Source organism: Arvicola amphibius, chromosome 5 (assembly GCF_903992535.2).
Source record: "Arvicola amphibius chromosome 5, mArvAmp1.2, whole genome shotgun sequence".
NCBI lineage: Eukaryota > Metazoa > Chordata > Mammalia > Rodentia > Cricetidae > Arvicola > Arvicola amphibius.
Genome location: NC_052051.1, coordinates 42,218,496 through 42,290,584, shown reverse-complemented (window position 1 = coordinate 42,290,584; position 72,089 = coordinate 42,218,496). Strand labels below are relative to the sequence as shown.

The 72,089-nt window shown below is 42.9% G+C and overlaps 1 protein-coding gene across 2 annotated transcripts; it reads left to right on the top strand.

Moving 5' to 3' along the window:
* Positions 1–14,574: 14,574 nt before the first annotated feature.
* Bmp2 (bone morphogenetic protein 2) lies at positions 14,575–24,143 on the top strand. 2 transcript variants are annotated; one of them, XM_038330343.2, is made up of 3 exons: positions 14,575–15,701; positions 16,800–17,149; positions 22,436–24,143. In XM_038330343.2, the coding sequence occupies exons 2-3, from the start codon at positions 16,807–16,809 to the stop codon at positions 23,275–23,277; spliced, it is 1,185 nt and encodes a 394-aa protein (XP_038186271.1). In that variant the 5' UTR covers positions 14,575–15,701; positions 16,800–16,806; the 3' UTR covers positions 23,278–24,143. The 2 variants fall into 2 exon arrangements, with proteins under 2 accessions (XP_038186271.1, XP_038186270.1); XM_038330342.2 differs by lacking the exon at positions 14,575–15,701 and adding an exon at positions 16,474–16,532.
* The last annotated feature ends 47,946 nt before the right edge of the window (positions 24,144–72,089 follow it).

Genomic DNA, 72,089 nt, shown 5'->3' with positions numbered 1-72,089 from the left:
GGAGAGTGTGGTCTTCTTCCCAGACCCTGAACCCGCTGCTTCTAAAAGGGAGTCTGTTAAGCTTGCATTTCCCAACCGCAGGACGCCTTTTCTTGAGTTTCCCCCTTGGCTGCACAGAAGCACTTAGCCTGATGTATTTCTACTTACTTATTTTTGCTTTTGTTGCCTATTTTTGACATCATAACCAATCAAACAAACAAACAAAAAACAAACATTGTCAGGGCCAATGTCTAGGAACTAGCCCTTTAAGTTTTCTTTTACGGCATTAAATGCCATATCTAAATCTTTAACATGTTGCTAACATTTTTATGGTAGGAGACAGGGTCAGAGTTAATCTTTTTGCACATGAAGATCACTTCCCCAGCATCAACCTGTGAAGAGGTTCTCTCTTCCACATTTCTGTATGTCCCAAAGAATTTGAGTATAGAAAATTAGATGCTAATGTTGCAACACTGAAGCGTGGCAGAATCTTAGATCATGGGGGCACCACCCTCAAGCATAGATTTAATATTGTTCTCATGGGCCTGGATCTATTACTACAGGAGCAAGTGGCTATACATGAAGACCGCTTTTGTCCTGACAGCTCTCCCTATGGTCTCTCACCGTTCAGCCGCTCTGCTGTGTAACACCAAGCTCTCAAGAGAAGCAACCACCTGACATGAACTTCAGCCCCTACAACTGTGACTTCCATAAATCTGTGGTATTTGTTTTGTTTGCATATAAGGCTGGGGTAAACCCTGGGGCCTTTCACATAGTAGACACATGCAGTCACTGTTTAATAATCCCCACCCCCACGTATCTACGTTTTATAAATTCCCGAATTTTCTGTTATAGCCTCAGAACATGGAGAGTTGGAGTGCCTTTGGTGATGTCAAATTTTAGTTAACGGGATGTGTGGGGCTTTACTTCTCAGCTATTTGTTACCATGGTTTGGTTTTAAAGCAAAGGCCATATTCCTTAGACTGATCCAGCTTTGGAATATAGTTTTAAATTGGTGTGATGTGTCTGTTTCTTTGTTTTTGCTTAAAATATCTTTGGTTATTTGGAGTTTTCTCTAGTTACAAAGAATTTTAGGATGTTTTTTTCATTTTCTGGCAGAAACACAGAATTGGAATTTTGCTTGGGATTGTTCTGGATCTGTGGATGACTTTGGGTAGAGTGAATTTTCCCAGTATTCTAGTTCATACGCACGTAGTATCTTGTCCATTTGTTCAAAGTATCCTTCCGTTTCCATCACTATTGAGTCATTTCCAGTGTTCACATCCTTCACAGCCTTGATTAAGTTTGTCCAAGTCACAGTAACCAAGAAACAGAAGTAGCTTAAGAATATTTGGGTAAGTTAATTAATCAGAATGTGTGCAGGTTGGGAAGACGGCTCAGTGGAGAAAATGCTGCCACACAAGTGGGGCTGAGTCTGAACTCCACCACTCAGGTAGAAGGCTGGACATGCTGGGGTTTGCTTGTAATTCCACTGCTAGGAATGTAGGCAGGAAGATCCCTGGGTTTTGCTGGCCAGCCAACTTTGCTAGATTGGTGAGCATCAGGTAGAAGCAAAGGGGTTCTGTCTCAAAAATCAAGGTCAACAGAACAGGGTCAAAAGTTGACCTCTGGCCTCCACGTGCACACACAGAGAAACACACGTGCATATACAAATGAATAAGCAAACACATTAAGGAAGAATTTGTAACGCATATGTACGATGGCGACCTAGGTAGATTTCAAAGAAGGAAACTTGCAATAACATGGATGAAGTAAGACATTGTGCTAACAGAAATAAGGCAGATACAGAAAGACAAAAACTGATTTCACATGCATGAGGAATCCAAAAATATTACACTCCCAGATGCAGAGAGAATGGTGTTTACCAGGAGGATAATGGTGGGCGATGGGGAGAGTTTGGATCAAGGGTAGGGGACAAAGTGTCTATTACAGCATGGACAAGATCTACGGATTTAATATAGAGCCTGAGTGATTGTGGAGTTGTGAATTAATTTACATAACACATATGTATATGAACTTATATATACTTATCTTGAATAGATTCAATCTTTACTTGCTAATTGTATTCTTTTAATATAAATAAGTAAAACAAATATGCATTGAGGGCTTCTGATTAGGTAGAATTGGAGGTGAGGTCATAGAGTTCACACGCAGTTTCAAGCCCTGGAGAAGTAATTCAGAATTAATCCTGAAAGTGCTCATTAAATCACTGTTGTAATTTTTCAGCTAATCTGCCTCACTCAATCTCTCTCTTTTTTAAAGGTTTATTTAGTATGTATACAATATTTGGCCTTCGTATATGCCTGCAGGCCAGAAGAGGGCACCAGATCTCATTACAGATGGTTGTGGTTGCTGGGAATTGAACTCAGGACCTCTGGAAGAATAGTCAGTGCTCTTAACCTCTGAGCCATCTCTCCAGCCCCTCACTTGATCTCCTCACAAAGAAAATCAGACAATAATTGATTAAGCATGGACATAGAGCTCTATATAGCAATAATCATAGTCATCAAATAAAAAGGCACAGATGACCATAGAGAAGCCATTGTCGCTCAGTTCCTTGTGTAGCTTAATTCTGGGTGGACATGAGATCAACAGAATGGTGGGATTGCTATTTGAATCTTTAATTTTTGATGAGAACATGAAGCAGGAGAAGCTCATTTCCATCTAAAAGCATACCATGTGTTTGTTTATTGCTGAAGATGCAGGAGGCCCCGAAGGAAAGAAGTTCAGATCTTTCTATTACCTCCACGGTGATAGCCACTCCTGACGCAAGTGATGGAAACCACAGCGAAACTAACCAGAGTTTTGATTCTGTCTGAGTCCGTCTGCCACTTTGGGTACTGTGGCCTCTGTAAAGTGAAAAGACTCAGAGCCACTCTGAATTAGTAGAACATTTGGAGCCCCAGAGTTCTCTTGAACCCTATCCCTTCTTTCCTTCTTTGCTTTCCTCTGTAGTTTTCCAAGTGGTCAGGACAAACAGGCAGCTTCTGTCTGTTTCCAGGTAAGCAGCTGGCTCAAGGGGCAAGCTTTGCGATACACGGCCCCACACTTTCATTATAGGAACCTCAGCACACTTAATCCTATTCATTAACACTTTCTTATGATTATATGTAGTCTATCCATACAATTGTAAAATTATTTTTATTTTCGCCTTTCAGCTATTACATATTCCATCATCACTCATTCAACCGCATATCAAAATAACCAGTGCTCAGGACCCCATGTTTCCTGGGATTTAGTAGATTTTGTCCAAAAAAAAAAAAAAAAAAAAAAAAAAAGTGGAAACAGCCATCTGCTGAGTCAATGTCGTATCAGCAAAAGCTCAATTGTGGGGAAGCAAAGCTATTGCTAAGATTAATTTTCAAGACATTCAATGGAATCATATCTGTTTTCCTTATTGGTCTTATAACTGCTTCCACTCCAGGTTAGACCAAATATTTTCCCTCTGTTAGCATTTTATATATGCAAATGGGCCTTTGGTAATAGGTTGTTAAAGCACAAAGGGCTCCCTAAGGTGGAAGCCGCCTGGTGAAAGGACTGCTTACCTTTGAATATGCATTTACTACCAGGAATGGCTTTGAAGGAACCACCATAAGAACTTCATCATTGACCCTTGTGGGGATTGAGGGTTTGGATTTGGGAACACAATGAGGTTTTCTTAAGAATTTTCCCTGTACTCTTCCTTTCTTTTTAAGCAGGGCACGCTCCTGCGTTTTATGCACCCTGTCATTCCAACTCCTTGTTCATCTATCTCCGCGTGCCGTTAAGTCCCATCAAATGTTGTCTTCTCAATTTCTTTGAGCCTTTCCTTTCCCACTACGCAGTCGCTGAGTGGAGGCTCCCTATCTTGTGCCTAAGTAATTACAGCCTTTTAATTTGTCTTCGCCTGCAACCTGGCTCGACGCCAAGCCATCATGCCCACTTCTACCAACAATATTTTTCTCATGAGCAAAGTAGATCCTATGGGGAAAAAAAAAAAGACCAAATTCCTTTGCCCAGCAAAATGCTGGCACTTCTCTCCCCTCTTCCGTCCAGTCACACTTAATTGCAGATCAGTTCTTTAATGCATCTTGATGTTTCATGCCTTTCTGCCTTTACCCCTGCTGTTCTTCCTGCCTGGAATTCCCTCCCCGACCCCTGGGTATCTGCCTAACACCTGCTCAATTTTCATGATCCAATGCAAGTGTTGCGCCCTCCCAGGAAAGCTTCTCTGACCTTCAGGTGAAGGTGGGAACTCTATTCTTGGCTCAGTTTCTGGGCCGTGTATAAACTTCTATTTGGTTGATTTGTTAAATTGACGTGTTTGGCTTTGTCATCCACAAACTTCGCAGTGCCTGGAAAAGTGAAAGTCTGTGAGTGAATGCCTGACTCAAGCAGAGCACGGAGCATTTGAAATCCGCAATTTTAATTCATTGTTGTCAAAGTGCAATTTAACCTTAAAGTCAAAGCAATTTGATAAACACTATCTCATGTCAGTTGAATAGCCAGTGTTTCTGACTTAGTGGCAAGAATTTGAGTGACACCAAGTTAGGAGGGAAAAAAAAGGGAGAGAGAAGGGGTTGCAAAGGATGCAGATGTGGTCTTAAGCCAGGGAGACCTTTGTGGAATTGCTACTTTAATGCTCAGTGGCCATCGGTCAAGGGCTTGGGCAGCAGCATATATGAGAAACACCAATTGCACCAAATGGGAGAAGCTTCACAGGCAAAGCAACACTGGTTTGGCCAGGGTGGTGGGGACTGTGGTGAGGAGACACATCTGCCACATCTGGTTTTCTGCACAAGTGCAGAGCAAACACTCTAAGGTGAAATACGGTATTTCTCACTAGATCTGGTGACAACTGTCTGAAATTCTAGCACTCAAGGTCAACCTGAACTACACAGCGAGACAATGCTCTCCTCCTCAAAAGAAAGATACATCTCAAAATGTCTAAGATCATGTGTACCCCACACTGTTTTCTTGGAGGGGGAGGAATGGGGATGAAGAAATCCATTAATGTTTCAGCAAAAACATTTTAATCCCTAAATGGTATTTCCACCATCTCTTAGGATGCTACCGTTCAATCCAAGTGGTTTTTCTTTAAAAATAACTTATTTAACTTCATGTGCATTGATATAAAGGTGTCTGGCAGGTTCCCTGGAACTGGAGTTACTGACAGTTGTGAACTGCCATGTGTGTGTTGGGAATTGAACCCAGGTCCTCTGGGAGAACAGCCAGTGCTCTTAACCATTTCTCCAGCCTCCAAATGATTTTTAAAAAACTGAATTTTAAAGCTACCTCTCTTGAATTCTTGTTTGCTTTGCAAAATTCTCTCACTGAATTAATGAGTAGCCAAGATGAGTAGAATTCTTAGTTTGTCAGTCCCTCATGGTCCTGTGGAGAGAAGCAAACAACCAGCAGCTGGGAGGCAACTTGCCAGGCACAGAGATTCTACGGGGTCTACCAGGTTGAAGGTGCACAAGCTTTCAAATTGTTTTAAGCGATACAAATCCTTAGCTGTCAGAGCTTACAGCTGTATTATTTTCTCATGAGATTGATTTTTGTAATGAACAAATACTCATATAGAAATTCTACAAGGCCAACACATGAACCTGTCATTGATAGCTAAAGGTTTCCAGAACTAGAAAATCGTATTTTTCCAGTCTTTAAATCATCAAAAAAGATGCCAGCTCATCCTAAGCGATGAGTCATGAAAAGAGCAGGCGGCACTCTTTGGACATTCACTTCCTCTACTGATAACTCGGCCTTGTTTTATTTCTTGGCTTCTATCACCTCTCCCATTCGCAAATTCAGTTTACTTATTAGAAATAAGCATAAAAGGGAAAACTTGTTCCTAAAGAACATTTATAACAGTTGTGAAAATCGACGAACTTTTGTTTATAAACTGATTGTTGAGGCTAAGGAGATAGCCAAGATGGGAAGAACTTTCTACAAACATGAGAATCCAAATTTCGTTCCGAGCACCCTTCTAAAGAGCTGGCAGGGTGGCAAACAATTGTAGTCCCAGCACTGGGGAGGCAGAGACAGGCAGATCCTGAGAGCTCCCTGGCTAGTTAGCAGAGTTAAATCAACAAGCCAGTAAGATATGCTGTCTCAGGAAACAAGGACAATGGTTCCTAAGAAACCAACCTAAGGCTGACATCAGACATCTGTGACTGCATGTACACACACACACACACACACACACACACACACACATACCAAAGCAAAACCAATCAGCAAACAGAGCAGCACTCCCACCCAAAATGTAAAATAAGCTGATTATTTTAATGTGACGTATTCAGAAATCATTTCAAGGACTTGAAAATATTCTGTGCATTCAGTTAATAACTATTTTGATTTATTGATTTTTAAAATTGCTGACTTTAAGCAGCTTACAGTCAAAGGAGGAACCTCTTTAGATCTACTTGATTCCCTGATAGTCCTTCAAATAAATGTACAAGAAAGTGAAAATAGAATCATTATAGCTTATAAATAAACTAAAAATACTTTTTTTTTTTTTTGGTTTTTCGAGACAGTGTTTCTCTGTAGCTTTGAAGTCTATCCTGGAACTAGCTCTTGTAGACCAGGCTGGTCTCGAACTCACAGAGATCTGCCTGCCTCTGCCTCCCAAGTGCTGGGATTAAAGGCGTGCGCCACCACCACCCGGCTAAAAATACTTTTTTTAAGACTTTACTGCAGTTTAACTAACTCCTCAGACAGATAGCCTTGATTGATGTTTTTAAAAGGTTCATAAAACTACGAAAATTGCAAAAGAACAGTGGAACTCTAGACACTTGACTTGACCTAGAAATAGTACAAATTCAGTCAGACAGAGATAATGACTAGGTAAGGGTCTCACAGAAAGAGATCAGCTCGGGTCTAGAAACATTCACAGGTGGAATAAGCAGACCCTTGTCTACACGTCCTGATCTCTCCTATTAGCTGATTGACATCTCAGTCTCAAAACCATGGACCCATTTAGAGGACAGATCATTACGTCTCCCTCGTGACAAAATGAAAGAGAAAGGAGCCCAGAACTGATTTGCGTAGAAAGTAGAACTGACGCCAGAGCAATAAGAATAAAGTAATAAAGAGGAAGGTACAAGAGTCAGAAGAGCTCACTCCCATCTTCTCCAAAGTTCTCCCTTGGGAAATCAGCCGAGGCGAAGGTCTTTATATACAGGGACCTGCACTGGAAAGTCTCCCAAGACCAGCTCAGACTGGAACAAAATCTTATTTCCTAAATTTACATTTTAAGTCATATTTCCTAAAACATCTACCTTTGCTCCTTTGAATTATTTTCTCTTAGGGCTCTCAGTTCAAAGACCTAGACACCTGCAATATTTAATGAGGCTCAGATACAAAGCATTTCCAGATATCTGGTGTCTCCTTAGAAAATCTTTAACTTCATAGGACTAGGATACTACTCAAACCCTACTTGACAGTGAACTTTTGGGGAAATCTGATGTCTAGTTTGGAAGTGATGGAGTTTCTCAGAACCACTGTCAAGGTGCACTGAAGTAGCAAGCCACCAGTAACTGTCCCTCAAGATGAGGCCTTCCTTTGTGAAAAGTCACTTGTCGGTAGAGCTCTGTCCACCCAGGAATAGAAAGGCTGGAGGCTGGTGTGATAAGCCAGGCAGAAAGCTATTTTAAGTTAGAATTGTTAAGGAGAAAAATACCACTAGTTTCTGCATTTGAGCAAATATATTGTCAATAATTGGTTCCTACTACAAGGACTGATTTCAAAGAAGCCACTGAGAGTCAAGATTTGTCTCTGTAATATTGAAGAAATGGGGTGAAAGTGTTTGTTAAATCTATTAAAGGATCATACGAAGAAAGATTTGATCAAATCTATAGTTCAGTTGAAAACCTAGCACGCTTAAAGCGCTGTATTTTTCTGGTTATTGGTTAAATTCCCATCCAAGTTTTCCAGGTTACCCCGCCCCCAGCCCTTTCGAAAGCTTCCAGTCTCCTCAGCACCACTTCTTACCTCGCTTCATGTGGTCTCCTACGTCCTTCTGAACCCATGATCTAAAAACATCACTAAAGAATCGGTCACTGCATCTTCTCTGTCCTCACCACCATTTGAGACAGTAGGGCAGCTGTTCTGAAGACTCGCATCATCCTCATCTGAAGACAGAGCACTACTGCCACTATGGTCCTTCTCTGAAGACAGTTTTAGGAACACCTTCTTCGTCTCTTCTCCACAACTGTTTCTTCTCCAGACGTTTTTGGGCTTCATCGGAGGAATCTACCATTCCGTTGCCTGATACCCAACCTCAACTTTAGGCTAGAGTCTAATACCCCCTTCTAGATTCCTCTGAGGCTATTTAGACCAGAGTCTCTCTGCCTCTCAATGGTGCTCCTCTGTGCACCATTTTTATTTGTTTGTTTGTTTGCTTTGCCAGGGAAAGCATTGCTGATTCTCCTCTCACACAATGCTCCACCACCCATCTGCGGTCCGTATCCTGCCCTGCTACCCTACATGATAGCCTTCATGTGGGCTTCCCCACCCCCACTCATGAAAACATGAGTCCATATGATTTCCAAAGCTACTCATTGATCCTTTGCCTGCGGTTTCTCTACTTCTCCTGATGACCACCAAACATTCCGTTTACCTTCCTAATAGACCTCTCTGTCCTTGGTCCTCCTCTGGTCAAATAATTACTCTTGACGCGTGCCCCTCAGACTAGTAGCCAAGAGTTGCAAGGTCCTAAAGTTGCCTCGCATAAGCACTACTGTGCCTACCATCTCTCTTTCTATCCCTAGGTCCAGCCTTGTTCTTTACCTGAACCATTTAGTTCTGTGGGTTAGAACTGGGATTCTGAGTGCCTGGTGTACCGATTTTGTATAATCCCCTCCCTGTGAGTACAGGCTGTGTCTGCAGATATAGCAGAACACCTCTCCCATGGTTGAGTTGCATTCTATGCCATAAGGAAGGTGTCCTTATGTGGACTGAGTCCACAGGTGGACTCAGTCGAATGTGAGTCAGCCAAAACGTAGATTATCCTGGACGGGCCTACCATCACCAGGCAAGTCTTTCAAAGGCCAATCGAATACTAAAAAAAGAGGCTCTCTTGCTGGCCTTGCTGAAAGAAGACCAAAGATGAGTTCTATAGCTGCAAGAAAGTGAATCCATACACTTGGAACCGGGTGTCAAATGACACCCGCAGCCCTGAGCAACAGTGATTGCAGCCTTGTGGGATCCTAAGGGAACCAATTAACCAGTGCCTGGATGACCTGACCTACAGAAACTGTGAAGTAATAAACGGGCCTGAAGCCAGTACAATTGCCATCTTTTGTTACACAGCAGTAGATACCTAAGATACTTGTCCTTGTGGTTAAATTAGATCAAATGCTGAAGAGAGAGAGAAAGATAGGCTGCAGCATTTCTCATGCTCACCACATTCCCCTTCTGCCAGTGACTGCCCTTCAGCTGTAATTGCCCCTCCTGGCTTCCAGCAGAGCCCAGGGACTTTACTGTCTGCCATTTCCCTTCTCTCTGCCCAGAACTGTAAACAGTATTTCATTGTTAAACTGGCTTCAACTTCCCCTCTAGAATGAGCCAACAGTGTTTCTCCTGAGGATAGACCTACTCTTTAGCCTTGACTTCTTCTTATTCCAACCTACCTCCAAACTGGGACTGCTTCTTCGTACATCATTCTGTGTTCACTTACCTGACGTTTTGGCTCCAGGTTGCTACCCCTGGATGAAACTGAGAGACCATTAGCATGATTGCAGAAACTCGGGTTTTAGCTGCTTGCTAGATGTGCAACCTGGGGGCAGCGGTTTCACCTCTCTAGGCAGCTTCCTTGTCTATAAAGCAGGGCTTATAACACCCACCAAGAACTGCGTTTTGTGAACGTTAAATTAAATAATAGCACATGGCAAACAGTTAGTGTGTAAAACTTAGAAATTAGCCAGCAGTGGTGGTGCATGCCTTTAATCCCAGCACTTGGGAGGCAGAGGCAGGTGGATCAACCTGGTCTACAGAGTAAGTTTCAGCACAGCCAGGACTACACAGAGAACTCCTGTCAAAAAGAAAGAAAGAAAGAAAGAAAGAAAGAAAGAAAGAAAGAAAGAAAGAAAGAAAGAAAGAAAAGAGGAGAGAAGGAGGAGGACGAGGAAGGAAGGAAAGAAGGAAGGAAGGAAGGAAGGAAGGAAGGAAGGAAGGAAGGAAGGAAGGAAGGAAGGAAGGTAGCAATGAATAGTTCCTATGAGATTTCTACTACTGGTATTTGTGAATGTACCTACTGAATGCTCTCTCGGCTGCTGTATTCACCTGAACACACCCTGAAATGCTGCTGTTACTGGTTACTTTTCTTATTGCTGTGACCAAAACCCCTGACAAGAATCAACTTAAGGGTCAGTTTGGGCTATTAAAACAGAAGAGAAACTGCCCATCTCAGTGAAGAATGTGTGCTGGTGGAGGTGACTAATGGAGGGAGCACATCTCAGCAGAGCAGAAGGCACAGAGCCAATGGGAATCTGGGTATCAAACCTCAGACATAAAGCCCACTGCCCCAGTGACCTACTTGCTCTACCTTCTGTGTTCCTATAATACAACCTTCTGGAATAGCCTCACCAGATGGGGACCAAGTGCTCAAGTCGGAGAGAGTCCATGAGACATTTCACACCCAAACCACAATCCTTTCTTTACCAAGAACTTATTGAGTCCACATTGTAAAAGGAAGGGTGCTTTTCATTAGTCCTTCAGTGACTGTTTGCTCTCTTAAAGTGGCCGCATCATATACCTTATGCTTGCGGTTGTTGCTGTCTTTTGATTTTCTTTTGTTTTAACCTCTGGACATATCATACTTCTTCCACTGACTCCCAAATAAATTATGTACAGAGATTACGTGTTCTTTATCCACTGGATCCAAATAACGTGGTGTTAGGAGCTTCACAGAACTTCAATAAAGATGAAATAGACTAAGTGGGTGTTAGTCAGTTTGTTGTTGCTTTGTTTTTGCTTTTGCTTTTAGGGATGAAACAAATACCTAAAACAGTTTGGAAAACGGAAATATTTATTTGGACTCTGGTTTTCAGAAATTTCCGTCTATGGTTCAGGGCTCCATTGTTTTCTAGACCTGAACTGAAGGAGAGCATGGTGGGAAAGACATATAGAAGAAGACATTCCACGGTGGCCAGGAAGCAAAAAGAGCAGCAGGAAGAAACCCAGGAAGGAGCAACCAGCAAGAACCCAGGAAGGAACTTGAAAGCCTATCTCCAGTGTCTTTCCTTCATCCAGTCCCCATGCCCTGACACTTCTGTCACCTCCCAATAAAGCTGTCCAAACTGGAATTTGTCAATTGATAAATCTGCTGACAAAGTCAAAGGCCTTATGGTCCAGTCACATCCCCCAAAGTACACCTACGAACGCTTGTGTTGTGGGAGCACTTCGGTACGGAAGCTTTGGGCAAGAGCCCTTGCTTGGTAGCTAAGCCATAAACGCATCAGTCCTGTGGTTGAGTCCTTTTTAAACAATGACTTCTTTTATTTTTTGAGATGATAGCTACACAATTTTCCTCTTGCCTTTATTTCCTCCAAACCTTCCCTCTCCGCAATCTAAGACAATAGCAGAACATTTTAATATCCTTGGTCACAAATGCAAGTATATTGCTGTATGGTAATTAAATAAGATTTGATGGCTGTCCAAAACAATGTGTCTTGGCCAACCTGGCCTAGTTTGGCATACAAATCACTCCACCCATAATTCCTACTGTGTCTAATCAAACATTGACTAGGTAAGCCCTTGGTCGAGCAAATGCTACTCTTGGCTGTGGCTTCTGGTTCCTAGGAAAAAAATTTTAGGCCTGGGTTGGGTGTCACACCAGTAACAAATGATACACAGGCTAAGAGGTTTCTCAGGGGAGTTGCCACGGGTTCCAATGGAATGACAATTACAAGGTAGATGGATCGTGTCACGCCTGCTGTGACCTTTACAATACATGAGGATCATTATTTTAATGTTAATTTGCATAATGGTCAGCCCTAGCAGGAACAATGTTGAATGCGAATAGCTGCAGGATGCAATAAAATTAAACATTATCTGGGCTGAACTGCTAAAGGAAAAGTTGCCAGAGAATGACTCTTTAAGTACTTAATTTCATCCCAGGTCATGTCCACACACAATCAAATGAGGATTTCCGGTATCTCTTGAAAAACTGGCAAGAACTGACTAGAATAGAATAGCAGCAGCCTCTTTTATGTAGAATCCCTGCCAGTAGTCTGTGTTTTGGTACAACTCGTCTGTCCCTTCTGAAGAATTTGGAATTATAATTCTTACCAGATTGTGCCCCCCAACACTCCCTGTCTCCTCTGACTCCTTTACACAATTGCTGATAGGTACACTAACTATGATCAGCTTGAGTTAGTCCCACTTTCTGAAATGACAGGGTCTGAGAGAAATGTTGTGAATAGCAAGATCAAGCCAGGTCAGGAGGACTGAATATTCCTGTCCCTTTGGAGGATGAAGTAACCTCACATCCTTAGATGTGAATGGAAGGTGACCGTAACAGAATGTTTAAAAAATAATAAATATCTGTATATGTTTCTTCTCTACTATTTCTGCTTCACGGAAAATGGACTGAACGTTATCATCCACTTTGGACTCCAAATCCTTCAGAGAAGAATTTCTTCAAACTGGATTCACTGCTTCCTCCCAGGTGTGGGCACTCATTTCTACCACAAGAGGGCAGCCAGCTCTAAAAAACAAAAGTCCTGCTCTTCAGAGAAATTGGGCCAAACTTGAGGAAAGTGTCGGGGAAAGGCTTTCGGCAGCAAGTCAGGGATTGCATGCCCTACCAAAGAAGAAGAAAACCCATGGGGCCCCACAAAGGTGGAGTAACTGTCCGGAAGCATCCCTTTTCTCTTAGGTCCTGATTTCGACGGGGATCAGAAACAGCCAACCCCCTACTTGTGGAATTCTGAAGGCCCAAAGCTACAAGGCGCTGATGTCATCACCAGCGGTTTCATTTTCTTCTCGACTTGGGGTGGGTCCAACAGCTGTCAGCTTTCTCTTCCTCACTGAAGGCAACATTCTGATTTAAATCTCACATAGGTTTGGGGTTTGGGTTTGCTTCTCCCGCCTCCCTGATGACAGAAGCAATTGTTAACTTCTCAATTAAACTTGGTAGGGAAGGAAACGGGTCGCAGAAGTGATTGGCCACTCTTGACTTAGGTGTCTGAGTAGAGTGTTTTATTGCTCACTTGTTTGGTGTCTCATGATTCAGAGTGACAACTTTTATAACACCTTTTTAAAAAGCAATACAGTAGCAGACTCCCGAATCTTTCCCTTCCTTTAATTTTCTTAGTGGACAGTCTTCCTTCAAAATACCTTATTTGACCTTTGCAGCTCTAGAAACAGCCAGGGCCTCATTTCCCTCTGTGGGTTGCTAATCCGATTTAGGTGAGTGGAACCCTGAGTTATTTTAGCTCCCCAACTGAAATGCTAAATACACATGGATAATAGATTACTAATGCCCTTGCTTCTGGTTTTTCTCTGTCTCAGCTTCTCAAACTTGAAAGATCTGGTTCAAAAGCCGATGTTACCAATCCCGTCTTCTAGAGAAATATTCTGCCCTTGGCTTTGGGGGTCATGTGGGCAACCAGGTGGCTGGAAGCATGTAGCCTCCTGAAATTCTGGGAGAAGTAGAAAGATTTCCAAAAGAACCCTGGCTCAGCAGCTTTGGGGACGTTCCAGCCGAGGAAGAAAAGTGGCTTGGCCACAGCCAGAGCCTTGCTTCTGGAGACCTGGTGGCGCAGGGCCAGGCAGAAAATTCTAAGGTCTCAAACCGGAATTGTTTTCTTACCTGCCTCTGTGGTAGAGGTGGGAGTCGAGATAAATATCGCGAGTAGAGAAGTGATGGCTTCTATAGAAAAAGAATCAACTCCCATTGTCACCTCACATGGGGAAACACACATACAAACTACACAGGAGACATCCATTTTACATGCGTAACATGTGTACAGAAACCTGTGCCTTCATTTGTATATTTTACATAAATGGATACATATAAAATATATGCATCTGTATATATTAGATGCATTTTTGAGTATAGATAAATGTACTCACGTGGGTGTGAATATATATGCATGCATATATATACATATATACAAATACAATAATGCACTCAATGTGTAACTGCTATTTCTTGACATTATCTTCTTATCACTCAAAACATAGAGGTGTTTGCCTGAATCTCTGCCGAGATGTCTGATAACTTGTTCTTTTCTGCTTTTCTATGCTCTATTACCTAAAAACTTCAAACTCAAGTTGAATAACGGCCCAGTGGGGGACCCAGAGACGACCAGACCCTGGATGTGCCATGGACTTGGGCTGCTGTGGGCGCAGGTCCAGGTCTCCGAGGGTCGGCTTCACTCTCCTCTGGGACCCGACCCTCAGCGGCCGCGCGCTCGCCCCGCCCCGCCCCACCGCGGCCGCCCCGCTGGGCGCGCCGTCCACACCCCTGCGCGCCGCTCCCGCCCGCTCGGGGATCCCCGGCGCGCTGCGCCTCCAAGGGGGAGCCGGCAGGCGGCGTCCCCTTTAAAAGCCGCGAGCGCCGCGCCACGGCGCCTCCGCCGTCGCCGCCGGAGTCCTCGCCCCGCCGCGCTGAGCCCGGCTCGCGCTGCGCCCGCCGCTGCGCTTCCCACAGCCAGCCCGGGATAGGCAGCCCGGGACGTCGCCTCGTCAGCCGCCGCCGGTCACCGGACGCCTTCGGGGCGAGCGGCGCGCGGGTCACCCGTGGCTTCGAGACACCGGCACGCCTCGGGTTGGAGCTCCTGACTGTGCGCGCCTGGCGCTGTGGCCTCGGCTGCCCGGGAGAAGCCGGAGCCGCGAACCGACGCGAAGAGCCGGGAGTCGGCAGCCCCGCCGCACCCGGAATGCGGGGCGACTCCAATCAAACACCGAGCGTCCGGGGCGCGCGAGCTGAGGAGTGAGCGGACCCCAGGCTGCCACAAAAGACATTTGGCCCGAGGGCTCCGACCGCGAGGTCACCCGGTTTGGCGGCCCGGGACGCGGCTGAACTGGCTTGGAGAATGCGCCCCAGGACGCCGGGGCGCCGCAGCCGTGCGGGCTCCGCTGGCGAGCGCTGATGGGGGTGCGCCAGAGTCAGGCTGAGGGATGCGGAGTGGCGGCCCGTCCGCCGCCCAGATCTTCGCTGCGCCCTTACCCGGACCCGGCGTCTCCCAGGATGGCTTCCCCGAGTCATGGGTCGCGGCCGAGCTAGCGCGGAGCGTCCGACCCTCGCCCGGCGAGTCCCGGAGCCCGCCCCGCGCCCTACCAGCGCTGATCCCTGAGGACGACGACAGCGGCAGCCGTGCCTCTGCCTTCCCTTCCCTTCCCGTCCCGGCCCCGCACTCCTCCCCCTGCTTGAGGCTGTGTGTCAGCACTTGGCTGGAGACTTCTTGAACTTGCCGGGAGAGTGACTTGGGCTCCCCACTTCGCGCCGGTGTCCTCGCCCGGCGGATCTAGTCTTGCTGCCTCCAACCCCGTCACCTCTCTGCTCCTCGGTCGACCTGGTCCACCCCAAGACACCGTTCCCCACGGGGAGAAGGACGAAGCGGCTGACACCCAGAGAAGGAGGACAAGGCGAAGAAAGACAACAGAAACCCGGTCGCTGCTCCAGGTCCTTCGGACAGAGCTTTTTCCATGTGGAGACTCTCTCAATGGACGTGCCCTCGAGTGCTTCTTAGACGGACTGCGGTCTCCTAAAGGTAGAGGACACGGGCCGGGACCCGGGGCTGACGGGTGACACCGCGTTTTCGCCTTGCGGCGCTGAGCGCCACGGAGGACCGGTCGAGTGGACGTAAACAGACCCTCTCCCGGTGCACGTGCAGCGAAGCCCGCCCTAGAGGGGTCAGGCATCACAAACCCCAGACCCCTCTGCCTTGCCCACCTGGCCTGCGCTCTTCCGCCGGCCCGTCCTCCCCAATTTTCGGTATATAATTAGGTCTGTTAGAGATTTAATGGCTTTACAAAAGAAAAAAATAGTTACAGAAACTCAGTGGATTTCACCCGTTAGTTGCGGTAGAGATACCTTAGCTGTCCTTAAATTATGCCTGAGACCTGGAGTCTGCCTTAAGAGCTAGGTCCATTTAGGAAGGAAGGTACTTAAAAGTTGGGCTTCTCCGTATGTGTTTACTGCAAGGATGTGATGCGTCACAGTTTACACGTGCATTCATAGAAACTACCATTTACATAATTGCAGTAAAGAGCATGGCTTTCTTGACTTAACAGAGGTCTAGGGAAGGGGACAGAGTGGCCAGTGGGTCAACCCTGAGGTTAGGGACTTGGGCCACAACTTGAAAGTGGAGTCAGAAGTTGTAATCTTGAATTTAGCGCTTACCGAATCTACAAGTTAGATATAGTCGCCTACCAGGAAGTTCTATACGGCGCTTCTAAGGAAGTCACATGTGCATTTGTGTCTGTTTATGTGCAGACAAGCGCTGCACAGTATAGTTTTGTAAGAGATGCAGTGTGTCAGACCAACCGGTGGCTTCCCTGCTTCCTGACACCACCTTCCTAGCTGGTTGTCATATGAAAAGGTGCATGATGGTCATTGACTTTTATTGGGAGTGAAAACCAAGCCCAAAGTGAGAAGCCCAATGTAGGCAGAGAACGGGATGAGAGGGGGAAAAGCACGGGGACTTGGGTTTCTCCGTCCTCTTGATCATCCGGGCTGTAGCCCTGTGCATGACATGCCAGGAGGGCATCCTGGAGAAGGCCAGCGAGCCCTATGGGAGCCGGGGCCGCGGGGGCGGGCGAAGGACTGGGCGGGGAACGTGGGTGACTCACGTCGGCCCTGTCCGCAGGTCGACCATGGTGGCCGGGACCCGCTGTCTTCTAGTGTTGCTGCTTCCCCAGGTCCTCCTGGGCGGCGCGGCCGGCCTCATTCCGGAGCTGGGCCGCAAGAAGTTCGCCGCGGCGTCCGGCCGCCCCTTGTCCCGGCCTTCGGACGACGTTCTCAGTGAGTTTGAGTTGAGGCTGCTCAGCATGTTCGGCCTAAAGCAGAGACCCACCCCCAGCAAGGACGCAGTGGTGCCCCCCTACATGCTGGACTTGTACCGCCGGCACTCGGGCCAGCCCGGAGCGCCCGCCCCGGACCACCGGCTGGAGAAGGCAACCAGCCGCGCCAACACCGTGCGCAGCTTCCACCACGAAGGTGAGCCGGTGGCGGGCGGCGGGGCGGGGACGGCGGGCGGGGACTCGGCGGGGAGCCCGGGCCTCCGCTAGTACAGCGGACGGCCCCTCTGCTTCAGTACCGTCCCCTCAGTGGCCCCGAGCCAGGGATTCCCCACTGGTGAGTCCGCACCCTTTCCTGGCAGGTAGCCAGAAGACAGACTCCTCCTCCAAGAACTGGAGGGAAAAGGAGTGATGGGGAAGAGGGTAAAAGGCTGGCCAGTCCCTAGTAAGCTAAACGTGCCTGAACTGCACAGGAGAAGGTGGAGGGTTGGCTTCCATAAAGTCTGTTCGAAAGCTGTGTCTTGTGTTCACGCTGGAGTTTCGAGCTAGACAGAACCAAGGGCCAAAAGTTCAAGGATAATATTAACAGACTAAAGCCCAGGGTCCCAAAGCATTCAAATTTACTGTTGATCTGGGCCTAGTTTGAAAGATTTTGAATACCTATCTAATCCCCGTGGGAGATCAATTCTACAATCAATCTTATTGTTTCCACAATGACCTTCCCGTCTCTTGTTTAAATCTTAGTCACCAACTGGAGACAGGGCAAGCCTTCAGATAAAGGCTGTTTCTTCTACTGAGTGCTGCCTTCCTAGGCAAGGCAGTGGGCTGTTTTTTTTTCTTTTGGTATGAATGTGGCTTCCCAAGGTAGGGCATTTCTGTTCACTTCATCAGAAAGGCGTTTAGTGGGTTCGAAATGTCTTAGAGGCCCTACTGAAGTCCCTTGCACCAAAGTTCTTAGTTCAGTTAGTTAAACATCACGCCCCAGCTCAATTCTGTCTCAACTCTCTCTCTCTCTCTCTCTCTCTCTCTCTCTCTCTCTCTCACTCTCTCTCTCTCCCTCTGTGACTTTAAATGTTCTTTTGGCTTAATGTATTCTAAATAGAATATCCGTTCCTTCAAGTTCTAGAAGCATTCAGAGTTGTCTGTCAGTGAGCAGCAATTTCTAGAACAGTAGGGAGCTAGGAGAGACATTCCCCTTTTAAGATTCTGCTTTGCCTTGCTGAGACAATGAATTTCAAGCAAAAGAACATCTGTGCCCTGAAATAGTAGTCCCCCCCCCCCAATAAGAGATGGGTTAAACTTTGAGAAATCTGCTTGATTATAGGAAAGAGTCCCACAGGCAGGTTCACGTAGCAAGAGGTGTATCTTCCCAGAGGCGGCTACTCAGGAAGGGCACTCTAAATCCCATCTCTTTCAAACAGATTTCTCAGTTTCGAAAGATAATGGGATCCCATCTGGAATACTCAGGTGTGCTTCACTCCATCCCTACCGTCCTGAGGGGATTCCGGCCAAAGCTAATCTCTCCCAGTTGACAGTGATCAGAAAGCTTTTGTAGATAAGAGGGTGGGGCGAGCACACAGCTGTTTCCCCTGATGCCTCTGGAGACTTAACGTGAAAACCTGATTATTTGTGTATTTTTTTTTATTTACTAGTCTTTTCTAGCATGAAAACTATTCTTTATTTGTAGAAACCAAGTATATACTTTATCCTTGTTTAAGCGAAGCTAAAGAGATCATTTAAGTCCATTAAAACACAAAGCTACAGTTGAATGAAAGTTTCCTGAGTAAAATCTGCATCTTCTCCATCTTCCCTTGGAAGTGACTGGATAAACACAGGCAAAGCATTGTCTCTCTATGTTAGTTTAACTTGGTGTGCTTGAGTTCATAAGAAAAATTTCTGTCTTTAAAAGTGATTTTTCATGTGTAAAGCTATATAGAAGTTATCGGCTTGCTTAGAGTAATGTGCACTAGCCTATCTGGTGTAATCAGATGTCATTTTTACTGTAACATCTCTTTTCTATCATCATTACACACAGAGGGCATTTCGCAAGACTGTTCATTGTAGAGTGACTTTGCCTGTGATGGTAAAAGCATGGTCCAAAATTCCAGTATGCGTTTGGACACAGACACCAGGAATGTTCCTATCTATCTGCCTCTGGCTGTCGCAGTGTGATTACAGAGACCCTGTGGGGAAAACAGTTGCTCAGTTTGCAGATAGTCCTTGCCACTGATGTTTTCAGTGCCTCTTGTTTGTCAGTGGTCCCTTTGGATCCCTCCTGACTCATCTCTAGGCTGCTTTTGTCCTTGTGCCCTTGGGGCATTTCACTCAGTCTTTAGATTGGACCTCCAGAAGCCCCGTCCTAGTGAAGGTGCTGTGCTCAGGGGGAACAGAGACCACGTGGAGTTACTGGCAACCACCAGGGTCTGCTTTCCTTTCCCACCACTTCCTTTGTTATCTCAAAAATTGAAACTTAATTCTGTGTATTTTAACTTTTTTTTTTTTTCCTCTCTTTGGTGTGTCATTTACTTGATCCTATAGAAAGTCATGTGTGGCCCAAAGCCCTTGCATCTTGTTGCAGGAGTGAGATGCAGCTGCTGATCTGGAGCAGCCCCAGGCTTTGTTGTTGTTTGGATGGAGGAATGTGTTCTGTCCAAAAAGTGTTGCAAAATCCTCCAAGCTTAATGATAACTTTTGAAATAAAACTCACCCTACTTTAGGGCAAACAAGTAGCCACAGAGAGCAGGTTCCAAACAATGTCTGTGCGTCCCGTTCAGCTGTGTCACTTTGAGTTTCTGTTCATTTAGCTCTGAAAGGCAGCTGGGCAATATGTTTTCATTCCCAGAACAAAACCTCACGCGGCAGTTACCATGGTATAAGGTACCAATTCCTAAGGATTTGGACTGTTGCTTAGGATTTGATTTCTCTCCTCACACCTTCCGATGGCTAGAACCTGGGCATTGCTGCAGACTCAAGTTAGTTCTGTGACCTAAGAGAAGTCACATAAACTCTCTGCATTCCCAGCTCTTTCATGCACAAATTGGAAATAATCAGGGTTCCCCTCTAATGAGCTAGTTGTAAGGTAGTTCATAGACAGATGATCATAGTGTGGAATGTTCTATCTGGGCTTTGTTTCTAGAAAAAAAATGAAATGAATGGCATTGCTGTCCTATTTTTCTCTCCCTCTCCCTCTTTTTTAAAAGCATTTTTGCAGTTAATCATTCCTTCCATTTGATTAAGAACTAGGAGCCTGATACTCAGGTTGGAGCCAGGTAAAAATCTTGAAATCCATTAGCAAGTTCAGCTGATTCAACAGGGGTTGTTTACAGAGAATTAGCAGCCAGTTCAGCCTCCAGAAAGTGTGCATTACCCTCTCTGTATTTTCTGAGCCCCAGGCTCGCTGCCATGATTTGTAGAGGCCTTTTCCTATTATTTACTTTATTTAAAAGAGATTTTCAATTCCCCACCCTCAAGAAGAGGTTGCACCTTGTCCCCTGAAAGAGAAAAGGTGTTTGTGTCCTGACCCTACTTACGCAGTTAGCCTCCTGTGTTGAGATATTCTTTCAGTTCTTGACTTCTGTGTATGGTTTCAGTGAACAGTAACAGTAGATACTTTGGAATGAAGGCTGGGATGGGGTCTTCTAAGGATTAGGGTAATAGAAATGCTGCTGGGAGATTGGAGATAGGTCTTTCTCTTGTCATTAGTATTGGGTAGTGCATTGTTCTCTTTTGTGAAGGCCACTTACTCTGTCTTGCTGATACTCCTTACCTCCTGAGTGACAGACAGGCCACAGGAAATGGCTGTTTCTATGCTTCTGGCTGGAAGATGGCAATCTTGACTTTATTTCCTAGACAGCTATTATTCTCTGCTGCTCCAATGACCTGTCTCCCATATTTATCTGGGGATTGCCCCTTTGCTTTTGTCCTATGGCCATGTGTGTGTCTATATGCATACATGTGTACTTATGATTGTCACATTTTCCTTCTTTGTGAATTGGGATTCAGGAATTTTGTTGCCACTGTGTTTTTCTGTTGACTAATGCAGCCGTTTGTGGAAGGCCCTGGGTAACTGGCCTTGATAGTCTTGTCTTTAAAGGAAGTCATATGTACCTTGCTGTGTCAATGTCAGGAGAAGTCAGTGTGATTTGGTGTGATTAGGATTTGGGGGATGTTGCTACTGTTTTCCTTTTTCCCTTGAAGAAGTGCCTCAGGCAGAAACACTAAGGGACCCAAGAAGAGCAATCAAAATGAGTTTTTGCAAAAGAAGCTACATATAGTCCTTCAGACTTTCTAGGAACGTCCCTGCCATAAAGTACCATTAACTGATAGTGGAGTTCAGAACATGAATGGGTCCCCAAAGGTATCATCAAGAACTTACTGGCAAGCAGGTGCAAGAGGACCATGACTGGTACCCAGCTGGCCTAGTGTTCTTCATGTCAAAGCAGAAGAGCTTTAGAAGACTCTCCTGTTTTAGTCCCTGGCTGGCTGACGGTAGCCTGAATCCTTACTCATTGGCCAAGTCTTAGGCCTCGTCTATAGAAAGGGGCTTTGCAAATCTGCTTCTTTGTCACTCTTCCTTTGGATGCGAAAAACATCGTTTATATCCTTGGCACTGAAGCGTGGTCCATAGCTCGCAGCATCTCTTCCTAAGAGCTTGATGGAAATGCAGGCTCGCAGGCCCCTTCCCAGAGCAACTGTTATGCAGGCCGGAGTCTAAGACTGCTGTGTCGGCACAGGGGTTGAATAAGGATGCGTGCGGTGGAGATGAGAGAACAGGCAGTCGGGAGCCGTTTCTCCTGAAATTCTTTATCGTTAATTACTACAGTGTCCTAGTGCCACCCATACCTTTGTCTCTAGAGTTCTGAGCAAAATGGTAGGGTGCGCTTTGTAAAATGTCATCATTGATGTTGCGTTTCGGAGTCTTTAATTAAGAGACTGAAATCTGTATATTGAGATTTGTAAATCATCTAAATTGTAGAGTGATGTTTTCAAATGCCGCTTAAGGGATTGACATGAAAGCTCGTTTTCTTAGTTAAGAAATGCAATCATTTCCTCAACCCCTCAGTCATTAGCCCTCTACTAACTATAGTACTGACTTTTCCCCCTAAAGTCTGTGAATTCCAAAGAAGTGTTTCACTATTTCCTCCATTATTATAGCTACCTAGGAGCTATGTTCAGATATTGGATTAAAAGCATAGCAATTACAAACTAAATGTGATCATATAGAAAAAGGAAAATGAGACTCTATTTTTCACTTTAGAGATGAGATAGTTTTATTTCCTTTAAAGTGTTGAGCATTAAACCCAGGGCCAAGGAAAGTAGGCAGACAGGGTCCCTCTAGCCCTGACATTTTTACTTTCTGGTTGCAAACTTTGATGCAGTTTAACTTGATTTGTACATTGAGGTTTTAGACTTTTCCTAAAGAAGTAAATTACCATGGGCTCTCTTACTGAATGCTTTCCTTTTTCTCCCCACTTTGATGAACTAGAAGCCATAGAAGAACTCCCGGAAAGGAGTGGGAAAACAGCCCGCCGCTTCTTCTTCAACCTAAGTTCTGTCCCCACGGAAGAGTTCATCACGTCTGCGGAACTCCAGATTTTTCGGGAACAGATGCAGGAAACTTTGGGAAACGATAGTTTCCAGCACCGAATTAATATTTATGAAATTATAAAGCCTGCAGCAACCAGCTTGAAATTCCCCGTGACCAGACTACTGGACACCAGATTAGTGAATCAGAACACAAGTCAGTGGGAGAGTTTTGATGTCACCCCGGCCGTGACGCGGTGGACTGCACAGGGGCAGGCCAACTATGGGTTTGTGGTGGAAGTGGCCCATTTGGAGGAGAAACCAGGGGTCTCCAAGAGACATGTGAGGATTAGCAGGTCTTTGCACCAAGGTGAACATAGCTGGTCACAGATAAGGCCATTGCTGGTGACTTTCGGCCACGATGGCAAAGGTCATCCCCTCCACAGAAGAGAGAAGCGGCAAGCCAAGCACAAACAGCGGAAGCGCCTCAAGTCCAGCTGCAAGAGACACCCTTTGTACGTGGACTTCAGCGATGTGGGGTGGAACGACTGGATTGTGGCCCCTCCAGGCTATCATGCCTTTTACTGCCACGGGGAATGTCCTTTTCCCCTGGCGGATCACCTGAACTCCACTAACCATGCCATAGTACAGACGCTCGTGAACTCTGTGAATTCCAAGATCCCGAAGGCATGTTGTGTGCCAACGGAGCTCAGCGCAATCTCCATGTTGTACCTAGATGAGAATGAAAAGGTTGTGCTAAAAAACTATCAGGACATGGTTGTGGAGGGTTGTGGGTGTCGTTAGCACAGCAACAGTAAATAAATAAATAAAAATATATATATATTTTAGAAAAAGAAAAAAACCCTACTCTCCCCCCCCCCAAAAAAAAACCCAGCTGACACTTTAATATTTCCCAATGAAGACTTTATTTATGGAATGGAATGGAAAAAAAAAACACAGCTATTTTGAAAATATATTTATATCTACGATAAGAAGTTGGGAAAGCAAATATTTTAATCAGAGAATTATTCCTTAAAGATTTAAAAGGTATTTAGTTGTACATTTTATATGGGTTCAACTCCAGCACATGAAGTATAATGGTCAGAGTTATTTTGTATTTATTTACTATTATAACCACTTTTTAGGGAAAAAAATATAGTTAATTTGTATTTATATGTAATCAAAAGAAATATCGGGTTTGTATATAATTTTCCAAAAATTGTAGTTGCTTTTCGGTTGTGTGTATTTAAGATGCGAAGTCTACATGGAAGGTTACTGGGCAAAGTGCTTGCACATTTGCTGGTTGCTTTTCGCAGCACTACTGTTAAGTTCACAAGTTCAAGTCCAAAAAAAAAAATGGATAATCCACTCTGCTGACTTTCAAGATTATTATATTATTCAATTCTCAGGAATGTTGCAGAGTGGTTGTCCAATCCGTGAGAACTTTCATGCTTATTAGGGGGGGATATTTGGATAAGAACCAGACATGACTGATCTGCCAGCAAAGCTTTCCTTGCAGAAAGGATAAAGCAGAGCAAGAGGAAATAAATAGGAAAACTGTGACCATGTCCAGAAATGATAATGGCGTCTTGCTCTTTCCTAAACCTATGATCCCTTCCAGGGGGCGGATCTGGCCAAAGTACTAAATAAAATATAATATTTCTTCTTTATTAACATTGTGGTCATATATATATATATATATATATGTACAATTGATTATCTTGTGGCCCTCATAAAGAAGTGGAAATTGATTTGTATTTTTGTGTTTACCATATCAGCAAGCTCTTTATTCTCCAAAGCACCCAATTTTCTACATTTGCCCAACACTGAGCCACATTGAGCACCTTGTTTTCTGCTTACACCCTGTTCTCTGACCTGTCGGCTTACTTTTCTTTCCAGGGATGTGTATTTGGACACATCTCTCCAAATGTTAAACCTGTTTCTGATAATAAATATCAAACCTCTGACATTTCATCCTATAAAATCTAACCCAATGAGAGCAAATAGTGCATTTTTAAGTGTTCCCAGGGTCTACCTGTGTTTCCATTTTCATTGCTGAAGTGACCGATAAAACGCTGGCAGGAAGGGGGTGACTTAAACAGTTGGAGAATTCCAAACAAACCCCATTTGCACCGAAGGACTTACCCATAAGATAGTATTTAGGAGCGGGAACGAAAATGAGGGAAAGCCAAGGCTAGAACAAGGCAAAGCTTGTAGAACGAGCTCAAGGTAAAGTTCCAGAGATGCCATCCCATGCAACGGAGGCCACAATGCCAACAAATTAGAAGGAGAGAGTGTCTGGGATCAGCTTCTGTGAAGACATCTGCCAATTGGCCAGCTGCCCAAAGGGAGTGAAGTCAAATGCAGCCCGGGAGAGTGAACCGGCAGCAGTGGCGGAGCTTCCACTCTCAGATTGGAAGTGAAACCTAGGCAGGGCTTGTGGCTATGTTTGCAGACCAGGGAGTCCACAAGGCCAGGTTAAGGCGGTGTTTCAGGTCAGTTTCCAGAATGTGGGTGGTCCTGTAGTCCCTCATGGCTGAAGCCTAGTTCCTACCCCCTTTTTCAACCCCTGTCTTGAAAGAGAATCAGAAAGCAGTGTGCTCACAATGAGAAGGGCTGTTTGAATTAAATTCTTCTTCAGTATTAACATGGGATGACCTTGAGCATGCTTACCTCTAGAGGCTTTGAAGTTTCAGAGATCTTATTTTAAATGAATATCCAGGTTATCTTTTTAAAGCGTTCTTCCTTATCCCTTTTTGCTGTTCCTTTTGCACAGGTAGAAACCATTAGAGCCAACTACGGATAGCGAAGTCCTCCTCGCCCTTTACTCATTCTTTGCTGTGTCTTGCCATGGGTACTAGTAACAAACCACAGTCTTAACGTCTTAAAAGGAATGACCCATGTTTTCCCACGTTTCTCCAAGTTCTCGAGATAGAAGTGGGAATATCCGACAAGGATTCCATCTTCTGTCAGGGCCATTCTTGGCATGCTTTCTGCTTCACTGGTTCTGATTTTCTTGGCCCAAACTACTTGAGGAACAACAGGTCCGTGATGTGTATGTATATACATATCTATGTATACAGTGTGTATATGTTCTAATTTATGCATACACATATGAAAATTATGTATGTGAATGGCGACATTTTGGGCTTCCATTAAGGTGTAGAGGTTTTGCAAGAGATGGAGCTGTATCATTCTTCCACAATTTGAGTGGTTTTCCCTCTAGTTTTTTAGGATGGAAATCCATCTGTACAATCAAAACTGCATCCAGTCACTTAGCTAATGTCTGTCTATTCAGCTGGCTGGCTGTTGAGATACTGATTCATTGGGTACTAATACGCCATACCCCTCACGCTTTCCCCCCTTCGACTGAAAGACCAAAGGAACAGAGCTTTGCAGTGAAGAATGCTCAAAGTATTAAAAAAAAAAAAAAAGGCGGTGGGTGTAAATTGGCAACGTGAGGAAATCAGAATATACAGGTTCTGTTTCATGTCTTGCACGGGAAAGGGCAGGTAGGGTGAGATTAGGGGGAGGCCCAAACATCTGCTCGACTCAGGTAAATTGCATCTCTCCTTTCCTTCACATAGCTGGCAGAAATTACAGCCTATGATATTCTCTAGGGCAGAGTTTTCTGACCAGTTCCCTGCTCTACAGACTTCAAAGTGAACCTTTACCTGACTTTCATGCAGTGCCTACATTCTAAATAAAACTGGTTCGGCTTTAACGTGTACCTCAATCCTCAGGAATGCCTTGAGGGAAATAAAACCTTGATGTGGATACAGCCTTCATGGAGTCACGCTACTTTACGAATCCTGCAACAGTGGTCCGGGTGGGGCCCGAGGTCCTGAATTCCTAATGAAGTCCCAGGTGAAACGCCGGCATCACGTGCCAGAGGACTACAGTTTGAGTGGCAAGATTCTGTTCTTTTGGTCGGAAGTACAGAAGCTGCATCAAGTGTATCCCCTTCGATCAAAAGCTGTGCGGGCAAATGGAAAGAAACAGAATGCAAAGCTGTGTTGCAGTGGCATCTAACATAGTGCCCTGCATGTTTTTCCGAAGACATTCTTTTCCACTAGAAGATGACTGGCAAACTTGTGTTCTAGCTCCTCTTCGACATGAAAACACTTGGTTGCTTATCTTGTAAAATCTGCTCCGCCTGCTTGCTTGGGCATGCTGTAGTCAGTTTAGTCAAATACGTGTCAGTACATCTATATGGAGAGTGAGCAGGTACAAGCCCTTAAAAATGCACTTTAAGGAACTTTTAACACTTAAGACAGTGCACCGAGCTGATCCTGTGTGATCTTAGTGCCAAGCATCCGAGTTAAAGGTTTCCCTTTGAAGGCAGCGGGTAGATGTCATGCCGTTGAAGCATTTGTTTATACAAAATGATGCTTGATTTTTTTCTTTTTCTAAGTTACAAGACAGTACCCCGTATAACTTCACTGAGTCTAGAGGGTGGAGTAAGACTCCAAAGCTGGTTTTTGAGGTTTGATCTAATGGAAGTTGGAATTTTCTAGGCTGCACTTGGGTTGGAATAAAGGGCTTACGCGAATGGTGTAAGCTAGAGAAAAAACAAAAGGAATATTGTTTCCCTCTACAGAGGGTCAGCATGGAAAAGGCTTCCTGTCTTTGCTTGGCATCCTCACCTTTTCTTAGCACAATGCCCTCTGGGCACGGAGGGTAATTTGTGAATCTCCTTACTCAGCTCAGAAGACATTAACAAACACTTCAGATTTGAGTGTTTGTTGAAGGAACAAAAGATGGAATGAATAAATTCTCAATCTCAACCAATCTTTAGTGGTGTAACACACACACACACACACACATGCACACATGCACATACACATGCACATCCCCCCCACATGCATGCATGTCTCTGAGAGACATTTTAATTTGCTCCTGTCTGGAGTCTGAACGCTAAAGAGTAGAGGAGCTAATTTTGCCCTGATGGGTTTATCTTTGTGTTTAGGTCTCTAAACCTTGAATTGAGTCCCTCTGAGGTGCTACAGCAGATGCTGACTTTAACAGCACTTAAAAGCTCATGTTTGCCTGTGTGCTGGGCCCCACGCCAGGGCTTTGCCGGGAGTCCATTACTGCCGCAGTCCATTCTGATGAGGAGGTCTCCCAGCAAAGCTCCGGTCTGGTCACAGCTTCCCTCATAAGGCTCAGGAGCTCATCTGGACCGAATTTACCCTGGAACTGCTTGGCCACAACACTATGAGAGAATAATTATTGAACTATTTTACTGTACAACTATTTCCAAATTGTTGATTTTTTATTGATTTCAGGAGGCAAGCTAATTGCCCCGTGGCAACTTGATGTTAACGTTTAATGAAGATCAGGAAACAGAGTTTATGAAAAGCGTTTGTAGAGCGACTGCAAAGCTTCAAGAACTGTTTTACACTTCCTGACGGTGCTGGGCCTCGCTTAATGGTTTGTTTTTATTGCTTAAGAGTGTAACCCTTGCTTTAGCCCAGTGTGTGGAAACTATATCCTCACTCCGCATTGCACATTTTCTTGTTGCTTTTGCCTCGCTCCTCACATCCTCTCCTGCCATCTACACTCAGGACTTTCTCTGCTTTGGACGCAGGCAAGTTTCTGTCTCCCGACACTGATGATACTACACACAGCACACGTGTGCACCCAGCCCCATGAACCCAATGCGTTGCCTCACTGTGTTTGGGTGGAGTTTCTCTTCTGCACTTGGTTGCTAGACAACCGAGCAGACAAAATTTAGCGATTCAAACGGCATTTCTAGAGACGCCAAATTTGGGCGGCTGAACCCTTTTATCTCCGTCTTTATGTAGAAGGTGCGTGTTGCTTACGAAGATCCCCTTGCCTTTTGTTGGATAGATGGCTGACTGGTAGAAGAGCAGTGTGTGTGTGTGTGTGTGTGGTGCTTGGGTGTTTGCAGGTGCACACGCACATGTGTGCACATCTAGGTGAAGGCCAGAGGTTAGCATCCAGTGTTCCTCTCAATAGCCCTGGGCTTTGGGTTTTGAGACAAGACCTCTCGCTGAACCTGGCTCGCATCGGTTTAGCTAGGCTGTCTGCCAGCGAGCCCCAGGGATCCTCTTGCCTCCGCCCCCCCCCCCCCATGCACCCCGAGCCCTGGGGCTACAGACACATGTAGCCCACCATGGCCAGCTAGTTTTTAATGGGGGGCTGAAGATCTGAATGCAGCTGCTTATATTTGTGCAGAGAGCGCTCTACTGACTGAGCCATCTTCCTAACCCAGAAGAGTTGTTTGAAGTCAGGCTCCACAGGATTGTCTGTCCGCGAGCTTTCCTGACTGTTGTTCCCGGTTGCTGGAACTCACTTCCCACCTGGAAGCTAACTTGGTTTCCAAGGGTGTGTTTTAAATCACTAATAAACCCGAGCTACAGCTCCAAGCTCCGATTGTTTCAAAGCAAAGGAAAGATTCCTTTCCGAGGCAGTACTCAGAAGCACAGGGCCCGGGTGTGGAGTGCACTGTCTCCAGAAAGCTACCCCAGGTTTTCTTCTGGTAGATAGTATTGAACATATTTTCTAAAACCTTCGTGAAAGCCTAATTTGAAATCAAAGTCATTTTCTGATTTCTGTAACATGCTCCAGGAGCATGTTGTAAAATCGGGATCTTTGTAGACCGGCCAAGTTGGACTTGTGTTCACAAGTTCACTCGCATGCGCATGCGTACACAGTTGGCAGCTGACAGGCTCCACGCTGAGATCTTTCTTCCTCCTCTACCCTCTGACATGCCGCTGCTGCTCTGGCTCCTCTCTTTGTGGGGTTCCCTGGGCTGGAATGCAGTCAAATCCGTGGAAAACTTTAACCACTTTCCTGATTCGTTTACAGGCAGGATTTCCTGGCAGGAGGATCAAGGAAGGAGGACATGAGATTGGTTCATCGCAAACTGCCTTAGAAATTAGAATCATTTAAAGCCCATCTGGCCCGTACTTTTGACAAACTAGCCTCTGACAGAGAAACCTCACCATTGGACTTAAAAAGTATTCGATCGCTTGGTTTCTCCAATAAGCCTGCAGTTCTCTAAGGCACACGTCAGTATGAAAAGTAATGAGGTTTAAGCACCAAAGGCCTGGGATGAACTGGGCAGCAAAAAAAAAAAAAAACAAAAAAAACCAACAACAACAACAACAAAAAAACCCAGCAATCCATAGGGGAGCAATAAATAGAAATAACAGTCTTAGGTGAAAACTCCCAACGTCCAAGATTTCCTAATTCCATCATGTTCAGTCAGGCTGGACAGTAAAAAAAGGGAAGGGCTGTATAAACTTAGCAACTTTTGTGGTATAAATATAAATATATATGCATATATACTTCAAATATAATATACGCATATTTACATATTCATGATCATTGCAAATTTCCAGAGTGGAATCGTTCTAAATGGCTTTGCGGAGTAAGACCACCTTGGTGATGCTGGTGGCATCCTTTCATTCTGTGTAGAGAAGCTCTCAGAAGTTAAAGAGTTTCCTCTTTGTTAAATTTCTGATAAAGACTAGTTCTCAATAAAAAGATAACTGTGATGAAACGCAGGGACATTTAAGACACAAACATGTCTGGCATGACTGAGTTATAGTAATACAAAGAATTGTCCAGAGAATAAGTTAACATGAAGGTTTACCCTGCAGGTCAGCACCGTGAAAACATGGATGTAGCTTCATTATTGTGACTTTTCCCCAATCACCCTAATGATGGTGCTGAAATCTCCTCATTTGGATTACATTGAAGTGAAGATTCTTGGATGGAGAATATATGTATGTAAGAAAACCCTTGCACCAAATCGTATTGTGTTTATCATCAATTAGATCATAGATTTCGGTTTACTGCTTGTTTGGTTGGTTACCCAGCCTTGTTTGCCTCATGAATGCATCCACTGATATGACTCTGTCTCCTAGCCACTTCTCCCAGCTTCTCTTTTTCCCCCACAGACGCTTTAGGGTTAGTCACAGCTGGTTCTACGTTTGATTTTTCGTTAGTCTTAACTAGGACTTGCTTGAAGAAAGAGAGAGAAAGGACTGGGGTGGGGTGGAGGGGGTAAGATGTCTAGACTTCTTTAGCCAGAAACAGCTACCCAAAAGGAAAATACATTTTTGACTGATACACAAGCTTCAGGCATTACATTTTGCAAAAATATGTTATTAGTTGGCTGTCCTTTTAGATAACGAGTGAATTCCAACTCTCTCTCTCTCTGTCTCTCTCTCTCTGTCTCTGTCTCTCTCTGTCTCTCTCTCTGTCTCTCTCTGTCTCTGTCTCTCCCTCTGTCTCTCTCTGTCTCTGTCTCTGTCTCTCTCTGTCTCTCTCTGTCTCTCTCTGTCTCTCTGTCTCTCTCTGTCTCTCTTTGTCTCTCTGTCTCTCTCTCTCTCTCTCTCTCTCTGGTGTACCCTTTGTGTTTCACAATCACTTTGACAAGATACAGTCAGGCTGAAGTCAGGATGATGGAAGGGTCATCTTTGTACTACCCAATCTTCGGTACACTTGCAAGTTCACACAGGTACTCTTTAAGGGTGTGGCATGACGAAGCCTAGCAGGTATTGCTGAACGATCTGACAACACATTTGGGTCTCTTCTCAGAGTGGGGCAGAAGGTGTGTACATCCAGAGGGTTCCCATATCCAGGGCTATCAAGGATCAGACACTGCAAGTGTAACACTGCCATTAACCCTGGAAAATGAACGAAGGCACTCTGCAGAGCAGGGGTTGAAGGTTAGTCCAGTTATTATATAAAGTTCCTAGACAAATGACAGGTGGTATCTTAATTCCAGTGGTGACAAAATTAAAACCTTTCTTGATGGCATCTATGGGCTGATACAGTGCTCTGGAAACCTGCACAACAGACAGACAAGGTGTCCCATGCATGCGGTATATCTATTTGGCTGGTATAGAAGTTATTCTCTGGAATCATGTCCCCATCTCTTACCAGATTCCTAGGAAAGACTGTATTGTGAATTTTCCACTTGCATCTTCTGTTTCAGCATCTCACATTCTCCACTCTCCTACTCTCCCTTCCTCTTTCTCCTTCCCCATTCCCCATGCCAGGGCCTTATGTGGAGATAAGAGGCTAGAGAAATCAACCTACTGGAATACAGGGAGAGAAATCTTGGACATCATCACAGACTAAGGGTGTGTTGAAGACACAGGAAACTGCTGAAAGTCTCCTCCAAAATGCCCTCTTGAGCAATGAACAAGATCCTATCATGCTTTTTCTTTATGGGACAGAGTTTGTGGGGGAGAAATAGTTCCACTGATTTCCCTCCCGAAAATGCTCATGGCGAAGGAGAAATTACTTTCCTGTCCTCTATGCCAAAGGACCTCAGCAAGGCTGGGGAGAAGAGCTGCTCCCGGGGGGTGCCTTGACAGCACTGAACTTCATGGAATAAGTGTGTGCACAGACCAGCGTGAGTTTGTGTGCACAGCAGATGGAGACTGTGCACAAATCAGAGCGTGCACAGACCAGCGTTTCTGCACAGACCAGAATGTGTGCACAGAAGAATGAATGTGCAGAGAAAACTGAGACTGCACAGAAAAGAGCAAATGTAGGAGTGTGAGTGTCATGAAGAGTGTGCACAAAGCAGAGTGAGTGTGCCCAGAGAATGAGGGTGCACATGTCGGAGTGAGTGTGCACAGGTCAGAGTGCTTCAGCTTCATAGCCAGGGGCAGTGATTCATTTGACTTTAATTTTGACGGTAACATTTTTCTTCTGACTCACTGATAATTTAATGTGAACTTAAAAGGCTGAGACTGTTCTTTACTTTTCAGGAATTTACACACTCACCAGGGAGAATACACAGTTTCCCTTTGAAAGGGACGATGCTCTGATGCTTCATTAAATTGCAAAACACAGAAGCAGGGCTGTGACCTGTTTCTTTCCACTTCTGCCCACACGGCTGCAGCAGCTGACATTCCCCGGCTCCCTAAAGTTGCCTGTTAGCCAGCCTGCTTTATCTTAAAGGTTTCTCTTATCTTGCACTGAGCAGTAAACACTGTCACTTACCTCCTCTGGTCTTTGTTGTAACATTGCTAAATGGGTTAATCCTTCTCGTGTTTGTGTTATGAGTCTGATCTTAACCTCTTGCTTTTCAGAGAGTATTGTAGGAATTCTGAGTAATGGAGGAAAGACATGTGTAGTCACAAGGATGAAAACAGGCACTCCTGCACACACACACACACACACACACACACACACACATTTTCTCACTAACATAACAGTATGAAGTGAAGTTACCAATGATTAGCATGCTCTACAGCTATGAATTGTTCTTACTTTATGATAGATGACTCTTATGGGAAAGACTACAGTGAGTTAATTAGAAACTGGATTCATCTAACGGCTCTGCTTTCATAATTTTGACAGCTGTATAATAAAGGCAGTGAACTGATGTTTAGAAATTTATTGAATAGTCAGTTGTTGCTGCTTTTTAAATCAGCTTAGCAAGTGTACTTTTTAAAATTGGTAATTAGTGACTGCAGGAGTTTGCAGAAGCAGTCCTGATAGGTCCTCATGAGGTTTTCATGCCTGTTTTTATTAATGCTTAGGAGGACACACAGAGCGTCCTAGGACTCTGCATACAGGACCCTCTCCCCATTGTCTTTAGCCCTTCTGGTTTTGTTCTCCAGGAGAAGGCATTGTGTAGAAGAAAAGAAGATTAGAGACAGTTCCCTGGGTCCAGTGTTCCCCAGCATACCCAAATCAGTTGTGAAGTGTGGCCCTAACCACTTTCGTTGAAACAAAGTGCTTGATTTTACACAAGATATAAGTAGAAACACACAGTTCAATAAAGCTGACACTGCCCATTGAGTCAATGAGAGTTCGGTAATGTGCTAATTGGAATGGCAGTGTGCTATAGCTCTGAATATGTCCTTGATTTCATGGCAAGTAAAAAATAAAAACTAAAAAGACAGAAAAGAAAATATCTTATGAATAATAAGATGCTGTTTCTGCTATAATATATATACATTAAGTTTGAATGAAAATTATTTCCCATTTTATTTCATTATTTTTAATATAGCAGAAAAAATTTTAAATGTTCACGTTGCTAGAATTTGCATTTCTATTGGATAACTCCAGTTTAAAACAATACATTAAAGTGGATCCACATTACTCAAATTTACTTCCAGGGTGATGGAATTTCTTGGGCCATAGGGAAAAGGTGAATCTGGAGTGGACCATTGTGTAGCGTTATGCACAACCATAGTAAGGGAGCTGTCAACAGAGGCTGTGCTTCAGTTCTTGGAGTCTGTATGGTTCCTGTGGCTTTGCAGATAGCTAAAGGTGTGCCTCTTATAGCTAAAAGTGTGCCCCTCAGAAGACAGTTATACCTATCAGAATCTCCATCTCTTCCCCCTTTAAAACAGCCCTTCCTACTCCATAGATTTTTATAACAACTGAGAGCGTTAGATAGTGATAGTAATGCCCCACTATACAATACAAATGTAGGTTTTTTATAAACGTGAAGATTGTATTATTTAAGTTTCTACTGCTGTGAAAGAGACCATGACCAAAAGCAACTTGGGGAAGAAAGGGCTTATTTCAGTTTCCGTTCAACGTCCATCTGAAAGTTGGAGGTCAAGGTAGGAACCTGGAAGAAGGAACTGAAACAGAGACCTCAGAGGAATGCTGCTTCCTGGTTTGCCCGCAAAGGCTTGCTTGATCAGCCTACTTTCTTGGATAATCAGAACCACCAGTCCACAGGTGATAACACGGTGGATTGAGCTCTCCCATGTCAGTCATTAATAAAGACAAGGCTCCACAGACTCCTGTGGACGATCTGATGGAGGCAGTTCTTCAGTTGAAAGTCCCTCTTCCCTAGTATGTCTAGTTTTGTGTCAAGTTGACAAAAGTCAGTCAGCACAAAGGGAAACACTGAAGGAATAATTAGACTTTGCATCAGGCAACTATTACTATGAAACAAATTACTGCAAACGGTGCCTTAAAATAGCAAAGGTTTAGCATTTTGCATAGTTTCTGTGGGCTGGGAATTCAGGAATGACGAAGCCAGGTGGTATTGCCTCTGTCTTTCAGGACACTGCAGTCAAGATGTTGGCCAGCGCTAAAGTCATTGGAAAGCTTGTTTGCAACTGAGAGACCCTCTCTCAGGAGGGCTCACTCACCTCTGCTCTGTCCTCCTTGGATCCACACATGGCTGCTTAAGTATCGTCACAGCCTGATAAGACAAAGAGAAAGAAAAATTGAATGTTACCTGTGTGGTTTCCACTTTACTTCATTCATTTGGAGCAAATTACAAAATCCAGCCCAGGCTAAAGGGAAAGGGGAGGAGAGGTAGTAAGCCCCATTCAAATACAAACCATCCAGACACGTGTGCACATTTCACAAAACTGTGCGCACTCACTACCTTTACAAAATGGACAGGACACCAAATTCATTCTGCAAGGGACTGAGATCCAAGCCTTGCTGTGCTGAGGAAGTGTTTGATCCTGCTGGAGTCTGAAAAAAATAGAATCTCCACTTAAACACCACAGTTGTTAGAACTAACAGCTACGGTCCTTATTCTTTTGCAAACCATAATTCTCTGTGAGGTATAGCAGATGATCCTTGAGGAATTCTAACTCAGCTGCTCTCTGCCCTAGTACAGGCGCTCGGAAAAGCCAGGGTTCCAGGAACATGCAAAAGGCAGAAGCAATGGTGCAGCAGAAGCCAGCAGAGCCAGGGAACAAGTCCTGAGCGGCTGTCATTTGGGAGCCTTTATCTATCACAGCCCATTCTTCTCACCCTCAACAACCCCAACTCTGTTCTTTGTTTGTTTGTTTGTTTGTTTTTTGAGACATGGTTTCTCTGGGTAGCATTGGCTGTCCTGCAACTCACTCTGTAGACCAGGCTGGCCTCAAACTTCAGTGATCCGCCTGCCTCTGCCTCCTGAGTGCTGGGATTAAAGACGTGCACCGCCACTGCCTGGCTGCTAACTTACCTCTAGAAGTAAGATTATTCTCATATTCATTCACTATAAATATTCAATCATTAAACTACCTTTCTAAAACCAACTTAAAAACAGGTCCAGTGTGCTCCCCCGAGTTCTGTACTTTAGTGCCTGTAATGAAGATGGGAATGGTTGTAAGAGAAACATCTTAGTCAAAAGAGGATGTGAGGTAAGGTTGGGAGGTAAGCAGAAGCCATATTGTATCCCTTTGTTGATCTAAATCTGACTGAAAATTATGTAAATTTCTAAAAAGGAGGGCAGATGAAATTGGACACATTCGAATGGGTTACTTTTTTTGGTTTTTTGAGACAGGGTTTCTCTATAGCTTTACAGCTTTGAAGCCTGTCCTGGGAACTAGCTCTTGTAGACCAGAGTGGCCTCAAACTCACAGATATCTGCCTGCCTCTGTCTCCCGAGTGCTGGGATTAAAGGTGTGCGCCACCACCGCCTGGCGGGTTTCTCTTTTTATGGTGCCCAAGTGTTACATGAGGAATGGGTGGGAGAAGGAAAAGGAAAATGAACAGCGGAGAGGCTGTGCATGGAGCGATTCTAAGATGCCCACCAAGAGATCCGACTGAGGTCCTGCCCTTCCATGCGAGGGCAGTCGGCCTGTAAGTATGATGAAAGAAAACCTGTTGTTTGAGTTGATCGAGAGGAGATTATCCTGAGTAGAATGACCCAGGCAGCTGAACCGTTTGTAGAAGGCAAGAGAAGAGCACGCCAGCTAACTGAGAAAAGCCAAACAGCAGTCTGACAATAGGGACTTCTGTGACTAGGAAATGTAGGGGGTCCTCTGATTGCTCCAAGCCATCCCAGGTCAGTGGCTGACAACAAAGCAGACACTTCGACCCATGAGAAAGTAAACACTGAGGACAATCAATAAGTTCAAATGAGGATAGTGGTTTATGGTCCTCAGGTGAAGCCACAGTCCCAGTAAACACCCTGTTGAGGCCCAGACCAGTGAGCAGGTCCTGGACCTGGACTTCTGCCCCAGGTAAAAGACAAGGCAATAAATTTGTGTTAATTGTTTCACTTGTTGAGTTACCATTCTATAGGCGATGAAGGAATAAGCTGGTCATGGCATTTGAGGTAAGGTAGATGCAGAGCAACAGAGTCCTGATCTGTTTTATAAGTGTATTTGACATTAAGGGCTGATGTGTTAAGTGTTGGAGGAGAAGGAAGAAGTAACATTCAATGCTTAAGATTGCTTTAATTTGAGCAAATGAGTGTCTAGTTTGTTTGGGAGAGGGGTATGTAGGAGTACCAGATTTCTGAGTTCAGTCTTAAATCAGTTACACTTCTGTGGCTGTGCTAAACCTCCAAGATCAAAAACAACTTGTGGGAAGAAGCGACTTGGACGTATGGTTTCAGAGGTTGAGTCCATTGTGACCCAGGTGGCGGTGGTGCACGCCTTGCCTTTAATCCCAGTACTCAGGGGAAGGGGCAGGCGGATCTCTGAGTTTGAGGCTAGCCTGGTCTACAGAGTGAGTTCCAGGACAGCCAGGGCTACACCGAGAAACCTCATCTGGAAAAACAAACAAACCAGCAAAGAGTCAGCTGCAGCAGGGAGGAGCAGCCGCAAGCAGCAGGAGCAGAACACTGAAAGCTCACTTCCTGAACCAAAAGCACAAAGCAGGAAAAGCTAACTGGAAGTGGGCAAGGATTTGTAATCTCAAAGTGAGGCACTTCCTCCAGTAAGGCCACCCAAACTTCTGGGGACCTAGCGTTTACACACCAGAACCACCGGGGACATTTTTTTTTGATAAGTACCATATATGGTTTATTTTTTTATATTTAAAAATTTTTATCTCCTCCCCTCCTTCTCCCCCTTCCCTCCCCTCCCCTCCACCCATACCTCCCCTCCCTCCCTCTCCAGGCAGAGATGGCTCAGAGGTTAAGAGCATTGCCTGCTCTTCCAAAGGTCCTGAGTTCAATTCCCAGCAACCACATGGTGGCTCACAACCATCTGTAATGGGGTCTAGTGCCCTCTTCTGGCCTGCAGATACACACACACACACACACACACACACACACACACAGAATATTGTATACACTGGGGACATTCTTATCCAAACCACTACAAGTCTGGGTGTGACAAAAATGAGATAAGAAGGGCTTCCTAGAAGACTGTCAGTGACCAGTGGCGACGAGACTCGAACTCAGAGAACTCTAGATTAGGAACAGAAACTCGGCCCTCACCAGCATATGAAGAGTGCGGAAGGCCAGGCAAAACAAACAGGACAGAAGAAAGGAAACGAAGCTTAGTCTTAGAAGCATTGACATCTGGAAGCCAAGAAAGAAAACAGAAGCCAAAACGAAGAAGCCTAAAGGACTGAAAAGGAAAGACATAAAGGAAAGAAGGCGAGTCTAGGCAGAGCACGGACTATCCTGAGAACCACAAGGCTACCCTCTGAGCAAGGAGAACACATCTCTACAGGCACAGGAGAGGAAAGCATACATCATCCTTGGGATGCTCAGTCACATGACTGATATGCGTCATCAGGGACACCCATGGTAGGTGGGTCAGTTGAGCAGGGAATGGAGCAGAAACAGTCCACTGAGGATGTTTGTCTGCAAAGTGGAGCAAAGTGACAAGCCAGTACTGTCAGGGCTTTGTGGGGCTGAAAGAAGTTTATGTATGTTTGTGTTATATATGTGGATGTGTATACTTAAATATATCATGTTGTAAGTGTATGATTTGTATAGGTGTACTGTGTGTGTATATATATATATATGTATATATGCATTTGTATATGAATGTATGTATATATGTGTATGTTTGTGTGTATTTTTGTGTGTATAAGTCTGGATGTTCATGTATGTATGTGGGTGTTCATGTGTATGTGAGTGGATATATGTGTATGTGTATGCATATATGTATCTATATATGTGTATGTATGTCTGTATATATATATACATGTGTTTATGTGTGCATGTTTAATATGTGATACTAACTCATGAACATATGCTTGAACATATGCTAAGAAAAAATTGTTAATAACCGGGGAGAAAAAAAAAATCTTTCAAGCAGAGCCATATCTCTGAAAAGTTGTAAGGGAGCTGGATAGATACTATGTAGAAGCATTGGCTTTTTTCCAGGTGAAACTCAGAAAAGATAGTGTGGACATACACTAGGCAGTAGTGGTGCAGGCCTGTGATCCTAATACTCAAGAAGCAGCCTGGTCTACAGAAAAAATTCCAGGTAGCCAAGGCTATACAGAGAAATCTTATCTCAAAACAAACAAACAAAAAGAATGTGGACATACTATAATTAGAGATTTGCGTGTCTGTTTCCAAGGCTTCCTCACAAAACCCTGGAATGCGGCATTAGTGTATTTATGTGACTTCCTCTAGATGCTGTACGATGGTGGTTTGAAAGAAAATGGCCCTCAAAGGGTGTGGCACTAATGGCAGGTATGACCTTATTGGAGGAAGTGTGTCTGTGAAGATGGGCTTTGAGGTCTCATATATGCCCAAGATACTACATACTGTTGCTGGCAAGATGTGGGACTCTGAGCTACCTCTCCAGCACCACATCTGCTTTCCTGCGGCCACGTCCTACCACGATGATAATGGACTGAATCTCCGAACTGTAAGCAAGTCAATTAAATGTTTTCCTTTGCAAGAGTTGCTGTGATTATGGTGTCTCTTCACAACAATAGAAACCCTAACTAAGACAAGTGCCAAGATTCTAACCCTCTCCACCCATGAATCTGTTGGAGGAGGCCGCTTATGGGTTCCTGGCCACTTGGCTAGCTTAGAGCCAAAATAATCACAGAGAAACTGTATTAATTAAATCACTGCTTGGCCCATTAGGTCTAGCTTCTTATTGGCTAACTCATATTAATTTAACTCATTTCTATTAGTCTGTATATCGCCACATGGCTGTGGCTTACCAGGCAAAGTTCCCAGCGTCTATCTCCGGTTGCTCCATGACTTTTCTCTAACTCTGCCTTCCTCCTCCCTATACTATAGACCAAGTCAGTTCCTTTATTCATTAACCAATAAAAGCAACACATAAACAGAAGGACCTCTCACACCATGAATCTGCTTTTTATTTATATTTTATTTTCATCATTTAGTAAATATTATATGAATGAGATCAAAGAGTGCCCAAGCTTTTCATACTGCCTTTTTCCACTCTACCTGCTTCCTTGGAAGAGATCCCTGAATGTAGCAGCAGCTGGTTACTAAGCAGGGTTCCATTATATAAGTGTGCTATGGTTTGACCATACATCTGAGTAATTCCAATTGGATGATTTTGAATAAGACTGTTATAAAAATACAGCTTTCTGTTGCTAGGAGGCATTGGAATTTGGTATGAATGTACATTTTATTTTCTCGAATAAATGCTGGATCACATGGTATGATCACTTTTTGGTTTTCTTATGAAAGGATCACACTCTTCTCCAGAACAGCTGTATTATAATTCTCTGTTTCCTTATACTATTTCTTCAAATTTTAGCTGCACTCAAAGTGTGTTCTAATCTTTAGAAATGAGAATTAAAAATTGCTTTTATAATTTCATTTATGAGTATAGTATTTACTCCATTTCTATTCCTTCCTCTCCATACTCTAATTCCTCTCATGTCTCCCTATTTCCTCTTCCACCATGTTCCCTGAGTCTTAGGTGTATGGTTGCATCATAAATGTGCCAGTTGGGGATAGGAATTCCACTGTTGGTTATTCTCTGAATTTTTACCAGTTGGGGTTTTTGTAGTATTCTCTGTCTGCTGTATAAAGAAGTTTCTTAGTTGAGGGATGTAATATAAACTTAACTATGGCTCTAGGATAAATATTTAGAATACAACTTGGAATTATGTTGATTTAGGAAAATGGCAGTAATAAGATCTCCTCTAGCACCTATGACCCCTCTAGGCAGGTGTAGTTAGGTAAGTTCCTAATGCCCAGTGTTTATTTGTTGCTTCTTTTTTTCTCTTCCATGAAACATGTCTCTGGATTTTGTCCATATTAAAAATTATATTGCTTACTTTCTTTTTAACTTCGAGTTCTAAGAGTTCTTTGTATGTTTTAGTCATGAGTCTGTTAGGTATTTTGTTTGTAAATATTATATATTATAGCTCATAACACAAACACTTGATTTTTCTTCTGTGGATTGCTATTATAATTAACACCTCTTCATTAAGCTATAGCTTTGAAGATTTTTGCCTGTTTTCTTCTAAACGATTTGCTAATTTACATTTTAATATATGATCCATAGGCCAGAGAGCCTGATGCAATGTACTCTAAGTTCTAAAAGATCACAGCTGCCAACATAGACTACTGTGCTCAATAAAATTGCTATAGTTGTAGGAGAAATCAAATGATATAAGCAGTCTAAAAAATTCATATCAGCAATAGCAGCAACAACAAAAAAACTCAAACAGAATTTTGGAAAAGAGAAGAATATAGACGGGGACTGCACTTTGGTTTCTCGGCCACCCAGATTTGAATAATCACACAGAAACACTGTTTGGTCAATAGCTTAGGCATATTTCTTGCTAGCTCTTACATCTTAAATTAACCCATTTCTATCAATCTATGTGTCACCACAAGGCTGTGGCCTACCAGTAGGCATCTTTCACCTTCAGCAGCTAGGTGGCTTCTCCCTGACTCTGTCTACTCTCTCTGTATATCTCTTCCAGCCTGGCTATATTCTGCCCTACCATAAACTGGAAGCAGCTTCTTTAATGACCAACATATGTGATAAAACATATGTGCAATATACAGAGAGTAAACCCACATCATTGAAACATTTAGCATGTTTCTTGTTTGTTGTTGTTTATGCTGGTTGTGATTCTAATTTTTATGTATGTTTTTGCTTCTTCTTTTCCCTGGACAATACTTGATATTTGTTCTTATAGTTTTGTATTAGGTTTAGAACTCTCTTATCTAGACAAAGGGTGAGGTGCTATGGGAACTCCTTCAGCCAATAGCCTTTTAAGATACTGGTCTGGTTTGAGCATGCTTTCGTGCCCTACAAATGCAGAAGTAAAGTGTGGGTGGGTCTCTTGGTTACTGAATTCAGTTTCAGTTTCCAGCTCATGTAGAGGACTGTGGGTCACTACCCTTTTTGAGAGTTTATCCCCAAATAAATAAACATTTGTTATACTCCATTCTAGGCTATTATTGAACTCTTTTGTATGCCAACAGAAGAATAAGAACAGCTAAGGAACTCTAGAAAGAAAACATACAAGATACAATTTAATAAAATATAAAACACAATTAAGGACACAAACCAGCAAAAAATAAATGGCAGCAATCAGCACATACTTTTCAATAATCACTAAAAATGCAATAACCTCAACTCTCCAATCAAAAGACATAGACTGGTTTAATGGATTAAGAAACAAAATCCATCTATCTTTTGTCTACAAGAAAATCATCTTATCTTTAAAGATAGGCATCTGTTAAAGTGAAAGGCTGATAAGAATGAATTCTAAGAAAATGAGATCAGGAAGCTAGCAGGTGTTGTTATCCTGATATTTAATAAAATAGACTTAAAACTAAAGGTAATCAGATAAGACAAAGAAGTGCACTTCATTCTAATCAAGGGATCAATTAACACAAAAAATATTACACTACTGAATATTTATGCCCCAAACTCTGGTGTACCTAATTTCATTAAACGTATACTAATGGAACTAAAGACACAGATTAACAAAAATCAAATAATAGTAGGTAGTTTCAACACCTCATTTCCTCTAATAGATAGGTCATCTGAACAAAAAAATAGAGAGATGACTCAGAATTAAATGACATCTTATATCAGTAACTACTGAATCTCCCACCCATGCCAAAGAATATATATTTTACTCATTAGCACATGGAAACATGTCTAAAACAGACCACATGGAGGGCTACAAAACAACCTTAACCATACTGAAAATTGTAATATTCCATATACCCTATCTAACCATTGTACAATAAAACTAAAATCAACAGCAAACAAAACTCTAGTAAGTATATAAACTCATGGAGATTGAACAACTCATTTTTTTCGAGACAGGGTTTCTCTGTGGCTTTGGAGCCTGTCCTGGAACTAGCTCTTGTAGACCAGGCTGGTCTCGAACTCACAGAGATCCGCCTGCCTCTGCCTCCCGAGTGCTGGGATTAAAGGCGTGCGCCACCACCGCCCGGCTGAACAACTCATTTTTGAATAGTGAATAGTTAAAAAAGGAAATCAAAATATTCCTCGAACTAAATAAAAATAAAAACAGAATACAATAAAACTTCTGGGACATATTATAAGCAGTTCAGGTATACCTATGGTAAAATATCAAAAAGAACACAAAATAATGACTTTATGATATAATGCAAGAATTTGTCAATAAAACAAAACAAACCCAACTTAGTACATGCCATGCAAGGAATAATAAATATCAAAATTGTGTGGGATGCCCTTTTGTATATATGTTTCTTTTATTGGCTGATAAATAAAGCTGTTTTGGCCAATGGTTTAGCGGAGTAAAGCCAGGCAGGAAATCTGAACAGAGATTAGGCAGACTCAAAGGGACATCATGTAGCTGCAAAAGGATAAAGATGCCTTCAGAAACTTTCTGGTAAGCCACAGCCTCATGGCAATACACAGATGAATAGAAATGGGTTAATTTAAGATATAAGAGATAGGTATAAATATGCCTAAGGTATTGGCCAAACAGTGTTGTAATTAATATAGTTTTTGCATGATTACTCAGGCCTGGGTGACTAGGAAATGAACGAGCAGTCTCTCTTTACATAATGGTGTCCAAATGTGGAGCATGGATCCATGTAAGACATAAAAAAAGCTTTAAACAAAGGAGGGCTTCTAGACCCATGAAAACAGGAGCCAAGTGCAGTTTCTTGGCTTTTTCAGATAAGCTCTCTTTGCTGGAGGTGAACAGAGGTGCTAATCCTTTACAAGAAGGCTTCCTGACTCAGCATTAGCAGCAAAAACCATATGACTTCTTTAAGAGACAGCTTTGAACCATTCTCTTTTGGGAGGTTCTGCACTTAAATTGGATTTGTGAGAAGCATGCTACTAGTTGTTTAATGGTGACATAGACCTGCTGCATCCCTGGAACTGGGGCAGTAGCATGGCTAGCAGAAGCAGTGAACATACTTCTGCCATGTTGGATGGGGTACATTTAACAGGTAGGGCCACAGAGTTTGTCCTAGCTATGCTCACTTCATACTTTAAAAAAGAAAAAAGTTGCTCCTGGTAAGAAAATGATTATAGATGCACAATAAAGACAGATTCAGAGAAAAATGAACCTTTGAATGGCTCACAGTGTAATTAAGGAATGTATGTAGGCTCGGGAGAGAGAGGAAAAAGAGTATAGACATAGTATGTACAGACATAGATTAAAGGAGTAAAGACAATGCAATAAATACTAAAAAGCAATAAAGTAAAAAATGCCATGTAAAGAGAGAACATACACAAAGAGTCTGGATTATGCATATTATTGTGTTTTCTTTGAAACTTTTGACCTCAGAGAGACATTTGATTCCAGGGGCTCCGAAGATAAACTAAATTATAGGTATCTTGACTTCAAAATTTGGGTCTAAGGATATGTTGCTTTGGAAAAGAGGTTCTGCTTTTGTTTCCATAGAAGATGAAAAGCTGTAAATTCCTTCTAGGCTAATGTGGTTTTATGGAACAAGACCGCCCCCCCAAAAGTTTTCATCAACCTTAAAAATACTTCACCCAACAAACTGCAGAAAGCAATTTGGGAAAAAAACAACACCCAAATTCCCAAAATGATTGTTTAAAAATGTTTGTTTTCAATTAAAGGGGGATATGATATAGAGATGAATACTTTACACTGATGTGGATTTTGGTCTATTGCTACAAATTTAAGGTCAATTTTGTTTTTCTGCTTTTGTTTAAGGTACTGTGTTTGTGCAGCTCATTTTAAAATGTAATGTCTAATTAAAATTATAGATTAGCAGATCGTCATCTATAACAGTCAAACTTGTAGTCATGTTAGTTATGTTTTTCTAGATGTACAAAGATATATTTCAGATGGATAGGTATTCATCAAACCTTTAAAAGACCTACAGAATATGACATTCAAAATGTTTTAAAATCTTAGATTTTTTTTTCAACAGTGAGACATGTCTGCTTCTGGCAACACCAATTACTTCAGAGAGATTGATGGGCATTGAAGAAACTTGTTATGGAACTTGCTCTCAATGTGACAAAGCTAGCTATTTGAGCAAGAAAGTGTTCTTGCCTGGATTGCTTGACAGTATGCTACATGAACTGGACATGCAGGACCCACAGAAAAGTGACTGCTAAACTTTCCAAAAGATAGAATCGTCCTTCAGGGTTCATGCTTCACAAAAGAAACTGCCAGACATTATGCAGGACAAACTGCCAATAGAGGCGAAACAGTCTTTCAAATTTCCTGCTTCATGGAAAAGTCTGTCACATACTATGGGCCTGTAGGCTGAAGATGGGTGCTCCAGTGTTACAGAAGAACTTTGGGTGACTGTCCAGGCAGCGAGTTTTGGAAGTTGCTTACAATGCACTTTCTGTTTACTTTGGGGTCCCAGCATACGCAGAGGATTGTGGAGTGCTACCCTCACCGTGAGTTTATTCCCAAATACATAAACTTTTGTTATACTCCATTCTGGGCTATTGTGAAACTCTTTGATAAACAACATCAAAACATAAATTACTGAAACAAAAAATAAAGAATACAATACAAAGAATAAATGAGGGATAGGAGAGATGGTTTAGTTGTTAAGAGCACAGGCTGCTCTTCCCGAAGTCCTGAAGTCCTGGGTTCATTTCCTAGCACTCACATGGTAGCACATGACCATCTGCAATTTTAATCCCACAGAGCTCTGGGGCCATCTGGCTTCTAAAAGCACCAGGCACACAAATGGTACACAGACATACATGCAGGCAAAACACCCGTACACACAAAATAAAATCCATGAATCTAAGAGATTTATTTTGGAAGATAAATAACACTAACAGGCTTCTGGCACAACTGAGAAAAAGAAGAAAGAGATGACCCAAATTAGCAGAATCAGGAATGAACAATACAGAAAAAAGACATTATAAAAGATACGAAAGAAACATTTAAGGGAGTACAATTTAAAATGCTATACCCAATCAAGCTAGAAAATCAAAAAGAAATGAATGAATTTATTTTTAAATTAATTTATTATATTTTTATTATTTAAAATAATTTTCAAATTCAAATATACTTTGATCATATTCTTCCTCTCCCTCAAGTCCCTCCAGATCTTCTCCCCATCCCTACCCACCCAACTTTAAGTTCTTTCTTTAACAAGAAGCAAAAATCCTATAAACAGCAAAACTTTCCAAAACTTAGAAACAAGAAAGTCACACCAAGAAAAGAAAGAAAGAAATGAAAACAAACAAAAAGCCCAACTTGTAACCAAATAAAAGCACAGAGAAATCCCATGGAGTCCAACTATATGTTGTTGGTCAATTACTCCTGAATATGAGGCCTGCCCTGAAGTAGTTGACATGCTCAGTGTCACTCATTGGAGAAAACTGATTGTCCCTTTTCTAACTGGGGTAAGTGACAGTTCAGTTGTTAACCTTTATACGCAAGCAACTAGGTTTCATTCAAATGAATTTCTTCATTTACCCAAACTACCACAGTTAAATTAAGAAGATATCAACAACCTAACAAGACCCATAAGAGAAGAGATTGACACAGTAAAAAAAAAAAAAATCTTTCAACTAAAAAAATAATCCAGGCGTAGATGGATACACAGCAGAATTTGACCAGACTTTCAAATAACTACAACCAATACTTCAAATTATGAAAAAAAAGAAATAGAAAGACCACCCCCCCAAACTCATTCTATAAAGCTGGTATTACTCTAGTACTCAAGATAGGTAAAGGTGTCAAAATTGCTAGAACATAGGCAATATCCTATTTTAGGTATAGGAAAGACTTTTTGAATAAGACTCTTTGTCCAAGCATTAGCGCCAACAATCTGCGAGTGGGAATGCAGGAAACTAAAAAACTTCTGCACAGCTATGGAAACAATCGACCAAATGAAGAAGAAACCCACACAACGGGAGAGAACGGCTGCTACCCATATATCGTATGGAAGACTAATAGCCAGAATATACAGAGAACTCAAAAGCAGTCAAGGAAACAGGTGACTCAATATAAAAGATGGGCTTAGGACCTCAACTTAGTTCTTAATAGAAGAAATAAAAATGGCTAAGAGAGACCTCAAAAACTCTTCATCAATTAGAGGAATACCAATTCACACAACTTTGAGATTTAATCCCAGTCAGAATAACCAAGATCAAAAGAGCAGTCGACAAGAGATGCGGGTGAGTTGACGGGACAAGGGGAGCTCTCTCTCGCTGTCCATTGCTGACCGATATACAACTTCTAGGAAAATGTAGGTAGCTTAAAGGAAGTCATGCTGTCCAGTTATACTTACGTAACAATATTAATCAATAAAATTAGCTACTGATAAAAGAGTGTAAGAGTCAGGCAGGGGTAGCCCCCGCCTTTAATCCCAGCACCTGGGAGGCAGAGGCAGGCGGATCTCTGTGAGTCTGAGGCCAGCCTGGTCTACAGAGTGAGTTCTAGGACAGCCAGAGCTGTTCCACAGAGAAACCCTGTCTTGAAAAATAAAACAGAGGAAAGGAGAGAGAGGGGAGAGAGAGAGAGAGAGAGAGAGAGAGAGAGAGAGAGAGAGAGAGAGGATACAGCAACAGTTGAAGAGAGAGGAAAATTTAGGTGGGGCTAGAGTGATGAAGGGAAGGGGGGTTAATGTAATTTAATTAAAACATATAAAAATAAAATAGAAAAGAAAAATAAATCTATGGTCCACTTTGGATTCATTTCTGGGGATGTTTAGATAAAAATTGAGTGTGTGTGTGTATGTGTGTGTGTGTGTGCATACATGTGTGTGTGTGTACATACATGTGTGTGTGTGTGTGTGTGTGTGTGTGTATTACCACTTCATCATCTTGTATGGGACATATGAAGCAAAAAGAAACTACCTAAAACCTGTCTTCCAGGCCCCAGTGTTCATATACTGCTTGCCTCTCCCTCACCTTTCAGTGATTCTATCATCTGTCTGTCTGTCTGTCTGTCTGTCTGTCTGTCTGTCTGTCGGTCATTTATCTACTGCCCAGGGATAAAGAGGGCAAAGTATAGCAACTGCTCCTTCCTAGAAACAGCAGCCCCAGCTGATGGGTTTTATTCCGTCTCCAAACACTCTGACAAATCCTCACATCAAAGGTAATCCGTTATTTCAGTTTTCTAGAGGGAAAATTTGAGACGCTTAGGGGCAATTTACATGATCAAAGTTTCTTAGCAATGCAGCCTTGGCTTCCAGCGAAGCCTTGGGAATTTAGCTGTTGCTTTCCTTTCCGTTTTGCCCTTTCTACATTTCTTTTTTAAAAAAAAAAAAAAAAAATGAGAAAAGAAAAGAAACATAAAAAAGAAAAACCAAATCCGAGTGTTGGGGGAGGGGAGGAATAGTTACCAACAGAGGAGGCCAAAATAACTACTTTTTGACTCGGAAGAGTAAATGTCAACAAATACGAAACAGAGTTCTCTGAACACTGAAATGTTCACTTGTAAAAATTGATCATACGATTTTTCTCAATGATAGCCTGTCTTACACACGAGTGCACTACGTACTCCCACTGTGTGTTGAAAAGGCAACGAGGCTCACTTGCAGGGATCGCCACCACTCCTTTGACAAGGACTTCTGCAGAAATGGGGACGAGGACACCAGTCACCTTCAGCCTGTCTTTTCCAGCAGAAAACCTTTACTCTTCACTCCTGTGAACCAGTTCCCAAAAGATAGGAAGCCCCTCCCTTGGCGCCCTTCATAGGAGATTCCTAAGGGCTTTTGAGTTTCAAATACAGTAACAAGCACAAGGAATTAAATTCTGAAGGCAAGCACATCTTAATATTGGCGAGTAAATTTCCAGACCCTGTCTCTGTTTAAATTGCATTGTCTAGCATTACCTTTCAAAGCCGCTTGTCCACATCTAGAAATGATGCTAGGAGACAAAGACCTCATTCAGGGTTGAGCTCCCTGGCCCCTTAGCTGGTTCCTTCTGGGCCGTTTTCATTCCATCCTCTCCTGTGAATTCAGGACGCGCGTAGGCTGTATGCACAGGATGGGCATAATTGTGTGAGTTCTTATCACGAAAACAGAGGATGGCACAGGGTAGCTGGCTCAACAGAGTGCAGACTGCTTTCTTTTCAGGATGAGTCAGAGTTCCAGCCATTCAGGATTGACTTAGGGATTTGAAGTTCCACCCTAGCTACCAACTGGCGGGGGCTCTTCTCTAGAGCCTGACTTTGAGGCTGACCTTGGTCTTCCCACAAAGGCAATTCAGGAGTAACAGGACTGAGGCATCCTTGGCACTGCAGAGATGTGGGGGAAGTCGCCTCCGCCCAGCGGCAGAGCTGATTCCTCTGCACTGACCTGTGCAAAGCCACAGCTCTCTGGGACGTCCATGGACCATGGATCACAAGAGTCTTGTTTGACTGTGTTTCTTCCGCACCATTCATCCTCTGTGTAGGAACGAAAAAGCGAAAAAGCTCGATTTTCAACTTCTTTCCCCTTTTTTTCTAACTATTCTTCTGCTATGGAAAAGACAGTCATACACAAACTACCTGGCCAGAGAGAAATAGTCAGTCCTAGGTTCTTGGCAGGAGAGCCTTAAGAAAGATGGTACTTAAAAATCTACGATCTAGCTTGCTGTCGTTGCCAGGATGCGAAGCACCGCCTCCCAGAAACAGGCAGAACTTAGAAATGCAATTCCTCCTCCTGAGAGAAAGTGCCAAGAAAGTAAGGAATAACTCTCTCGCAGGGACTGAGGGGCCACCACTGGCAGAGGGGCCTGATTTCAGTAAACAAGATGGGAGATCCGTCAGTGTTTACCTTTGTGCCATCCGCTAAATGGTGACCACTACACTCATAAACTCCAGGAAGCTACTTCGTTGGCGTATAAGGGTGGAAAAATGCTGGGGCTCACAAGTCCGTGTGTGTGTGTGTGTGTGTGTGTGTGTGTGTGTGTGTGTGTTTTATGTGGCAATTTTCTTTCTGGATACCTGTTGTTTCTAGATGAACACTTGGGCTTCAGGTAGAAGTCTATCCAATTTTTGTCCCCATCTCTGTAGATCTTGGAGGTATTGCTAACTGCAGCATATTGTAATAAAGAGAAAGATTGAAAAATATTCCAGAAAAGAATTTATAATTGAAGGTGCTTACAATTATATCTAATTAATTAATTAATTAGCTTACGTACCTCTGTGAGGTAATTAATTAACTCACAGAGGTCCACCTGCCTCCTGCCTCCCATGTTCTGGGATTAAAGGAATGTTCGGCCATGCCCAGTCCTTACAGTTGTAAAGACCATGCTTTTGAGTTTTCTAACAAGCTAGAGGGTGTTCCATGTGTTAAAGAGTATCTTGTTTTAATATTCACATCTGTATCTGTTACCTTTGAGTCTTTTTTATACCATTTTCTGTTTTTATTAGAATGCAGCATAACCTTGTTCCAAGAGAAGAGAGAAGAAGAAAAGTGTAGCTTTCCTCTATATGCAAACTTTCTGTAACTCTTGCCTGTGACATTACTAAATATAAAAGTTTGGGCACCAGTGAAGAAGATCCATGCATCTGAATCCTGATGTCTCAGTAAGGTTGTTAGGCTAATCTCCCCCACCCCATCTCTCTTGGTTTCTCTGTGCAACAGTCCTGACTGTCCTGGAACTTGCTCTGTAGACTGGGCCAGTTGCTACACTAATTTCATATCCCTGCTTACTAAAGGAAGGAGACTTGGCAACTGCCAAGTTTCAGAATGTAGATATCTACCATATCATTTCTTTTCAGCTCAAAGAATCTACTGATATGTAAATGATACAGGAAAGGTTCACAGTTGACCATCCAGAGGGATGCTGAATTAGAAAGATGTGCTATCTGACTATGAAACAGTTTTCCAATTCCTAAGAGTTCAAGTAATTTTAGTATGTCTGTTATTTACTGGATAATCATGTAGACCTTGGGAATTCAGCAGGAAATAAAAGATGGCAAGATGACTCAGGAGGAAGGACTTATATAAGCACGAATACTCGAGTGCAGGTCACAGCACTTAGATGTTGAGGTGCCATTCACAGGCCTGCAACTTCAGCACAGTGGTGGGCAGAGACAGGAAGATGGGTCTCTGGGGTTTGCTGACAACCAGTCTGCTTCAGACTACGTGAGAAACTCTGTTTCAGGGAAATAAGATGAAGAGAGCAATTGAGTAGGACAAGAGGTGTCCTCTAGCCAGGGCGTAGTCACCCACACCCATACATAACTATTTTCCAAACCTTATAAGGCGTCCGTGTCTACTCCATATCCAATTTCTAATTGTCCTCAAAGAGCACAGCATCTGCATTCTTGGGGGAGCTTGATGTGTAGAATCTGGGACCCCATCCCAGATGGCCAGATCCTGTCCGTATTTTACAAAGAGTTCCAGGGGTTCCAAAGAATTTGCACGCTATAAAATGCTGATTTGCCATACGTCCATTTTAGGACCCAGGTTGTAGCTGCTAATCAGTGTCTGGCACCCTCCTGACTGCAATGGCTCAAAAATGGGTATGTATTTTTTGGAGCTATAGGTAAAAAGACTCTTTTCTCTAAAGAAAAAGTCAGAGAAAAAACTAGGCAATTCTGGGACTTGTAAGAGGCTAACTGGAATGGTGAGGACGGCATAGACCAGGGGCTCACAGAGGACACTGTGCAAGCTTAAGGGAACCACATTTGATCCTGTTCTATCTCCAGAGCTTGCCCATTGTGGGAGCAACACACGCCCTAGAGTCTGTTTCCTGGATGATGATGATGATGATGATGATGATGATGATGATGATGATGATTTTGAGATGGGATTTCTCTGTGTAACAGCCAAGGTTGTCTTGGAACTCATTTTGTAGACCAAACTGGCTTCAAATTCACAGAGATCCACCTGCATCTGCCTCCCTAGTGCTGGGATTAAAGGTGTGTGCCACCATCATCCAGCCTGTTTCCTGGATTCTTAATAAAAAGTCTCCTCTCGAGAGGCAGATTGGAGTAGAGTAGATACTTGTGACTAGCTGAAGAAAGAGGTAATCCTGGGAAACACACTTAATTGCTGTCTGCCAAGCAGGATAAATGAAACAAAATTCTAGGAAGCTTTGGGCCCAGGACTAATGTAAGAGGCAAGATGGAGGAGTATGAGAATGTATTTTGCTGGTGAAGAAGAGAAAGGCAGTGGCATGGGTCTACTGTACCAACGCTGAGTCAGACAAGCCTGTGATGTAACCTGGGGAGGGGATCTCAGGCAACACCAGTCTTCCGTGCTCCTGACCCGCATCTAGCCCCCCTTCTTGCTCTAGTCTCTCTTCTTCTGCTGCTCCCGGTAAACCCACACAGCCTTCGTGGTCCTCTCATAAGTACCGCGTCTTTCCTCATCCATTCCACTTCCCCTCCCATGTAAGCTCAACCTATTTGCACAGTTGCATGTAATGAGGTTGCAAGGTGATGGAGGAAGCGTCTTTTTCTTTGGGGAGAAGGGTGATGATGACTGGGATCAGACTTTTGTACATGTGAGGCAAGGTCTCTATCACTAAACCATACTCCAAGTCCGAAGGGCAGAAAAAAAACCAACAAACTTTCTATATGACAGAAAAAAAATGGAGAAAAATCGGATGTGGCTTCGTTCATGTGGGAACCATCTTCAGTGTCACCACGGAGGACCCTACTGGTGATCTAAGTCTGATTACAAGCACGTCCATCAGAGTACTATTTAGGTACCAGGCTCCCCCCAATGGCTTGAAATGCCACATCTCCATCCTCTTAGCTATCAATGGAATAAATTACTCCATATCCGTTTTATAAATGAGAAATTTCAGGTCTGTAATGGTTAAGGCTATTTGCCATGTTTAATGAATAGGGAGACAAAGTCTGACCCTTTGTCCTTAGATGAGAAAGCACTATGCCTTATTATTCATTTGAAGTGCCCAGGCCTCAGTTATCAGCTATTATTTATGAAACAAGCAAGCCATGTTGCTAGGGCTGCACCGAAGAGCACATGGCAGGGCTATAGATTGTTGGGTGTGGGGCACATCTGTGTCCCCTCACTGAGTGTGGACTGAGTCAAGGCCGTATTTGCCAGCAAGTCTTATACTCAAGCGTTGGTTCCAAATGTCCTGTAGCCCAGCAGGCTGGTTTATACTTTCCCTGTTGTCGTGGCACTCTGAGCAACACTCAGTGATATTCTGCTACTTAAACCTGAATCACAGATAGTGTTACAATACAGATACTTTGGGGATTTAAATACCTGGGTTTTTGTGTGTTTGTTTGTTTGTTTTCTTTTTGACCGCAGAGGAATGTAAGATTCTGCTAAGAAGAGCAGAGTACCAGGATTGGCAGTTTGTGGGTAGTAACATCAGTGCCAGAACAAGGTTACCTTAGTCTCACACTAAAATAGTGTATGTAAAGAGAAGCATGCACATATTATATATGACTGCACTCTGCACGTGCTATTTGACCAATATTTCCAAATTCCAAATTAACTGTTGATTTTTACTCTAGAATGGGATGATATTAACTAGATTTCTTCCACTCAGGAACCCCTTTGCTAGTACTTCCAAGGCACAAAGTCTGTCCTTTGAGGTAGGATTTCCCACAACCTTACAAAAAGCAAGGGCAACCCTTAAAATAGATGCCATGCAAACAAAACAAAGAGACTTCTAGCGAACTTTAGGTAAGCACTGAGAAATTCGATGGCATTTTGGAATCCTGGTGTTCCCATTTATTCCATCTGAAGAGCCATTGCAGTGTTAGGGTGAGCATTGTTCTCCTAGACAAGAAGCAAGGTGTGCACTGGAGTATAGGAAATCACCCATCTCTCACTATTGCTGAAAACAGTATCATCCCAGGCAAACAAAAGAGGGTGGGGGCCAGCGGGAGCAACATTATAACTGTGTTTGAACTGCAATGCTGGTAGGTAAGAGAAATTCAGTTGGGAAAATCACCATTACAATAAATGCGGTGAGCCTTGCTAAACATCAAGGTACCTTTGATTATCTGAAGAGCCAGAGAAAGTTGCTTAGTTAGACGCTCACTGGGACTGACTGCAGGCACAGTGTCCTGCACACATAGAAAAAAAAAAAAAAAAACTAGAGCAATCTTGTAAACCACTTGAATTCAAAATACATTTTCCAATCCCCACACAAGCATCGTCAAATGACAGAGGCATTGCTAGCTCAAAGTGTTTAGCCTGACCTCTGCCAATCACAGAGTTTCCACTGAGCTGGTGCTGACTCACAACCTCCCCAGGAGGCCAGTCAACAAATCAGTTCAAGAACAGAAACAACAAAGATCTAGCAAAGATAGAAGCAAGCTATCTACTTAGGGAAAGGCGGGACTCCTACAAAATTAGGTCAGGGAAATTACCAGACAAAGAAGGGAACAATGGCCTGTTGACAACAACCCCCAAATAAAACAATAGAAACCTCAGAGTTGCCACGTTATCTACCATCCCTAACAACAAAAGGCAAGATAAACCAAGAAACAGGAAAATGTTACCAGCATTTAGAAGAAGCTTATTCCTGCTATTTTCTAGGCAGGACTGATGGACTGCTGTTCTTTCCAATAGCTACTGAAAGCAACAAACAATGTAGCTTTTAAGGAACTAAAGAGTAGCATAAAACAGGATTAACCAAATAATCTTAGTAAGGGACTATAATTTATATAAAACAATGAAGTAAAAAGTTAACAATTGAAAGGAAACTATATAAAGTGAAGAATTACCTTAGCAGAGTCAAATGCATTAAAGAAAGAATCAAAAGACTTTATCTAGAGCAATCGGAATTATTAAAACTGAAACACCACTTTTGAAAATGAAAAAACCTTAAAGACCTCCTCTGGCACTCCCAAGCCACCTGGTGATTTTCAGCTATGTGTCTTAGGTCATACACAAAATACTATGGAAGTATCAGAAGGAGAAGGGAGTGATAAAACATCAGGGAAAAAAATATAAAGAAACAACGCCCAAATTATTTTCAAATTTCACCCCAAAACTAATCTACAGATTCTACCATGCCAACAAGTATACTTAGCATAGACATACAGACAGCCACACCTAACCACGGTTATTGCTGAAACTAAAGACAAAGAAAATCATGAAAAGAACAACAACAAAAATGACTCATTATTTTCAAAGCAACAAGAACATTATTAACAGTTGACTACTCATTGAAAAAAAAAAAAAAAAACGGTACCAGAAAGCACTAGGCTACCACTCAGGGACTCTGACAAAATGATTGTCAGCCAGGAATGTGAAATCTACTACAACCATCCTACAAAACTGAAGGTAAAGTAAAAACATTACCAAACAGTCAAAGAACGAGTGTATTCGCTGTTAGCCAACTTGTCTCACAATAACTACTAAAGGAAATCCTCTGACTGAAAAGAAATTATACAAACTGATAACTAGAAGTTGCAGAAGGAAGCAAAAGAAAAGCTCTAAAAAGATCAATATTCAAAGACATAAAACAGAGTGAATGCTTTTCTTTAAAAATATGTTTGTGTACTTTTGTAACTGTAACTAATGGTGTAGTTTAGATAGAAAATGATCCGACTCTCATTTGTTGCATCTTTGGTTCTTTTGATGACTTCCTATTGACCCCAGACTAATACTAGGTAGAGCTTAGGAGATGGAGGCATCACCTGGCCTATGCCCTTGAAGTCCTTGCTCTCTTTTCTTATCACATGTGACAAAGTACATGGCAGAAGCAGCTTAAGGGCATGAGATTTATTTTATCAGATAATTTCAGAGGGTTCGGACCATAACCCTTGGCCGACACTTGGAAAGAACACCATGGTGCACTGAGCAAGTGGTAGAAGGTAATTGCTGACTTAGAAACGGAGCTTGGGATAGAAAGAGATAATACACTCTAAGGGCATCTCCCCCTCCCCCCCAAGTGATCCTTTCTTCTAGAGCCCCCATAGCAACACCACCTGTGGATCAAATGCTCAGCTAATAAGCTTGTAGGGGACGTTACATAGTTGAATCATAACAAGAAGGCTCTACTTTGTCCCCAGCCCCTTCCTGGCCTTCTCTCTTTCCTGGGTAAGATGAGTTGAACAGCTACCTCTGTGACATGTTGCTTCTATCACACTGATTGCTTCTTCTTATTTTAGGCCCAAAGCAAAGGATCCAGTCAATCACAGACTGGAGCTTCTGAGGCCATGAACCAAAATAAGACCGTCCTCATTCTAAGATGTCTTCCTATATATTTCTCATAGGCATGAAAATCTGGCAGCACATATTAGTGTTCTTATTACATATAAAAATTGAAAACATATGAAAATGAGTGTTAAAAAGTCCATTCTAATGGACTATATCAGAATAAGTTCCTATGTTGTATAAGAATTAATATATTCTGAGACAGATTGTAAATGAAGATTTGTATTGAAAGTCTTGAATTGGCCGTTTAAAAAAATCCATGTACATGTAGGTTTTATATATATCTGAAAAGAATTTAACATTATACACCAGAGTACAGTGACCACAAAAGAAAAGAGTTAAGGAGAACAATGAAGCAAAAACGATAAAACAGAAAAGGAGGCAGTGAAAGAAAAATACTTTATCATGTAAAATAGCCCATTATCATGAAGATATTATAGCAATCAACATGTACGCGCATAACACCAAATCTACAAATTCATGATCTAAAAATGGGAAGCGTGGAAAGGTACATATAAAGGTTCACGTAACAATAATAGTTAGAATCATCACCAACCCATATTAATAGTTTGTAAATTCATAAATATAAATTAATAATTTTAACATAGTACATAGTTCACAAAAACCACATGGAAATCAGGAAATTTTTTAAGCTAAGGGAAGAAATCAAATCACAGTGTCGAGATTGCAGGGTGTGGCTAGAAGAAGCAATAAATGTAAAAGTTTAAAGACCCATATTAGAACTGAATCAATAGCATAAATATAAGCCATGCTTTTGTCTTAAGAAACTGGAACATACAAAACTGATGAACATTTGTCTAGACTGACCAAGAAAAAGAATGACAAAACTCAATATGACCAGAAAAGGAGGAGAGCAAAGCCAACCTTAAGGAAATGTAAAGACTTTTACGGAAATGCCGTGGAGAATATTCATCCAACAATGAGGACGACTTAGATGAAATGAGCAGCGCACAATGACGAGAATGACTCAAACTGACCCAGGAAGCAATAAAAAGAAGGCTAGGATTCTGACAGAATAATAATGAAAACTTCCTGTACTGAAAAGCCCTGGCTCAGAGGGTTTCACTGGTGAGTTCCATCAAACAGTCAAGGGACATAACTGATCTGACAACCTCTTGCAGAAATCCTAAGTGAGAATACTTCAACTCACTCTGTGAGATCAGTATTATTCGATACTAAAGTTTTTTTTTTTTTTTTTTTTTTTTTTTTTTTTTTTTTTTTTTTAAAGTGGTGGGGGAAAGACTTTGCAAACCAATATCCTTTGAAAATACACATGGAATACTATTAGGAAGTCAAATCCCACAGGTAAAGGGTTATGCAGCAGGTCCATATGGCATTTTCCCTACGAGACAAGGTAGTTAATATCTGCACTTTCCCTCATAGTGAACACAGTGATCACCTGTCTGTGTGCTTATTGCTCATATGTCCACCTTGTTTGGAGAAAGGACTGCTCTGGGTTGTTGGTTCTTGTTGAGTTAGACTTCTGAGGTTTGTTGTTGACTGTTCCGGAGTCTGTGTCAGTTCCTCTCATTAATGCCTCACTGAAAAATATATATCCTCCATTGCCTGTTGACTTCCTCTATTGATTTTAACTTCTGATACAAAATTCTTATTCATTTTTCATGACATGTGATTTTCCCACTTTCTGTTTGTTGTCTTTGTCTTTCTCTGGTGTCATATCTAAGAAATCACTAACAAACGTTGTGAACTTTTGTCTCTGTTTTCTTCAGGGAGTTAGTTTTGGGTTCTTTTAGGCTCTGAGTATTGCATTTTGTGTTTTTTTTTTAATAGTGTTAAATAAAGATCCAACTTTACTCTGCTCCTAAATACGTTTATGGAATGCTTATACTACCTTTATGTAAAAAAGCCCAAGTGGAAATCATCTAAATGCCATCAACTATTTATAGATAAAATGTGGCATATTCACACAATAGAATGTTATTTGGCAATAAAATAAACTACTTTGCAGTCTCAGGATGAAAATAAAATCAATTATGCTAAATATAGTAATCCAGAGGCAAAAGATATATAATATTTATCTGTATATACCAATATTGTACATACATGTATACTTTTAATATTGTATATTAATAAAATATACTATATATGTATGTACATGAATGTATATCAAATTAGATTTCTTTTATATGAACTCCTAGTAATGGAAATCAGTAGAAACTGAAGGCAGAGCCTTCTAAGGTAAAGATTGTCTGCAAGTGGTTATGAGGGATGGTTCTTCGTGGGATGAAGAAAATGAACATTGGGTTTTGATGATGGTAAAAAAATTCTGTAGGTGTCCTCAAAGGTCTTAAATTACTGAAACTTGGCAAATTATGGTGTGTAAGCTTGACCTCATTGAAACTGTTTAAGGAATTTCCAAAGCTCTGTCGTCAAACCAATCAACAACAACAACAACAAAAGGAGCACTGCTAGAGTTTGTGTTCCTGTGATAATCACCACCAGCAAAGCAGCTGGAGGAAGAAAGGCTTCATTTCAGCCTACAGTTCTCGGGGCACATTCCATCCCTGGGTGAGTTAGGTGCTCCAGGTAGAATCTGGAGGCAGAACTGAAAGAAGCAGGAGCCAAGGAGTTGTGAAGCCTACTGACTTGCTCCCCTGGGCGTCTCAGTTTGCTGTCTTATACGCTGAAGGACCACCTGTCCAAGGTTGGTAGCACCCACAGTGTGCTACCCTTCCACAGCAAGTGTCCCTCAGGAAAATGCCTCACAGGCTTGCCTAAAGGCCATACTTATGGAGGTGTTCTCTCTGTTCTCTCATGGAGGTATTCTCTTTTCTGGTGACTCTAGCTTGTGTTATGTTGATAAAAACAAAAAGAAACAAAAACTAACAATAAATACACAAACCAAATGCAAAAGAATCTCTACAATATCAAAATTAAGTATGCAAATATATATATATATATATATATATATATATATATATATATATATATATGTCAGTCTTACATGAGTATCTTGATCAAGGCTGAAATGCTGCCAGGGAAGTAAGGCTAATTTTGCAGAGTGAAAGCAAAAAAAAAAAAAACAAAAAAAAAAAACAAAAAAAACCCAAAAAACAAAACACAAGTTCTCTGTTCTTTGGGACTGCTACCTGAGGTCACACAGTGTATTCCTAAACAGTTGTGAGCAAATCCCACACTTGTTTCTTTCTCTATTTTTCATCACCCCGACCCCTCTCACCTTAGGAATCCACAAAAAGCCACAGGTCAGTCCATGTTGACTGATGCCCCTTAAAGAGCACACGGTCCCCTCCCTGTGTGAGGAGAACCGCAAGCAATCCTTTCCCCACTTAAATTCTTGTGGGGGGGAGCAGGGCATGGAGCCAGGTATCTGCTGGGGACAGAATCTCGGGCAGTGGCCTGCAAGGCCATTCTGGTGTGTAACCAAGACCATCACCATGCATTCTTGCTGCTAAGGGGGTTTCAGAGGTACCTCTGGCTGGGCTCCTACTAACCAGCTGGTGACCACCTGTCTCAGCGACTTCAATACTTTGTACTGAAAGGAGAAAAAAAAAATCTGCGTTCTTACTTTGCTGAAGGCAACTATTTAAAGACTTCAAGGTCCCTGGTTTATTGAGTAAGAATTTCTCATTGTAAACACCAAGAACGCTTATCATTACCAAAACATTCTAAAAAAAAAAAAAGTATGCTGTTTTTTGGCATTTGACCCAGGTTCATATCTACACAGCAGATAACTCTGCATGGTTTCTTTCCTATCCTATGCTCTGAAGGCTCCCATCAGCAGGAACACGCTGAATAAAGGGGGTATTAGGAACAGAGTTTCTCTGCATCCTCAGGCCAGGATTTTGAAACACTCTGAGCAAGAGTGCCTAGAAAAGCAAGCCTAGGAAGTGAACGTCATCCCTGCTCTCTGCTCCCTGACTCCCCAAAGATCCCAGGGGAAATAGGCAGGTGTAGATTTCCATGGAAACGAACCCCTGAAGAATGAAAGCCCCAAGAGAGAATTGTGTGAGGGCCTGGACCATTTCCTTGCCCACAGTTTTCAGGTCAACCTGTCTTATTTCGTGGAATTAGAGGCTCTGCTGTCAGGATTTCCCCAGGGGCAGAAAGGTTTAAGTCCCTGCCCTGGAAATCCATTGACTGTGGTTGTTCTGTGCCCCTTGGAGAACAGCTCTCACTGTTGTGTGGGACCTCAGGATACTGGGATTCTGGTCTCTTTCTTCTTACCCAGTCCCATGCTTTTAAAACATCTGAAGCCCACAGGAAGAGTGTACTATGTATATGAAATACAAAAACCCCTATAGATAGAGGGGTTAACAATACTTAAGGAAAATAAACAACCCCTTTATGTCCTTCTCCCCAAAGGCCTGATGCTGCTTCTTAGAACTCAGCATGGTTCCTTCAGCAGTGGCCTCCAGCACTCTCCCTCTGCCCAGGTGGAGGAATGAGCCTCAGGTAGTGAAGATGTCTGACCCTGAAATTCATTTGGGAGCGCACTTAGGTCTTATTTCTGCCGAGGTCCGGCTCCCGGGCGATCACCGCTCTGGTGTTGTGGATTTGGCAGGTCTGGTGCGGGTCCTTGATCTGGCATCACTCTCCAGCTCTTGGGTGTCCTGTGCTTATGGTGCCACCTTCATTCAGTAAGAGCTGTGACAGCGGCAGGAATCCCGACAGGTGTAGAGACTGTAACACATCATCGTATAAACCTGTCGCCTCTCCTTGCTGAACATTTCCTCACTGGGGTCCTCAAACGGTCTTCGAATTGAGAGCAAAAGGACGGCTACCCACTCTACTTCACCTGCTGTGACTTTATCTTCCTAGTTCTCCTTCCGTTCCAGAAGCCCCTGTTTGCTTCAGCGTGCACCTATCTCCGTCTTGCATTTCCCAGCTACTACTTACCGTGTCTTTGTGTCTTCGTGCTGTGGGGGAGGAGCCGTCATTTTGAAGATGATAATCGCTACTTTCTGCCTCGGCTGCTTTTGTTTCAATATCTAGGGGAGACACTCCTGCAGGGATCCTTTCTTCTCCCCGTACACTCTGAGCTCCGCTCCTTTGTCAAGAACACACATCACTAGGAAGAGAAGCAGGAAGGGAGAGACAATGAAATAAATAGCATCTTTCCAAGATCAGGGGAGGGGGCGTTGGAGTCACTTGCTGTCTCCTACCCGATAGCTGTTCGTTAATATTTTGTTAACTACCGTTTAGAGACTGGAATTTTCTTTCTTATGTAAAATGAAGGGCTCTGACGGTTCACTACTTAATCTAATTCTCATTTCTTTCCCAGCAAGAAGAAACACTGAGCCTGGGAAAATTCCACTGTGAACACACTGTGTGTCGACTATGCCTCCGGGGAGTACTGCCCCGTGTGTTACATATTTCACACAATAACAACATCATCCGATTTTATAATTAACATTAAACTTTTATAGGAGAAAGCACCTTGTTAGACGAGCTGTTAACCTTTCCATGCATTTAAAGCTCGGTTCACAGGAAGCCACATGCTTCTTCATTGCCATCCTAAGTGGGTTCTGTTGCTAAGCGCTCGGGGACCTGGAACTGCAAGATACACACAGCGCTGGTGTGCGCACCACTCCTGGCAGAATTAAAGGCGCAATGGGAGCCTTAAAGTGTAGATTTCCTGACTTCTGTGGGTTTCATTTCCCTCCCCAGCATTCCGGCGTTTGCCCCCTTTCTCACACACCCATTCTTTTTATTCTTTTCTTACTTAATATGCCAATCTCCTCTCCAAACTAGGCAATAACTATTTAAACATCCATCCTCCCGCCACAATGAGTTTCGCGAGTCCTTTACTGTGCAGTGGTGGGGTGTAAGCGCTGTGTGAATGCCGCAAACCTCTCTGAGACAAAGATGTTCCTGACAAGATATGTATTGAGAAAGCACTGGTGGGGCTGGAGAGAGTTCTCAGTGGTTAAGAGCACTTGGTGCCCTTGCAGAGGACCTGGGTTTGGTTCCCTGCACCCTTAGGGAGGCTCAGGACCATCTGTATTTCTAGTGTTGGGTAATCTGGTGCCCTCTTCTGGCTTCCCTGGGTAGGGTGCACATCTCTCTCTCTCTCTCTCTCTCTCTCTCTCTCTCTCTCTCTCTCTCTCTCTCTCTCTCTCTCTCTCTCTCTCTTTCTCTCTCTCTCTCTCTATATATATGTATATCTCTATATATATATACATATATATATATAGGAGAGAGAGCATTCATACACAGAAAATAAATTAAACAAATGTGAAAAAAACACGAGAGTTAGTGAACTAGTAAGCTGAACAACCTTTAAAGAGACATTAAGTTGCTGATAGGTTTACACATGCTCAAGTTTTTGTAAAAAATAAACACCGAAAGTCTCTTACATCACTTCTAAGGGCAGGCCTGTGTATGCTTAACATTGAGTCTTTAAAAAGATAAAAGCCAAAGAACAGCTAAGCCAGATGTGAAGATGAAATCCAGAGAGACTATGCAGACAACTGGACAACAGGGCTATGTGTGCCTGGGACCACGGGAGGAGGGGATGAATGGGGGAATCTGGGAGGTTTCATCTTGTCTACTGAGGGCTTACTCATTTGAACTTTAATATTAAGCATCATTAATATTAATTTATGTTAATTGATTGCATGTGTGGCGGGGATTAAGAGAAACAGCAACCTCTCATTGGTCAGAAGGCGAGTTTAAATTCAGCGTCTGAGTCGAAGTCCACACAACTCTGGCTGAATTAGAATAGCTTTGACTACTCTGTTTCTCCAGCCAGGGCTTGCTGATTACCTTGCCATCCAGTTTCAGGTGCTGCCGAGGAATAAGTGTTTCCAAGGCTCCAGAGAGCTCCCCACCCCCGCAAGGTCCTGTGTAGAGCGAGGGTCTGGCAGGTGTGATGAGAATCTAAGAGTCTGTGTTTCTAACAAGCTCTCAAGTCAAGGTGTTGTTGGTCTTCAGACTGGACAACGGGTGGCCAAAGTAGAGCTGGGGAACTGTTGGGACTGGAAAGGGAACAACGGCTAGTCATGCGTGCTACTTAACATTTCTTTTCCCTTGATGGGGAAGGTGCAAAAACATTTCCCTCACTCCTCTTGGTGCTGGTGGGTGGATTTCCACACGGACGGCAGGAAATGGAGCAGCAGCTACACCTGCTGCTGTCCAGCTGTCCAGCTGAGGTTGGAGTGTAGACAGAGGGGGAAGGTCCGTTCCCTCGTGGCTGTTATCTCTGGCTGATGATGTCTCCTGGACTACTTCAGAAGACCTTCTTCAAGCAGAAATGTTTTGGCTCTATTGGACAAAGTACTCAATTTAAATTTTCTAAGTTAAATGAATTCTTTGTGTCTAAATAAAACCAAGCAATGGAAAAGATCCCGTCTCTGGACAAGAATTCAGTTCACTGAGAAAATATCTTAACTAAGAAGATAGCCACCAAAGGGTGTGAATTATTTAATAATTGTGTGGTTTCTTTAAAGCCCATCAAGACATTTGGGATAACAGATGGAATTTCTTCATAACACAAATTCTGTATGAAAATATTATGACCTGTAATGTCCAGCACTATTGTTTGTTTTCCTGTAGAACGGGAATTGAGTATTTTGTTTGACTTCATCTGGGGTTTTCTTATTCCTTATTTTGTAAAAACAAGTGGCTAATATTTTTGCAGTAACATTCTTCTGTGAGACTCCCTAAAATACATCGCCAGACTTTGATAAAGACTATCATTTCCAAAATATTTATGTTGTTTTTAAAAAAAAATCTAGAAAGTTCTATTCTTGAAGATGGGAAATAACAATAAAAAATAAAATTCACTTTAAATGAACTAATTTAGTGACTGCATACAGTTTTTCTTCAAGGGGAAGTAAGCCCATTTACCCATGATATTGCTCTAGGAGCGGTCACTTCAGGCCTTCTGGCTACCCTATCTCAGACCAGAATGACTGGAGACCAAGTGAGGGTAGGTTGTGAGCCAAAGAACAGGGGAGGGTGACATGCAGGGTGAGGCTGCTGACCAGGGTCCTGAGAGGGGAATTCTCAAAGGTGCTGCTCCAAAAACCATCAGAGCTGTCACACAGGGAGCAGAGCCTCATGTTTCCCCTACAGGCTGTCTTTTGTGGAGTCCGGTGGGTGACATGACCTGAGCAGATGTATTTATAGATGAAATGGCATAAAGAGAGATGTATTAGGATAACTCATAAGACTTCCCAGTAGGAGATACTCAATACATATTTATGTATTAACATATCAAATATTTATTATTTAATGTATTGATAAAACTGATATATTAGATATTAGAAATGTGAATATATTAAATAATATATTAAATATATATTTATGGATTTATTTATTTTTATTTTATGCATGTTGGTGTTTATGCCTGCCTGTCTGTCTGTCTGTCTGTCTGTCTGTGAATCACATGAGCCTTTCCCATGGAGTTCATAAGAGAGCATCAGGTTTTCTAGAGCTGGAGTTGCAGACAGTTGTTAGCCATCATGCAGGTGGTGGGCAATATACACGCTTACCTTCTGAGCTCTCTCTCCAGATATATTTGGTTTATGTTTTCCCAATTCAATTTAAAAGAGTCATAGTATAGATTTTTGCCCATGTCTTTCATGGAACTAGATGAAGTTTCAGAGGAATTTTTTTTAGGTTCAATTTTTAATTGAGTCTCACTATAACTTATAGCATGTTCAGGCCACACCATCTGGGGCTTCAAAGATAGAGTCTCAAGGCACAGTGACTTAAACCAACTCAGATTTTTTTTTCTTGATTTATTTGAAGTTTGGAAGAATGTAGAACAAAGATGTAATAAAAAACCTTTCGATCTATTAAGGTTTGACTATCGCTTGATCTTTCTACTTTAGCATAATTAGCATATGTCTTCTTCTAGGTTACCTTAAAATTGAAAGATGGTTGCAGCAGCCAAAGCAGGACCCACTACTTTGTAGGCAAACACAAGAGGCAGGAAGACCTTTTGGTTTATCAGGCTCCCCCCCCCCCCCCCCGGAGACATTTGCTCCAAGCTCTGCTTTCTGACTTTGTTTTGTAGCTCATCCTGATACTGCAAAAATACTGAGAAATGTCATTTATCCTCGTTCCTGACAATGTATGAATGTATGAATGCATAAATGTATAAATGTATGAATGTATGAATATGTATGAATGTGTGCAAGACAGTGTGTGCTAGGAATATTGCCTTGGGAACTGGTAAGCCCTTGAGGAAACTGTGGGCAACTTAGTGACACATGACAAGATGCAGGGTTTACTCTTGGAAAAGGGTACTCAATGTGATGCTGCATATGGATTGGAGAGATTGTCTTTCAGGGAACCAGAGTCCCTGGGCACATTCGTTGTAGGGATTTGTTATTGTGGGAGGAAAGAAAGAATGAAGCAGGACCTGCTCCTATGATGGAGTGGAGAGTGGACCCTTCCAAGTGGTGGCGACACTGTAGACACGGGAGTTCTTTACTCCATCAGTGCCGCCTTGTCCCTAACACACTGTGACTGGAGAGAAGAGGCAGCCTGGCACTTCGAGATGGGGATACCTAGTAATATATTCGGTGGCAGCCACAGCTCATCCGTCACTGGAAAGCAATGGAAAGGCAACCCAGAGTAACAAGTGAGGCCTTCAATATAACAACCAAAGAGCAAAAGTACTGGATATGTCTTTACCATTCTAATTGGGAAAAGAATATATTTACTTACATTTAAATTAGGAGTTTGTTTTTCTTCTTACATGTATATGTGATATTATTATTATTATTATTATTAGTAGTAGTAGTACTGATTTTCATTTCTTGATTTTTTTCCTCTAACCTACCAAATTGCCTCTCTACAAGTAAATTAATTTGATCTAGATACCAAAGGTTTTTTTTTTTTCCTGTCTTAATTTTCTCTAGCTGTCCACAAAGGGTTCAACAGCTAGGTTACCCAACAGTTGATAAACACAAGCACAGAACTCCTTACAGAGGGAGGCTGCTCAGACACACTCACTGGTGTTTGACTGCTGACCTGGCTTCTCCTGATGTCTTGGGTAGTTTCACAGAAGTGACATTTTGAGCTGGTGTCACCACTGATCCAATTTTCTCCTTCCAAAAAACATAGACAGTCCTTCCCCAGTGCCACAGGCCAGAGTGGAAGCAGGAACCCAGGCTCATGCAGAGCTCTGGTGAAGTCTACATGATGGTCCCTGCTTACAAAGTCGAGAGTCTCTCTGTAGGATAGTGCAGCCACTCCAGGGAGGGTTTGGAGAAGCTCAAACCCTAACCTGCTGTCAGTCACTGCTCTTTCCCATGCCTTAGTCAGCTTCTGCAGCATGAAGACAACCCATTCCACATCCCTATTGAGAAAATTGGGCCATCCCTTAATTCCCCTGGGCCGACATCGCCTGCGGCAAGAACATTTCAGTCTCTGGAAATCAACGCTCGTCCATTACAACAACAACAGAATGGGAGCACACCACTGGAGAAGGGGAAAGAGAACTCGGGGAATCGATTTTCAACAAATGATCCTGCAAGCTGCAGCAAACTCCCTCAGCTCAAGTTTACTGATGCCCATTAATGTGTGGACTTGAAGCAGAAGTATGAACTTCTTAAAAACCCACCATTCTGAAAGGCTGCAAGGGAGCTATAAGCACCGGAGATCAGAATGAGCACCTTGCCTGGGGAGCCGCACTCTAAGAGCAGTGAGAATCCTAATGAGAAAGGTGAGCAGGATATAACCCTGCCCGGTAGTTTACAGGGGTGAACGAGGGAGGTAAGTGGCCCAGGCTGTGTTATTAAAGGAAGGAAAGGGAGGCACAAAGGCTGCACCGTGCACATAAAATGCAGGCAGCTGCCTCCCCAGAAACTCAGTAAGAACTGGTGATCTGACAAACTGGAGAGATGGCTCCACAGTTGAGAGCTCGTGTTGCCTTCCAAAGGCCACAGGTTCAGTTCCTAGAACCCACACCCAGCATCTCACAAGTGCCTGTGAGTCCAGATCCAGTGGCTACAATGTCCTCTTTTGGCCTCTCTGAGTACTTCAAAGACATGGCACACACACATGTACATCCATATAAATGTACACACGAATGAAAAAACAATTAACTTAAAAATATATAACCTTGTGCCTCGAGACCAGTGGTCCTCAACTTTCCTAATGCTATGACCCTTTAATAAATTTCCTCATGTTGTGGTGGCCCCCAACCATAAAATTATTTTGTTGCTATTTCATAACTGATTTTGCTACTGTTATGAATTATATTGTAAATATCTGGTAGGCAGAATATCTGATATGTGACCCCCCAAGGGGCCATGACACACATGTTGAGAATTTGGCTGAATAAATCAACATACACATGCAGTGATTACAATACTTGGTTTTTTTTTTTCTCATGGTTTATTTTTTTTTATATTTAAAAATTTCCATCTCCTTCCCTCCTCCTCCCCCCTCCCTCCCCTCCTCCTCCCCCTTCCCTCCCCTCCCCTCCACCCATACCTCCCCTCCCTCCCTCTCAAGGCCAAGGAGCCATCAGGGTTCCCCACTCTATGCTAAGACCAAGGTCCTCCCAACTCCCCCCAGGTCCAGGAAGGTGATCGACCAAGCTGAGAAGGCTCCCACCGAGCCCGTCCATGAAGAACAATCAGAGCCCAGAGCCATTGTCCTTTGCTTCTCAGTCAGCCCGCGCTGTTGGCCACACTCAGAGAGACGGGTTTGGTCGCATGATCCATCAGTCCCATTCCAACTGGAGTTGATGATCTCCCATTAGTTCTGTCCCACCGTTTCCATGAGTGAACGCACCCCTCTCGTTCCTGACTTTCTCCCTCATGTTCTCGCTCCTTCTGCTCCTCATCGGGACTTTGGGAGCTCAGTCCAGTGCTCCAATGTGGGGAATACTTGGTTTTTATCAATACAACTTGACATAAAAGGGAGAAAATCCAGTCAAGTTGTGCGTGAGTTTACCGCTAACCTGGCGTTTCCCTCAGCTCAACTGTGTCAGAGCCTCTTGATATTTTTTGCCTGTGTGGTCACATTTCCATGGACAATTTCCCCACTTTATTCATGTGTGATGAATCTAGTCTAGTAGAAAGGGATGAACTGGTGAGTGGGCGAAAGAACACTTCCTGCCACTTCTTCTGCTCAGTGATCTTTCTTCGAAGTATGACCAGACTGTTGGCACGGTACGACCTGGGAGCTTATTTAGGAAGCAAGACTCCAACCTATGGAGTCCAGAACATTTAAAAATGACCTATGAGTGAGATATGTGTCCATCACTGTTTGAGAAAATACCCATGGTCTCTATAATGCGCGGAAGAGCTGACCGAGGAGATAAAGTCTAAAGCAGTGGTTCTCAATGTGTGTCACGGCCCTCATGGGGTCTGCATATCAGATATTTATTTACATTACGATTCATAGTAGTAGCAAAACTGCAGTTATGAAGTTGCAATAAGATAATTTTTATGGTCAGGGGTCACTACAACTCAAGGACCGTGTTAAAGGGTCGCAGCATTTGGAAGGCTGAGAACCACTGGTCTGAAGTAGTCCCCATATGACTTACCTGCTGACCTTGGGGAATCTCTGAAAATTCCAAGAAATAACTGTGTTGTGTAAATGCTTGACTTATCTAACCATCCATCCATCCTCTTTCTTTGTCTGTCTGTCTGTCTGTCTATCATGTATCCATCTATATGCTACCTTATGCCAACAACCATTGCACTGAACCTGCTTGGGTTTTGGTTGGATAACAGACATTGACTCTGCAAATCTTCATTAAATGCTTAAGTTTCAGGAAAGTGTAAACAGATAAAGACAATAAGCTTCTGACTGCAGATTCCTCACTGGCAGAGGGCACAGTTAACATTTCCAGTATCCATACTCAGCTATTCTCAAAGGCAGTTATGGGCAGATGGATGTCAAAGCATTTTGGGAGCCTGAGGGAAGCCGTAGAAAATCCACTAGGAAAATGTTTCTGATTTTAAGAACCCAGAGTACCATCAAAGACCATCGGTTGAGTTCTTCAGGGTAGTTTTCCTGATCTGGGTACATCAGTATCTATGATTTTGACTTTTAGAGTTATCCTACCCAACCCCCATCACATATAAAGTTCTGTTTATGTCTCTTCTGGAAGGAGACTTTATCTATTCAACCTGGTTACAAAACTTTGTTTTCAAAAGGCAGGACCAGAGAATACCAAGAATCTTGAAAGTTTAACATGTGTTTCCTTCTTGGCAAGACCAGTCTGTCTCGTCCTTAGAGAATCAAGGGACGCGGTGCAGTGGAGATTCCAGGCTGGAGCTGAAGGACCGGGATTGTATCAGTCAATCCGCCAGCCCTGAACTGCAGTGTCCTTCCTTGGCACTGAGCTGCTGCATCCCCATTGCCAAGTTCACAAGTGCTTCTGGAGTGGTGTGGATGCCCTAGACACTGGCATCAACATTGGCATCTTGAGAGGCCAACTGGGTCTTTCAGCAGGAAGCCACCTCCCCAGTTTCTGAAGCCATAGGCAGGTAGAACCACTTCAGGGTACTTCCTGGGGGAAAGAGAAAATGAGGGCAATAAGGAAGATGTCCTAGGCTGAGGTGGGAAGGATGGAGTCCCTACACCACCAGGTTCTCTTCAGAGAGGAGTACTGCAGTTGAACTAAAAATAAATACTTGCTTAAAATGTAGCTGAGCCATCAGCAATCAGTTTGGGAGGGTTGGATGAATTTTAGAATGATTTGATGTTTAATTTAATGAAGTGTTTAAAATAAAGAAGCCAGTTTAGCTAAGATTAGCAGCTCATCTTTCTTTTCTTCTCATTATTATTTCAAAACAGAGCCTTTTGCATTCTCTTTTCCTCTAATAATGGCTGTCTTCACAAGATTAAGCGATTGCATGAAAATTGTCTGTGAAATATTTGAGGGGGGTCTTTAGGATAGGTAGATCTTAAAATATTTTGGCCTTAAATATTTTTTTGATCTTTAAGATAGGCAAAGTAAACATCATACTACAATATGCTCAGTTCTTTCCTTTAACAGTAAATCTTTTTATTGTATTCCTATCCTTATATAAACTTGGGTTTGACAACCAAAAAACCCAGTTAATAAAGATTGGTATGCTCCCTTTAGGAAGGAGCTACTTCACTTCTCTGACTCCTCAAACTCCATCCTTTTGAATAAAACTGGAGTGGATACATCAGAACACAGCTGACGCTTTTCATTTTTAAGCCTGGTCTTTCAGGTGTGAATTATGATGCCTAGCCCAGTCTCATTATTTTGTTTTCCTTTACCTAATAGTAACAATTTACTATAATTGAATCTTTTAATCGAGAACTACCAAGCAGCTTTATAAGCATTAATTAATGCACCCATCTTCTCCATGCGGTAGGTAAGTTAGCCTGGTTTTATGAATGGAGAACTCAAAGAACAGACTTAAGTGACTTGCCCATGGCCACCCAGTGAGCCAGGTGAGCCAGGCATGGAAGGCCAGAGAGAAACTCCTCAATCTTGGCTCTGGGCCCATATTCATCTCCTTGATTGCAGAGGCGGAGGAGGCCCTGCTCTGATTCAGTTGCACTAAGAGAAGCCCTTGGATTTCCACTCCTGGGCTTTATACTTGAGGAAACTGAGCAATTGGGCAGTGATGCGACTCGATTACCCACTCATTCATTCATTCATTCATTCATCAATTCATTCATTCGACAAGGTTCACTGAGCAGCTGGCCTGTCTGAATCCTGAAAACACCGCGAGCTGAACATGATTCCTACTGTTGAGGCTTTAGATAACAGCAGGAGGAAGCTAGCCAACAGGCACAGAAAGGCACCTGCCAGTTTATGGTGATTTACTTTTAAGTCAAAACCAAAGGGGATGAGAAGAGTGAGGCTGTGGGAGGGGGAGTGTTTCTGCTTCAGGAATGAAGGGTACCGAAGCCTCCTAGTCTGCCTGGCGTCTAATAGAGCTCTGAAGGGAGGGGAGGTCATGCGGGAAGCTGGGGAGCAGCTCTCCAAGCATGGGGTCTCAGCATCTTCAAAGGTCCTGGGGTAGGAGGACAGAGTAGCCAAGACAAGTCAGCAAAGGAGAGTGTGCGGTGGCAAGGTCAGGGTGCAGGAGGAGACAGGTTTTTTTTTTTTTAGGGCCTTGCCAGCTATTGTGAAAGTCTTTTTAGCCTGACAGAAGTGAAGCCTTGAGAGATTTTTTACAGAGGACTGACAGAAACTGGCAGGTGATTTAGAAGAATCCTTTAGCTGTTGTGTTTCAAAGAGTCGGGACTCATCGGACCTGTGTGTAAATAGGAAAACCAGTTCACAGAGAAGGAACAGTACAGAGATTGAATATGGACCAAGATATACGCAAGGAATCGGAAGAGGTGCCCGGAGCTGGATAGCTGCAGCGTTAAGCGCAGACCCTCTGCCTCCTTCCAGTCAGTGGGGTTTAGATTTAGAGATATTTCTCTGAGGTGAATAACAGGAGCTGAAACTAAGTTTTAGCCAATGTGTGCTGTTTGTATTTTCACTTTGTTGCTCCCACATCATAAGATGGTTGCTATAGTAGTTCGAGCCATCACTGTGGCGCCACACTCAGAAAGGGGGTCAGAGCAAAAGAAACTTTCCTCACCACGTTTCCTCCACTCTTTTTAAAAATGCAGCCCCCAGCAGACAGCATCTTGCCTCCAACTAGTTAGTACAGTATCACAGAACACATTATTATTATTTTATTATTATTATTATTATTATTATTATTATTATTATTATTATTATTAAAAATGGTCCTTGGGGCTGGAAAGATAGCTCGGTGGTCAAGAGCTCTTACTGCTTTTGCAAAGGACCAAGGTTTGGTTCCCAGCACCTGAATAAGGTGACTCACAACTACCTGCAATTCTAGCTATATGGGATCTGACATCCTCTTCTGGTATTATGAGGCACCTGCACGTATGTGGTACATGTAAACACATGTGGGCATGCATGTGCATGTGCCTACGCACGCACACACACAAATAAAAGTACATAAATAACTCTGAAAGAAGTTAGTTAAAAACTATATTTTCTCAAAATTTCATGTATGTATACAAAATACTTTGGTCATATTCTCCCTCCTTATCCTCCTTTTTTATGGCTCGTCTAGTCCCACAGAACTATTTCCTCAACCAAGTCCCCAACCTTCTTTCATTTCTTTGTAGGTTTTTTTTGTGTGTGTGTGACCCAGTTAGGTAGTCTGCAGAACTGTGGGTGGGAGGTCATCTAGTCCACTAAAGCAACACTTTACATTTAGAGTGGCTTCACTGTAAGAAGGGATTCCCCTCGCCTCCAACAACTATTAGCTGCCCATAGCTCCTCAACAAAGGGTGGAGCTTCACAAGCCCTTCCCTGTCCACAGTGGATTGCTCAAAGGCTCAGGATTACATAGGTACCAAGGCTGCGATGAGTTCCTGAGTGTAACAGTCATGCCACATCCAGAAGATGATGTTTCACAGCATGCTCCCTATCCTCCAGCTCCTCCCCATCCTCTGGCTCTTATGT

Excerpts from the sequence above, each read along its gene's own strand:
- Bmp2 (XM_038330342.2), top strand. Across the intron at positions 17,150-22,435 it reads GCGCAGCTTCCACCACGAAG|AAGCCATAGAAGAACTCCCG; the intron begins GTGAGCCGGTGG and ends TTGATGAACTAG.